This window comes from Pelophylax lessonae, assembly GCF_965119305.1.
Source record: "Pelophylax lessonae genome assembly, chromosome: 4".
NCBI classification, from domain to species: domain Eukaryota; kingdom Metazoa; phylum Chordata; class Amphibia; order Anura; family Ranidae; genus Pelophylax; species Pelophylax lessonae.
Genome location: NC_138771.1, coordinates 120358865 through 120410605, shown reverse-complemented (window position 1 = coordinate 120410605; position 51741 = coordinate 120358865). Strand labels below are relative to the sequence as shown.

Sequence of the window (51741 nt, the reverse complement as noted above, 5' to 3'; positions counted from 1 at the left end):
AAGCTGAGGCGTGGAGCCCTTCTGGTGCTCAGGGTTGCAGGGATGTCGGCCTGAAAAGTGACTAATCCAATAAGAAGCAAGCAGAAGACTTGCTTCACAAATATGCAAATTAGATGCATTTTGAACTGCATTTGATTCGGATGTCATGTGAACCTGCAGCCGGTTCACATACAGTATGTGCAGGCCAGCCGCAGCGCATTTTTATAAAGCGTCCAGTACGATTTTTGAGCACGGTTCAGGTTCAATTTCCATTGTCATACAATTCACACCTGAGCTGCTGAACAAAGTCGCACTTAAGGGGGCTGAAATCTCGCTGTCAAAACCAGAATGCACATATGTGAAACTGATCTTGCAATGATGTCATAAGAAGATGGCGGCACAGGTCAGGTATGCAGGGGTGTAAAAAAAATAAATAAATAAATAAATGATGGGGGGGGGGGGGGGGGGAAGCCAGGAGATCCACTATATAAAGCAGTAGTTAACTCCACTATAAAATTTTATTTTTAGGGCCCCCAGGAGGGTTATGCCATAATGTGCTAGTATGCACAGCATATTAGTTCATTATGGCAGACTTACCTGTCAAGTTGTGCCCTCCAGCGCTGCGGTGGGATCAATCTGGTGGGCCCCCGGCACATCCGTCTTCGCCCAGTCTTCCTTCCGGGTTCCATGTCTTCGGCCGGTTGATAGGCCGGGTTGCAATGACGTCATTCCCATGCATGCGGATTGGGGCCGTAAATGTTGGCTGAGCTGCGCATGCACAGCTCAGTGTACATGACGGCTGACAGGCAGCAGGATGCATTTATGGCAGAAGAGATCGATAGATTTGCCTTCAGCTAATTTTGAAAACATTAACTGTACTTCCACTTTAACTAAAGGCAAAACCTATTCGCGTTGAAGAGAGTGGAGAGGGATCCGACCCCCTGGCAGGTTTCTATTGCTATCTGTGTCCCCGTTTTAGGCTAGATTTAGTAGTGAAGCAACATTGCCGCACCTCTTTATAGCAATCTGCGATCAGATTGCTTTTCAGATGTGTTTGACAGGCGGCAAGGAGATGATATGAGGCCGTCTGAACACCTGTTTTAATCCCATAAATGGCGCACCACATTGTGTCCCTATTCCCTTGAATGGGTCAGGTTTGACATTGCCCGATCAGGGCTGGCCATTGGACCCAGGCAGCACTTGGAGGGGGGGGGCAGCACAATGTCTTGGCCACCCCTGTGCCCGATGCACACATGGGGGGGGGGGGGGGGGATAATTCTTGCTGCGGCTGTGAAGCAAAACATTATGGCCATGCATGTGATCTTTTGCCATTGAAGCTTAAACTGGGGGGGGGGCATTGGGGGGGATGTAAAAACGCAGCTGAAGTGCGTGCTTTACCACACTCCAAGCACAAGTCTAAAGGAGTCCCTAGGGAGATTCACCCTATTTGTCCTGGTGACCGTTATCACTAAAAGGAAAAGCAGAAGTAAATCCCAAATGGATGGATTTCCTCTCACTTCTATTTTGGCTATGTGACAGGAAGTTAGGAAATCTCCGCAATGGGACACAGATGGCGAAAACAAATCTGATAGGGGTTATAACCCTTCCTTGTTCTATTAAAAAGGGAAAATAACGTTTTGTCTATAGTTCTACTTTAAGGGCCCTTTAACACTGATCAGTTTTTCATTGAAAGCGGTTGTAAACCACAGGTTGTTTTTTTTTTTTTTTTTTTTTTTTTTTTCCGGACCTGCAAGGTAGAGGCATAATGTGCTAGTATGCATTGCATACGAGCACATTACGTGAAACTTACCTGAAAACCAAGCATCACTGGAGGCAGCATCCATCTTCACCTGGTCTTCCTTCTGGGTGCGCGGTCTCTGGCTGTGTGACAGGCTGGAGCTGGGAAGAAGTCACTCCCACGCATGTGCGGGGGAGCCGCTATTAACGGCACCGTTATCTGAAGGAACAGCACGGGTGGCCATTCCTTCAGAGTGCATGCTCTGACGACGTCATTAGCTGCATGTAATGCAAATGTCTCTGTAACGGTACACCTTTAGGAGGTATTTACAGTACCTATAGGTAAGACTTATTATAGGGCTTTCCTATAGGTACAAATTATGCCTTGGAGTTTACTTCCTCTTCAAAAAAAAAAAAGGAGGAAGAAAAGCAAGAAAAATGCCTCCTTTAGGCTCCGTTCACATGTAGGCGTTTTTGGGGCGTTTTTGGGGCGTTTTTCTGCTCTAGGATCAGCTCTCAAAACGCCCAACAAGACAAATCCTATACATTTCAATGGCCCCTGTTCACATCTGAGCGTTTTGAAGCTGTATACAAAACGCCCAATGCTCAAAAAAGTACATGAGCTTCTTTTTGGGCAGATTACAGGCGTTTTCCATTGATCTCTATTGAATCTAAAAACGCCTGCACAAAAATCGCGGTAAAAATCGCGGTAAAAAACGCCGCAAAAATCGCGGTAAAAAACGCGCGAAAAACGCTACGCTCAGGTGTGAATGTAGCCTTAAATCTTATGGAACTCTTCATACTGGTCATTTGAGTTTTTCAAAGTCCACACTGAGAAAGGTTTAGCACTGGGAAACACTTTTTGAAAGATAAATACAACTATACACAGTATCTCACAGAAGTGAGTACCGCCCTCACATTTTTCTAAATATTTTATATCTTTTCATGTGACAACACTGAAGAAATGACACTTTGCTACAATGTAAAGTAGTGAGTGTACAGCTTGTATAACAGTGTAACTTTGCTGTCCCCTCAAAACCGCTGGCAACAAAAGTGAGTACACCCCTAAGTGAAAATGTCCAGATTGTGCCCAATTAGCCATTTCCCCTCCCTTGAGTCATGTGACTCGTTAGTGTTACAAGGTCTCAGGTGTGAACGGGGAGCAGGTGTGGAAATTTGGTGTTATCGCTCTCACTCTCTCATACTGGTCACTGGAAGTTCAATGAGAAAAGGGAGAAGAGAACCCCCTGATGGGACTTTAATGGTCTTTATCCTATCAGTTAATGATAACCAAATTATTTAAATATAGAGAAAAGGTAAAATTATATTTATTATTACAAAAAAGTGTAGACCGTACAAATAGGGGTGGCTAGCCCTAAAAAGACTCCCTCATAGTTGTCACTGTATAAACACACAATGCATATAATGTATATGAACAATTTACTCATGATAAAACATGGCTGCACACCCGAAGCGTTTCTGGATTATGATTGCTTCTTCAGGGGGGTATGAGTAGTATAATTAAAGACAACATTTATGATGCAAAGAGTCAACGAAATAGCCAGCGTGTCATAAAATCAACATATTGATATGTCCATCCCAGAGGATCGAGGGGAGCATTGGCCAACAAAGGACATGTGGATGTCACAGAAAAGGAGTCCAGCAAGACCTGGCAGAGCGCTACAGCGACAGTAGTGCAATAAGAGCAAAACTCTGATTAAAAGAAGCTTGGCATTGACAAGGTATAAGCCCACAGAGCCCAAGGGATTGCTGGCCGTTGGCTCTGTGGGTGGATACAGATGGCGTCAAGTGTGTGTGGTGGCAACCAGGTGAGGAGTACAAAGACAAGTTTGTCTTGCCTACAGTCAAGCATGGTGGTGAGAGTGTCATGGTCTGGGGCTGCATGAGTGCTGCCGGCACTGGGGAGCTACAGTTCATTGAGGGAACCATGAATGGCAGCATGTACTGTGACATACTGAAGCAGCGCATGATCTCCTCCCTTTAGAGACTGGGCTGCAGGGCAGTATTCCGAGATAATGACCCCAAACACACCTCCAAGATGACCACTGCCTTGCTAAAGAAGCTGAGGGTAAAGGTGATGGACTGGCCAAGCATGTCTCCAGACCTAAACCCAATTTAGCATCTGTGGGGCATCCTCAAATGGAAGGTGGAGGAGTGCAAGGGCTCTGACATCCACCAGCTCCATTATGTCATCGTGGAAGAGGAATCCAATGGCAACCTGTGAAGCTCTGGTGAACTCCATGCCCAAGAGGGTTAAGGCAGTGCTGAAAAATAATGGTGGCCACACAAAATATTGACACTTTGGGCCCAATTTGGACATTTTCACTTAGGGGTGTACTCACCTGCTCCCCATTCACACCGAGACCTTGTAACACTAAAGAGTCACATGACACCGGGGAGGGAAAATTTATAATTGGGCCCAATTTGGACATTTTCACTTTTAGGGGTGTACTCACTTTTGTTGCCAGCAGTTTAGACATTATTGGTTGTGTGTTGAGTTATTTTGAGGGAACAGCAAATTTACACTGTTAGAGCCGGTTCACATAGGAGCGACCCGACTTGCCGGGGCGACCTGTGAAGTCGCGGTGCACAGCGCGTACCGCAACCTCGGAGTGGCATGCACAGACTTCATATCATTGAAGTCAATGCAGGTCGCCCCAAAGTAGTACAGGACCCTTTTTCTAAGTCGGAGCGACTTGTGTTGCTCCTATTAGAATGGGTCCTGTGCTAATCTATGGCAGGCGACCCACGGCGACTTGTCAGGCGACCAGGTTGCCTGACAAGTCGCCCCAGTGTGAACCGGCTCTTATACAAGCTGTACACTCACTAATTTACATTGTAGCAAAGCGATATTTCTTCAGTGTTGTTACATGAAAAGATATAATAAAAAATTTACAAAAATGTGAGGGGTGTACTCACTTTTATGAGATACTGTAGATCAGACCAAAATTAGGGACAGATGAGGAGGAAAGAGGGACAGAGGGACTTTGTTTATAATCAGGGGCAGTCCCTCCAAATCAGGGACAGTTGGGTGATATGTTTTTTTTCTTTTTTTAGTTAAAAGGAGAAGTCCCCCCTAAAACTAAAATCCCTGCATCCATAGATCTCCAGGATCTAACACTAACCTATCTAGCCGTGTAAAGAAGAAAACGGTGTACTTACCTTTTTTGAAGCCAATCTGACCCGATCTCCAGCGGGGGAAGCTCAGCAGAGGACACGGCCGACAACGGCTATGAGTCCCGGTTCACATTTGTGCAATGTGGGAAGGCTGCGAATATGCAGCATGATCCCGCATTGCATCCGCACCCCTGGCAGTTCACATTGCCATATGCAATGCGCAGGGGGTGTCAATTAACCCCCGGTTCATATTAGTGCGATCACAGAGATCACATGTAATTTGGAGCGCACTGCTCCTAAATTACATGCGATCTCATGTGCGGTGCAAATTTTAGCCTTACACTTTGTATGGCTGAATTCGCACCGCATCCGCACTAAACACGCACCTGACCATTTTTTTTTTTTTATCCTCAGCAGAATCGGATCGCATAGTGGTTCACACTAGTGGGATCCGATTCTGTGCAAACTTGCAGATCGCACTGCGATATGCGATCGCAACTGGGGGTGTCGTTAATTTTTAGTCCTGGTTCACATTTGTGCGATGCGGGAATGCTGCGAATATGCAGTGTGATTCCGCATGGCATCCGCACCTCTGCCAGTTCACACTGCCATATGCGATACGCAGGGGGTGTCAATTAAAAGTTAACGACACCCCCAGTTGCGATTGCATATCGCAGTGCGATCTGCAAGTTCGCACAGAATCGGATCGCACTAGTGTGAACAACCATGCAATCCGATTCTGCTGCGGATGAAAAAAAAAAAGGGCCAGGTGCGTGTTTAGTGCGGATGCGGTGCAAATTCAACCCTACAAACTGTATGGCTGAAATTTGCACCGCACATGAGACCGCATGTAATTTAGGAGCAGTGTGTAATATCCGTGATCGCACTAATGTGAACCAGGGCTTAAAATAGGGTGTGACGTCACCCATAGACTTACTATGGGGCTTCTGTTGTCGGCTGTCTCCTCTGCACCCGCCTCCACAGCGACGCCGCGGCTGACAGCTCAGCGTGGAATCGGCTTAAAAAAAAGCTATGTATACTGATTTGTTTTCTTTACAGGGCTAGATAGGTTAATGTTATATCCTGGAGATCTATAGATGCAGGGATTCTAGTTTTAGGGAGGTCTTATCCTTCTCCTTATCCTTACCTGAAACGCAACCAGTGTGAAGAGTTCCATTAGATTTATAGAGATGCATTCGCCTTCTGCTATTTTTAACCGAAGAAGTAATCAAACATGTGAAAGGGGCTGTGCAGGGAAACCAAGGCAAGCCTAGACATATTTCTGCACATGCAATAATGGTTAGCAGGTTATTCATGCAGGAAAATCTCCCATCCTGCTTCTGTCACTGCAATCACAAACAAACATCAGTGTCTCTACTAATGGTTCAAATATTGAAAGAATGTTCCTGAAATGAAAGATTTCCAACAAAAATCTCCTAGTGTATGGCCAGCTTTAGGACTGTCATCTCTAGGCTGGGATTTTGCCATTAGGCAAAATAACTTTTTATTTTCAATGTCAAAAAAATAATTTATAATTATTATTACTAGAAATCCCCTCTATGGTGCAGATCAGGAGCAGTGTATGGGAAGCACTGGGACTCCAGTCCTCAGTATAGAGAGCTGTGATCTCCTACATTACTACAGGGACTGCACTGCCAGGAGAACCGATCAGCCATGTGCAGGACTACAACCCCCCTCCTTGTTCTGGGCTGAGCACAGTGCAGACAGTCCCCCCCCATACATACACATCATGCGATCACTTACCAGATCTCTGCGATCTCACCTCTTATCATCACCATTCCACTACCAACAAATCTTACATAACAAACTCTTCCCTGGTGTAATCCCCCTGAGCCTCCTATTGGCTGATCACACAGAGGGGCGTGTCACCGAGCTGCTGTGCATGCTGGAAGTTGTAGTCTTTTACATGTACAATGTATTGCTATTATATGTAGCATTATTATACTTTACTGCTGATCCCTTCACACTCATACTGACTATATATTTACAGTGTGTGTATATTTATAGCATATTTAAAGTAATATTAGGGTGTGCTCACATTGAGGTGAAATAAATCTGTGTACAATGCACTGAAAGGATCCTAAATGTCTATAAAAGCACAGCTCCCAACTGTCCCTGATCTGGAGAAAAGTCCCTCTGTCCCTCTGTCCTCATTATTTCTCCCTAATTGTGCTCTGATCTATTTAGTTCTATATGAAATACACTAGCTTTCAAAAAGTGTTTCCCAATGCCAAACCTTTCAACCAAATTCTAAATTTCTGAATGCGTACAATTCGAAAGCAAATATAAAGAAATATTAGTGGTAAAAAAAAAGTACTTGTGTGTTTAAAGTGGAGTTCCGGCCTCAGAGATGAAATTTACATAAAAATACCCCCGGGACAGTCAGTGCTAGTACATTCCACAATGGATAGCCTCTGATCTGTCCCAGGTCGCACTTACCTTCTAGAAGAAATACTTACCTTGAAAATTTCTTCTCCAGCGCTGCCATCTCAGGTGTGGGCAGCTGAAGCCAACGCGTCCTCTTCCGTGTCCTCTACTGTGTGCTCTTCGTCCCAGAATGCCCTGCACCGGCCCCGCTCGTCACTTCCGGGGCCGACGCGTCATCCCTGCACAGCTTCTGGGAATGCCCAGAAGCTGTTTAGTAGGGAATGACGCGCTTGCACCGGAACTGACGAGCGGGACCGGTGCAGGCGCATTGACTCCTGGGAGCGATGACGTTCAGCTCCCAGGAGTCAATGCAAGCAGGAAGTGACTGCGCGGGCCGCGGCCGCAGAGGGAGGAAGTAGAAGGTAGGTAAGTATATTTTCTTAAAAAACAAGGTAAGTAAAGAAAAAAAAAAATATCGGGAGTATTCATTTGTTTTTTAGGGCATTCACAGCAAGCGGATGGGCCAAAGCTGTTTTTGAGCCCGGAACTCCGCTTTAACTAATCTTATTATTTTTTTAAGGATTCTCCTTTAAGGGGGCGTGGCATGGGGTGTGTCCTTTGCCTACCTACTTTTTCTAATAGGCGTCCCTCGTTCCCATCTCAAAAAGTTGGGAGGTATGTAAAAGGATCAATAAAGAGATCATATCAGATATTTGATATAATAGTTTTATAGATATTTAACCACTTTACCACCGGAGGATTTTGCTGTCTTACGTCCAGGCCACTTTTTGTGATTCGGCACTGTGCGAATTTAACTAACAATTGCGCGGTCGTGCGACGCCGTACCCAAACAAAATTTACGTCCTTTTTTTCCCACAAACAGAGCTTTCTTTTGGTGGTATTTGATCACCTGTGCGATTTTTACTTTTTGCGCTATAAACAAAAAAATAGCGTTTATTTTGAAAAAATAACAATATTTTTCACATTTTTTTTTTATATGAAATCCCCCCCAAAAAAATGTAAAAATCTAAATTTTTTTAAAATTTTTGGCCAATTTGTTTTCTGCTACCTATGTTTGGTAAAAAAAATCACAACAAGCATATTTTGATTGGTTTGCGCAAAAGTTATTGCGTTTACTAACTAAGGGAAAGATTTATGTCATTTTTGGTGTTTTTTTTTTTTAACGCGTAATGGCGGCGACCTGCGTTTTTTTTTTTTTTTTTTTTTTTTTTTTTGTGGGACTGCGACATTGCGGCGGACAGAACGGACCCTTGACTGACATTTTTTACACTTTTGGGGGTACCAGTGACATTACTGCAGTAATCAGTGCTATACATATGCACTGTTACTGTAAAAATTACACTGGCAGGGAAGGGGTTAATTTTATTGGAGAGGGAGGGGTTAATGTATGCCTGGTGCTTACTAACGTGTGTGGGGGGAGGTGACTGAGTGACACAGGGACAGATCGCATGTTCAACTATGCTGAACCCTGCAATCTGTCCCTGCCTGTCACTTAGGAGATCCGACTGCTCTGTTTACACAAGCGGGCGGATCTCCAAACTAGATTCCCCGTGACGACTCCCGCTGTGACTGAAGTAGGTCTACGTCGCTGGATGATAACGAGCCACATTGCTGCAGTAGCAGCAATGTGACTGGAGGTAAAGTGGTTAAAGGAGAAATTCTAATTATTTAATTTGAGCACACCCTAATATTACTTTTTTTTTATTTATTTTAGGACCTGTGTAAGGGGGGGGGGGGGGGGGCTATAGGGCCACTGCTGCAAATGTAATCTTGTTTGACATCCTTGTGTGCTGTGGGATATGTTAGTTATACAGAATGTATTCCTATTCATAGTATATATAATCAGTCCCAAGAGTAGCCACTGAGCACTGTTAGAGGTAAATGTCCTGGGCTCACCCACAAAGAAATCCATACAAATCCAAAACTGGTATAGAGGCTCCCATGGGTGGAGATCAATCAAAACGGCAGCGTTTTTATTGTCTACACTTAAAAGAAGCTCAGTCCATCTTTCTCAAGACCAGTTTTGGATTTATATTTACAGTGTATTTATATGTATTTACAGCATATTTATATATAAAGTGTATTTTCAGTGTATGTATGTATGTATGTATGTATATATAATATACACATACACACACACACACACCCACCCACAGTATCTCACAAAAGTGAGTACACTCTCACATTTTTATAAATAGTTGAATAAATCTTATCATGTAACAACACTGAAGAAATGACACTTTGCTACAATGTAAAGTAGTGAAAGTAGTAAAGTAGTGAGTGTAAGGTCCCTTTCACACATGTCTTCGCTGTGTGCGGAGACAGAGCTGTCAGGTCCCCGCTGTTTTCTATGGAGGAATCGGATGGGAACGGACCGTCTGTCCATTCTCATCCGATCCACTGGGCGGATGGAAAATAGGGTTTCCATCCGTCCAGATTTGACATGTCTCCGCTGACATTTGATGCCCCATAGAGATACATGGGGCATCCGTTCAGATCCGCCAAAAAAACGGACAGGGGGATCTGAACGGTCCACCTGTGTGAAAGGGGCCTTAAGCTTGTATAACAGTGTAAATTTGCTGTCCCCTTAAAATATTTCATCACACAGCCATTAATGTCTAAACTGCTGGCAACTAAAGTGAGTACACCCTTAAGTGAAAATGTCCAGCTTGGGCCCAATTAGCCATTTCCCTTCCTGGTGTCATGTGACTCGTTAGTGTTACAAGGTCTCAGGTATGAATGGGGAGCAGGTGTGTTAAATTTGGTGTTATCACTCTCACTCTCTCATACTGGTCACTGGAAGTTCAACATGGCACCTCATGGCAAACTTTTGTGAGATACTGTATATTTACAGTCTATATAGTACAGTATATTTATATATATATTTGCAGTACATTGCTATTAGATGTAGTATAAGGGACGGTTCACACTAGTGCGATGCCAAATATGGCAGGTGATTTGCACCGCATTGCTGTGTAGATCACATGGAATGTCTGTGCGATGTCATTTCAGCCATACAAACTGTATGGCTGAAGTCGCACCGCATTCGCACCAAAACGGTGCAGGACCCTTTTTTTGGCCGACGCTGGAATCAGATCGCGTGGATGTTCACACCTATGCAATCCGATTCCTGTACCATTTCACAGTTCGCACTGCGATAGGGTCTGGGGGTGTCATTAACTTTACATTGACACCCCCAACGGTCCGCAGATCTCAGTGTGAACCACTGTGCAATTCAGGTGCGATGCGGGAACAGGCGCTGAATCACAGGGTTTCCCACATCGCACCAGTGTGAACTGGTGATTACCTTCCACCTACACTGATTCCTTCTCACTGCCTTTGTATATCAGAGGTGTAACTCTCTGTAAATTGATGATGTTGGATCTTTCTCAGTCACATTGTGTTGGCAGTTATGAATGGTGCTGGAATGTGTGCTTCTGTACTGTCTACATTAAACTGGAAAGAATTAAAATCTGATTCAAACAGTGCTGAAAACAGGTCTAGTAATAATAATAATGCTAATACTGATAGGAGTTGTTATTATAAACCTGCTAAGATTTTGGGCTCATTCATATTATCACTGCTGAGCTGCATTGGTCTGCATAGACCAGGGATCCTCAAACTACAGCCCTCCAGCTATTGCGGGACTACACGTCCCATATGGCATTGTAAAACTCTGACATTCACAGATAGCACTAGGCATGATGGGAATTGTAGTTCCTGAACAACTGGAGGGCCATAGTTTGAAGACCCCTGGCATAGACCAACACGGGTTCACCGCAAAGAAACCTGGGAAACAATCGTTTTCTATGTGTCAATGCTGCATTGAGGTGACTTACAGGGCATAAAAATGCCAGCATGTTAAAACTTCAATAAATGGTACAGTGCCTGGTGATAAAGCAACAAAATGCACCGCCCCTCCCCCCTACACAACAGACACCAGCTTGCATGTGTTTTAGCTCATGGGCTGGTGCGAATGAAGACGGTATCAGGTAATTTGTAGATGGTTCTAAAAAAAAAAAAAGTATGTATGTATGTGTGTGTGTGTATGTATGTGTGTGTGTGTGTGTGTATATATATATATATATATATATATATATATATATATATATATATATATACATACACACACATACATACAGTGTGTATATATAATAATATTGAGTTGGCCCACCCTTTGCAGCTATACCAGCTTAAACCCTTCTGGGAAGGCTGTCCACAAGGTTTAGGAGTGTCTATGGGAATGTTTGACCATTCTTCCAGAAGTGCATTTGTGAGGTTAGGCAATGATGTAGGACAAGAAGGCCTGGCTCACAGTCTCTGCTCTAATTCATTCCAAAGGTGTTCTATCAGGTTGAGGTCAGGACTTTGTGCAGGCCAGTCAAGTTCCTCCACCCCAAACTCGCTCATCCATGTCTTTATGGACCTTGCTTTGTGCACTGGTCCAAATTATTTGCTGTGGGGGAGATTATGGTGTAGGGTTGTTTTTCTGGGATTGGCCCCTTGGTTCTAGTGAAGGGAACTCTTAGGCCCCTTTCACACTTGGGAGTCCGTCGGCGGACTCAGTTTTTCTCAGCGGGGGATCGCCAGTCCGTTCTCATGCGATCCGCTGGACGGATGGAAAATAGGGTTTCCATCTGTCCAGATTTGACGGACAGGATCGGATTGGATGTCAGCGGACATGTCTCCGCTGACATCCAATGCCCCATAGAGATGCATGGGGCATCCATTCAGATCCACCTTACAAACTAACAGGAGGATCTGAATGGTCCTCTATTGTGAAAGGGGCCTTAAGGCGTCAGCATACCAAGACATTTTGGACAATTTCATGCTCCCAGCTTTGTGGGAACAGTTTGGGGATGGCCCCTTCTTTTCCAACGTGACTGCACACCAGTGCACAAAGCAAGGTGCACGCACACAGTACTGTGCAAAAGTTTAAGGCAGGTGTGAAAAAATGCTGCAAATTAGGAATGCTTTCAGAAATAGAAGTGTTAGTTTATTTTTTAGCAATTAACAAAATGGAAAGTAAATGAACAGAAGAGAAATCCAAATCAAATCAATATTTTGTGTGATCTTCCTTTACCTTCAAAACAGCATCAGTCCTTCTAGGTAAACTTGCACACAGTTTTTAAAATAACTCGGCAGGTAGGTTGTTTTAAACATCCTGGAGAACTAACCACAGATCTTCTGTGGATTAAAGCCCCATACACACGTACCGATTGTCGGCCGTAAATATTCGGCCGACGACCATTTGGCCGATTGTAGGCTTGTTAGTATGATGCACTTTCGGCCGAACAGAATCGGGTGTGCAGGCATTAAAATTTTTGTTGGCCGTCACCAGAACGGCCGATTGTTCGCCAGTCAGTACAGATTTCGGCCGACAGACAGCAGATTAGCAAGACTGGGCATGCTCAGAAAAGAAAAAAGACAAGGAAAGTTAAGCATCACATGACATCACTTCTGCAGTCGGCTGTTGTTGGCCGACAAAATTCGTGTGCAGTCTTTTGCAGTTTTCAGCAGACACGACAGCCCTGGACAAAAGACGGCCGATCGTTCGGCCGACGATCAGTACGTGTGTACGGGGCTGTAGGCTGCCTCAAATCCTTCTGTTTCTTAATCCCAGACAGACTCGATGATGTTGAAATCAGGGCTCTGTGGGGGCCAAACCGTCACTAACAGGATTCCTTGTTCTTCTTTACACTGAAGATATTTCCTAATGACGTTGGCTGTATGTTTGGGGTTGTTGTCCTGCTGCAGAATAAATTTGGGGCCAATCACATGCTTATCTGATAGTATGGCATGATGGATAAGTATCTCCCTGTATTTCTCAGCATTGAGGACACCATTTATCCTGACCAAATCTCCGACTCCATTTGCAGAAATGCAGCCCCAAACATGCAAGGAAGCTCCAAAATGCTTCACTGTTGCCTGCAGACACTCATTATCGTACCACTCTCCAGGCCTTATAAAACAACCTGCCTCCTGCATGTCAAGTATTTCAAGTTTTGACTCATCAGTCCAGAGCATCGGCTGCCATGTTTTTGCACCTCAGTTTCTATGTTTTCGTGCATAGTTGAGTCGCTTATCTTTGTTTCCATGTCGAAGGTATGGTTTTTCGTCGCATTTCTTCCATGAAGACCACTTCTGGGCAGAATTCTCTGGATAGTAAATGAATGTACCTGCTTTCCACCAGTTCTGTGCTCATGGCACTGGTGAAAATCTTCTGATGTCAAAGGAATGATGTTTCTTTCATCTGCTGCATTATTACCTTGGCTGACCACTGTGTGTCTATGGTCCTCAACAATGCCCATTTCTTTGTGCTTTTTCAAAAGAGTCTGAACAGCACTTATTGAAACCCCAATCTGCTTTGAAATCTTTGCCTGGGAGAGACCTTGCTGATGCAGTATAACTACTTTGTGTCTTGTTGCTGTGCTCAGTCTTACAATAGTGTTTGCCCTGTGACATGAATCTGTCTTCCACAACCTCACCCTAGTAGCAGAGTGTGGCTGTTCCTCACCCAGTTTTATACCTCCTACACAGCTGCTTTTGTTTCCGGTATTAACTGTGTTTGAGCCTACAAATGAAATGTATGATCATTAGCACCTGCTTGGTATAATTGCTTAATTATACATCTGACTAATCCTACAAAATCCCTGACTTTGTGCAAGTTTAATGGGCCATACACACTATAAGATTTTCTGAAGACTTTTTCCTTTAGATTTACCAAAACCATATAATATGAGGTCAAACCTAAACACTTTCAATGTGTATGCAATCTGGCAGGCCCTTGCACTACATAGAAAAGGTAAATCTGAAGGAAAAAGTCTTCAGAAAATCTTATAGTGTGTATGGCCCTTAAAGCCCCATACAGCCTATAAGAAAATTGGGCGAATGATCGGCTGGTTTCCTTCGATATTTTACAGCAAGTTGGAACTGAGGATAGAAATAATGTATGAAAATTCTCGTACGACAAAGGCTTTTTTTTTTTTGTTATTTGTTGCTCCTGATCATGCACAGGTATTTTATATCGGATATTTCTCGTACAAAAATCGTAGGAAAACAGTGCACATTAAATGAAAACCGTTCATTCTATTTTCATACGTGAGAAATTTGAGTATTTTCCTTCGGAAGCTCAGAATCGGCTATCGAAGTTGTGTACACACCATTAGAAAATCATACGATCGTTCCTCGGGCGAAAATATTCCCCCGATTTTCTGATATAGTGTGTACGGGCCATACAAATTTGGTGTGAAGCTAAAGGATAGTGACACCAGATATTGATTTGATTTAGATTTTTCTTCTATTTGTTTACTTTGCATTTTGTAAACTGATAAAAATAAACAATTCAAATATAGATTTTTAAAGCATTCTTACTTTAGAGCATTTCTCACGTGCCTAAAACTTTTTTTCACAGTACTGTATATATACACATTGGGTAAGGAACGATATTCAGAGGTTTCATTATTTTTATGAAAAAGCGACACTATATTATATCCTAATTCTCTAGAAATTATCCATACACATTCTTTACTTGAATTTAAGCCTCGTACACACGTACCGATTGTCGGCCGTAAATATTCGGCCGACGACCGATCGGCCGATTGTAGGCTTGTTAGTATGATGCTTCCGACAGCCGACAGCGCACTTTCGGCTGAAAAGAATCTGTCGTGTAGGCATTAAAATTTTTGTTGGCCAACACCAGAACGGCCGATTGTTAGTCAGTACAGAATTCGGCTGACAATCAGCAGATTTGCAAGACTGGGCATGGTCAGAAAAGAAAAAACACACGGAAAGTTAACCATCACATGACATCACTTCTGCAGTCGGCTGTTGTTGGCCGACAAAATTTGTGTGCAGTCTTTTGCAGTTTTCAACAGACACGACAGCCCTGGACAAAAGACGGCCGATCGTTCGGCCGACAATCGGTATGTGTGTACGAGGCATTACACAGTGTGCGGTGACATGCATTTTACTGGTAAAACGTCTGTCACTGCAAGGACACACAGGAAACAGGGCTGTGCTGCAGTGTGAATAGGACCGACGTTCCTGTACATCGGTTCATGCTCTGGGTCTGGGGCTCTTGTGCCGCCAGTGACCCCCTCCTGCTGTAATACATTTGATTTTTAAAACATTTTTTGTTGGATGTGTTTTATAGCAGAAAGTAGGAAATGTTTTTTTCAGAACTGTTGGTCATTTTTTTTTTTTTTTATAGCACAAAAAATAAAAACCGCAGAGGTGACCAAAACCACCAAAAGAAAGCTCTATTTGTGGGAAAAAAGGAATCCTGCTCTCAGCTTGCCAGACTAGGGCAGCTTGGAACCTCTCAAAGAGGGCTTGAAAGGTTTTGAACCCTCAGAAGACAGTGGACCCTGAGGGACGAAAAAACTTTTTGTGTGCCATGAAAGAAGGGCCACGTCTGCAATGAGGCTCTTTCCCCTTCCCAGACTGTGGAAGAAAGAAGCTCTCCCCCCCAGTAAGACTCTTAATGATGTCTTCCAGGCTAGCCCCAAACAGGCGATCACCTTGAATGGGCAAATCAGTCGGAGCTTTTTTTTTTGGAAGTCTGGTCTGCAGACCAACACTTAAGCCACAATACACGCCTAAACACCACTGCCAAAACAGATAGCTTAGAAATCAAGGGAGTCCTTGTCCAAAGGGGCATCACAGACAAAACTGCAGCCCCTTGACCAATTGGTCCACCAGCTCAGCAAAGGCAGGGGGAATCTTCTCACCCCCTAGATCAGGCATGTCCAACCTGCGGCCCGGAACCGCAGGCAATGCGGCCCACTGCCCCCTGACAATTTTTTTTTTTGCTGGGGAGGAAGGAAGTTGGGTTGGGGGCACGGCCACAGCGGCTTCCAACTAACTGTAGGCAGAGGCTGCCTCGGAAGGGATCATCTTCTAGTTGTGTTAAAATAGTGCTGGGGGGGGAGGGGGGGCGGCAGCGCGGGAAGGGTGTGCCGGCGTTTTATTACTTATATACCTTAACTATAATATATATTTTATATGCAGCCCGAGAAAATTTCTCTACAATGTGGCCCAGAGAAGCCAAAAGGTTGGACACCTATGCCCTAGATCATGGCGCACACGTTTAGCCCACTTAGTCGAACCAGCAATAGTGAACATATTGCGAGCCACAGACTTCGCCTTTCTGTCAGGTGGATCCTTAAAAGCCAGAGATTCCTCTACCGAAATCATGGTTGCCTTGTTCAACCTGGAGACAGAAGGGTCCACCACTGGTAGGACAGTCCACTTCTTCTTGAGGAGTGACTCTTCAAAAAGGGGTAAATAAAGTTCATAAGCAGCGCTTATAACAATAGAGCAGAAAGATCAGTCACCAGCTTCTGTGTAGATGGACACTGTTAACTAAGGTGAGTATTTCAAACTGCTCACCAGAAAGTAAAAGACATGACGCCTGACAACAAATCCTCTTCACCAGACCAGGATCACTTCATATAGGGCAATACAACTAAACGTCCACAGATTCACTCAAGAATGAGGGAGACAAGGTGATTGAGATCCAGCAAAAAGAAGGAAAATAAAACTCATGGTGTAGTATTGATAAAATGATGAAGGATCATTATACCAGAGTAAATAAGCAATGTAGAATACAGGAAGACTCTCACCAAATAACCGTGCAAGGATCACTTAGCACCACAGTGAGTCTAATGGGCCATATACACTATACAATTGTCTTTAGATTTACCAAAACCATATAATATGAGGTCAAATCTAAACACTTTCAGTTTGTATGCAATCAGGCAGGCCCTTGTACTACATAGTTGAAGGTAAAGCCCCGTACACATGCAACGATTATCGGCCGACCGATCGTCCGTCTTTTGTCCAGAGTTGTGTTTTGTTGGTTGGAATGTGCCTAGACTGCACACAAATTTTCTCACCCAACAAAATTCTACTTCAGAAGTGATGTCATGTGCTGGTTTGCTTTCTTTGTGTTCTTTCTTCACTGAGCATGCCCAGACTTGCTCATAGGATTTTTCCCTGTCGAAATCTGTACTGACTGCACGAAAATCGGCCGTTGTGTTGACGGCCAACAAAAATTTTATAGTCTGCACACCAGATTTTTTTCGGCCGAAAAGTCGGAGTTGGTTGTCGGAAGCATCATACTAACAAGCCGAAAATCGGCAGATCGGTCGTCGGACGAAAATTCCCTGCCAATTTTCGACGCGTGTGTACGGGGCTTTAATCTAAAGGAAATCTAACAAAAGTTGTATAGTGGGTATACAGCTTAACTGGTTACCAAAAAATCAAAGTATTAGACAACCTATCAATGGACTCCTGGCAGGCTAGATTTCCTCACATGGGATCGATTTGACTCATAGATGCATGCATAACAGGGTGATCCAAACAAATCCATCCATCAAAGGTAGCCAGCAAATACCCAGAAACGAAATAGCCTCATAGCGCAGTATGTTGAGAACAGCATATGAAGATTCATTGAAAACTACTTACAATCAGTAGAAGCTATAAAAGCAACGTACACTATCCAAATCGAATTCCGCGGTTCCCAGCGTGTCTATGCTTGTGTTTAACACAAAGCGTTTAGGAACCACAAGGGGACGTTTTGGATGCTCCCAACCTTTATAGACAAACTTGTCAAAATAGGAGGGAAAAGGAAAATGGAATTTTTGTAAAATCTTACCTGTAAAATTCCTTTCTCTGAGTCCTCCGACAGTCGCCGCCATCTTCATATTCGTCACAATGGGGTATTAGACTTTGCTCCGTAGGAGTAGCTAGGCAACAGAATATGTCAATATTAAAGCTTTTAACATATCCCCACCCCAGGGGGTGGTCCCCTCAGTCTATACCCTCCTGCTTCCTGTTTCCTACTTCAGTTTCAGTGGAATAGCAGTAGAGTACCTAAACCCCAAAAGAGGGGCGGGGGTGGCGACTGTCGGAGGACTCAGAGAAAGGAATTTTACAGGTAAGATTTTACAAAAATTCAGTTTTCTCTTACGTCCTCCGACAGTCGCCGCCATCTTCATATTCGTCACAATGGGGACGTCCCAAAGCAGTGCAAACATGAGGGGTGGGAAACGCAGCCGCGCCTATAGGCAACGCAGTCTCCACATCAAAGAAAGTAACCTTACCAAAGGAAGAAAACCAGCTGGGCAACATGAGAAAAAACTTGCTCAACGGGAGCAAAAACCCAGCAAAAAAACAAATAACCCAGGGATAAAAAGAAATCCCAAACAGCCCAAAGGTCCAAAACAAGGGACCCTAAGGAACCGCCGCACTAAGAACCTTGCGGCCAAAGGAAGCATTTGCCGATGCTTGAACATCCACTCCGTAGAATAGAGTGAAGGTGTGCACGGTCGACCAAGTCGCCGCCTTACACACCCGGGCCACAGAAGCCCCATGACGACAGGCCCAAGACGTACTCAGAGATCTGGTAGAGTGCGCCTTCACAGGCATAGGGGAAACTTTTCCCTGCAAAGCATAGGCCTGTTCAATGGCCTGTCTGAACCAATTGGCGACGGCAGAAGCCGACGCCGCTACGCCCTTCCGAGGACCCCCGGAAGGACAAACAAGAATCCGACTTGCGAAAAGATTCAGACGATTTTAGGTAAATCCTAATCGCCCGAACAACATCCAAGGAGTGCAACTCCACCTCCATCGGATGTTTAGACTTCGCGCAAGGCGAAGGCAAGACAATGTTAGGGTTAGGTCGCAAGACCACCTTAACCAAGTGAGTGACCAGATACGGACATTTGCAGGACAAGCTGCCAGCTCCGACACTCTGCGAGCCGAAGTGATCGCCACCAAAAAAGGTGACCTTCTTGGACAACATAGACAACGAGATCTACCTGATCCGTTCAAAAGGACCATGTTGCAACACGGACAGAACAAGATTCCAGTCCCAAGGAGGCAGAGGCACCCTCCTAGGAGGGACCAGATGCCCCTGAACAAAAGTGCCAACCAAGGAGTTAGATGCCATAGGACGTTGAAAGAGAACGGCCATCGCAGACACCTGACCCTTGATCGTAGCCAGCCCCAAACGCTGGCAACACCCTTACGAAGGAAGGACAACACCCTAGACACCGAGTACGGGCGAGGTGAAAACCCCCTGGACTCACACCAGGCAAAATAGGCCTTCCAAGTACGGTAATAGACCTTCCCCGAGGAAAATTTCCTCGCGTCGATCAAAGTGTGAATGACCTCAGGGGAGAGACCCCTATCCCTCAGGACCTCGGTTTCAACAGCCAGGCCGTCAAAGCCAGCGACTGTAAAGCAGGATGGAATATCAGCCCTTGAGACCGGAGATCTTCTCGAAGAGGCAGACGCCACGGGGCGTCGACCGCCAAATGCACGAGGTCTGCGCACCAGGACCGGCGAGGCCAGTCCGGTGCCACAAGAATCACTGTGTTCTGGTTCCGAGTTCAACCTGCGAAGGAACCTGGACAGCCATTGAAACGGTGAAAACGCATACATCAGTCGGTACTGATGCCACGGAGCTACCAACGCGTCTGACGCGTCTGCCCGAGGATCGCGCGGCCTTGCCACGAATCTTTTCACCTTGCTGTTCAGACGTGACGCGAACAGGTCTACCTCCGGAAGACCCCACTTCGCGCACCACATCTGGAAGACATCCGGGTGGAAGGACCATTCCCCCTGGTCCAGGGACTGGCGGCTTCAGATAATCCGCCTGCCAGTTCTCCACCCCCGGAATGTGAACTGCCGATATCGCCGGGACGTGTGTCTCGGCCCAAGACAGAATGTCGGCCACTTCCCGAGCCACTCGGGCTCTCTTGGTGCCCCCTTGGCGATTGACGTAAGCCACCGCCGTGGCATTGTCCGTCTGCACCTGAACCGAACAGCCCGCAGCCCGTCCGGCCAACGTTGAAGGCAGAGATTCATCGCACGCAATTCCAGAATGGTGATCGGAAGGGAGAAGACCTCCCCCGACCAAGTTCCCGGGGCGGACAGAACGCCCAGAACACCACCCCAGCCCGACAGGCTGGCATCCGTGGTGACCACCGTCCATGAGAGAGGACGAAAAGACTTGCCCCCCGACACCGCCGGGGACTGGAGCCACCACAGAAGATCCCTTCTGGTGCGATGGCCCAACGAAATCTGGAGATCCAGAGATTGCGGTCGCCCGTCCCACCTGGACAGGATCTCCGCTTGGAGACCCCGCGTGTGAAACTGGGCGAAGGGAATCGCCTCGAAAGCCGAGACCATCAATCCCAGACATCTCATGCGCGTCCGGAGTGACGAGCACGGAATGTCCCTGAGGGACCTGACTTCTTCCTGAAGAGTCCTGAGTTTGTCGTCCGGTAGGAAGATCTTCGCCCGGACCGAGTCCAGAATCATTCCCAGGTAGGGAAGACGAATCGACGGACACAGCGTCGACTTTGGAAAATTTATCGTCCAACCAAACTCCTGTAGAGTCAGCATCGTGATGGACAGGTCCTCCTCCAGACCCTGGCTGGTCGCAGACCGAACCAGAACATCTTCCAGATACCCCAGGACAGAGATGCCCTGGGCTCTCGACAAAACCAGAAACCGGTGCAAGCACCTTGGCGAAAAACCGTGGAGCCGAAGCGAGACCAAAAGGTAACGCCACGAATAGGTAGAGATCCTCCGCAATGGCGAATCGAAGGTACCTCTGGTGACCCTCGAAAAACGGGATGTGAAGGCACGCATCCTTCAAGTCGATGGAAGCCATGAATTCCCCCGGAACCAGGGCAGCCACCACCGACCGCAGGGATTCCATGCGGAACTTGCGAACCCGCACAAAGCGGTTCAGAGCCTGTAAGTCCAGAATTGGACGTACCCTGCCCTCCTACCCGGGCACAGTGAACAGATTGGAAGAGAACCCCCGAAATCTGTCCCGATGAGGCACCGGAACCGCCTGAGGGAAAAAATCTGCTCTCCGGCCGAGAGAGAAAACTCGATCTTGTAGCCAGAACGAACGATTTCCTGAACCCACCTGTCCCGAAACACGGGCCAACCAGGGTTGAAGAAAAACCGAGCAAGCGTCCCCCCACCCCAGAACTGGGTGAGGGCGCCCCTGCAGGGCGCATTGTTATGGGCAGCGGGTCCGGACTGGCTGGACTTCTGTTTACCTGACCACGGCTTCTTTTGGGAGCCTTGACCTTTGAACGGCTTGCCCTTATAGTGCGCCCGAAAGGCACGAAAGGACCCCTGAGAGGGCCTAAAAGAAGCATGCTTCTTACCATGAGCAACCTTAGCCTTGTGGGATTGGGGCAAGAGTGTACTCTTACCACCCGTGATCCCCTTTATCAGTGTATCCAAGGATTCTCCAAAAAGGCGAGATCCATCATAGGGCAGATTGGCTAAGGTCTTGCGCGAAGATTGGTCCACAGACCAACACTGCAACCAAACCAGGCGGCGAGACAATACCGCCACACTTCCAAGACCGCATCACACAAATACAGGACACCCTGATGGATTTGATCCACCATATCCAATGTCGCCTGGTGAGGCCGAATCAGCCACCAGGACGCGTCTAAGCACCTGCGTCCAACTCGCGACAGCCTGGGCTGCCAGAAGAGAAGCAAATAGAGCTTTTCGCATAGAACCAGTAATAGAATAAGTATGATGGGCAAGAGACTCCAGCCTCCCGTCCGTGGCATCCCGGAACACCGGGGTATCTTCTGCAGGAATCGCAGTGGACTTATTCAAAACCGCTACCGTGTGATCCACCGGAGGCGGTACACACCACCGCTCATCAGAAGCGGGCGTGAAAGGATAACGCAGCTTTACCTACTTGGCACAGCAAAAGGCTTGCGTATAGTGCGCCATTGTTCCCTAACAGCGCGCTGAAAATCATCAGTGCAGGGAAAGACCTGCGATGTCTGGCGTCTTTTCTGTGTCCCCCAAGCTGCCAGGGCAGCAGGAGGACATGGTTCATCCTGCAAACGCAGAGTATGTTTAAAAGAAGCAACAAAGTCATCCATGAGTGCAAGCTCTTCAGACGAGCCAGGGGGAGAATTATAAACCCCTTTAGCCTCAGCCTCCACCTCGGACCCCACAAGATCCAGGGAGGAACGAGACCCCGATAAGGAGACCCCAGCCATAGTAGCCCCAGCACCATCACCCTCTGAACCAGAGGAAATTGAAAACTCTGGGCCGTTTTGTGGATTGAGCAGCCATATGCATTTTCACCTGAGCAGCAAGGTTAGCCCCAACCTCAGCCAAACCCCCCCCTGGGGGGGAAAACAGCAGTCCCTTGGCCTCCCACCAAGTGGTAGGAGATTTGCTTCCCTGAGAATCCATTGCCCCCAAACAATATGCTGGAGAATAAAGGGTAACTGCCCCTTTAACAAGAGCGGCGAGCGCAGCCCACCGCACTCACACACTAGCACAAGAAGACCCCCACAGGGATAAAAGCTCAACTCAGGCAAGGATATAGGGATAGAGAGGATAAAAAACCTGGATAGACCTCTGCTGCCTCGATCGGTGCGCCCAGGGAAAAGGAATGATGCAACTCAGGGCACTCCATCAAAGCCTATGGAAGGCTACAAGAAAATGGCCGCCTGCAGTGTTAACATGCGGCCGGAGCGAGCGCAGCCAAAATGGCGCCGTTTGGCGCCGAAAACGCCGCTCCTCCACCTCAGTGAAGTGAAAAAAACACACCACATTATAGTAAAACATGGCGGACCGCCGCAGCGGTCGCTGTAATGTGCCCCAAACACGATATAATCATGCCCCACAGCACACAGCCTTTCACACATTCACAGTCTGACACAGATAGTGCAGCACAGCCCCCCCTCCTTGCAGCCCACAGCATGCAGCCAGAGAGATAGGGAACTTAACAGTGTGAACACAGGCAGGGTTACACAGTCCCAGACTGACACCCCCCAAACAGACAGGTCCCCACACAAATACACTTACCTCCTAGATGGCGTGGGGAACCCGCACAGGCGAACAAGCCACTGCACATGTGACAGGGAGAGTCGCATCCAGGACGCAGAAAAAACTGGGGTTAAGAAACCGCACAGCGTCCAGTGAGGTAGCCACCTCACCATAGCATCCCTGCACCGAACAGGGATGGGTCGTTCATTGTGCCAGGAGCGTTACCTGGCTGAACGCTCGATGGCAGGCTGGGAAGCCACTGACCCACAACCTGCGACCAGGGGGATCAGCCCGAGACCCAGCCCGCACGAATCCTCTTCATCAGAAGAACTAACTAATGCTGACAAAAATAACAGCTAAGTAAAGAGAGAGAAAAAACTCAAACAAAAATCAAAAAAGAATAGAGAAAGGCTGAGACAAAATGCCCCAGCATAGAGACATCCAGCTACTCCTGACAAGCTAGACATTGAAACTGAAGTAGGAAACAGGAAGTAGGAGGGTATAGACTGAGGGACCACCCCCTGGGGTGGGGATATGTTAAAAGCTTTAATATTGACATATTCTGTTGCCTAGCTACTCCTACGGAGCAAAGTCTAATACCCCATTGTGACAAATATGAAGATGGCGGCGACTGTCGGAGAACGTAAGAGAAACGCCTTTTGACGTGCAAGGCGGCTTGTGGGTGCCAAGGCGACGGCCAATTCCGCTGCTCCTCCATCTTCAAAGTCTCCCGCACGGATGTGAACAGTGCATCAAGCAGCGCCTTCTCGTGTGCAGCTACAGGTGTGGAAGAATCATCCTCACTATGTGATAGATCAGGGTGGGCCATGTCCGTGGCAGCAGAGCTAAATTCAGGACTGATAAAACAAATGAGGCAAGGGAGGGCAGGGGATGCTTTTTGCTAGTCCGCTGCCCAAAGGCCACCTCCACGTGGGAAACAAAAGGACTCCAGGACCGCCGTCAGTCAAAAAAAGGCTGGAACCCTGAGGGACCTGCTGCCTTTGGGAGGGGGTCAGGTGGGGGAACGTGCTCCTGAGAATCCATGGGTAAAGAGGGAACCCACCAGCAAAAAAGTGTCTAGCACAGCTAGGGGACTCACCCACCGAAGGCACTGCACCTGTATCACCACAGAGGTACCCAAAAGCAGAGCACCCCACAACCTGCAGAAGAGAGATGGAGGGACCCCACCAGAGTAGCACTGTTCTGCACCAGAGATAGCCAGTATCCACATGCGGCATCCAGGGGAAAAGAAAACCCAGGAGTCAACACCAGGGGAAAAGGGAGGATCCCCCACCCCCATAATCACCGCCCAGAGGCTCCACTGTCATGGCCACCTCTCCTAATGCACGCTGGACCAACCAAACATGGCCACCAGCATAGAGAATCAAACAAGCCCCAATACAATGGCGCCGACCACAGCAAAATGGCTGCCACACGCGGCGCCCACGAGGCTCCTAGGGACCCCTGGAGCCCAGGCTACATCCACAAAGAAAGGGGGGATCCAGACACAGGACCATAAACAGCCAGCGCCCACCCCAGCCGGGAAGTCTGTCCCACCGGCAACATGAGCCCCCACCAGTACAGTGCAGCACACCAGGTCCACCCACCCACTGCGCTAACCCAGAGGGGGGTACAAAGATGGCCCACAGGAATCACCAAAATAAAGGGGGGGGGGGGGAGAGAAGGGCAGCCCGCAGGTCCAAGTGACCCAGGAGTGGTGCACTCGTCTACCCCAAACCTCATCCAGGGGGAGAGGGAGGACATCGTACTCACCATACCAGGATCCAGGTGGGCACCACTCCAGACAGAACCTCCTCACCAGCGAAATGGGGGGCTGTCGGCCAGGAGGGACACTAAAACTCGGGCCAAGACCCGGTCATATGCGACCTCGCGGGGCTTTTAACTTGCAGGCCAGACTGGAGGGACCACTGGATCTAGCTATCCAGGCCATCGCCGTGCCTAGCAGTTGATTGCAAATCTCACAGGGAAAAAAAAACGGGAGGAAAAATGCCAAAGAAAAAAAATCCCAGGACCAAAGATCCCGGCAGGGAACTAGGTCCTTACCCCTAACTAGGAGGAAAAAAACGAAAGGCCTATAGCAGAGAGGGGGATGTGTCCTGGCTAGGACTGCCCAGAGGTGTAGCCAAGTCTTTTTTCTGCCTAGTATCCTTCTCTTCTAGGAGGCAATATAAGCCTATGGTTCTGAATATGAAGCTCTGTGTCTGTCAATGAATGAAAGAGAATTGGTGTTTTACGCCAGATTTTCTAAAGAGCAGGCACACTAATGGCACATGCGTTTGCTGGCTTCATATATGAGCCCCAGTTGAGCTCAGAGCTCCACGCCGGCAGACAGAGAAGGTCTTTGCCCAGGAGTCAGGAGGGCTCCACCTGGGAGAGAGGTGGGAGCCAGAGCAGCAAGGGGCTGCTAGCTGTGTGCACAGAGTTGTGTAGGAAGATGGTCTGTGGGAAACAGACAAGGGCCTAAAGGGTAAGGCCAGAGCAGGAGTGCTGCATGTATAAGCCTGGAGGCAGAATGTTCATTTGTTTTTATGGAAGATAAATGCTGAAAACCCCTGGGGAGAGGAAACTCATGTTTTGTGTTTTCTAATTCTGGAACTTTCTTTTAAATAAAGTTGGGCAAGAAAAGCCCTTATAAAGAAGAAGAAAGCGAGGGGCTGAGTCCATAAAGCTCTACATTTGATGCAAGTTCTCACACTACTTATCCAAGTCCATTTAAGCGCAGTTAAAATTCTTGAGCTCTTATCACCAAAAATCTTCAAACAGCTCTTTTAAATGATCTGATCGACAACGACACCAGAAAGCACGCAATTGCTGATCTTTTATATGTTCTTTGTGGCCAAAATTGCCATAGCCACAGCTTGGAAAAGTTCAGCGGTATCAGTGGCCGAACGTAAACTTACCTGGATAATGCCTAATGACAAAATGGTCAGTATAGTGCATGACACAAAAGAGCTTTGAGAAGGTTTGGACTCCCTGAATGCATTCTTTGCAAATTCCATCATAATGTCGCTAATAAATTGGAAAGAAAGCTGGACATAAGTGAACAAGCTATACTTCTTTTTTTTCTTTCGGTCTTTCTTATACTGTTTGTATTTTTTCCTGAACAATTATAGACATTGGACTTCCATATCATATATCTGTCTCCTGAATAAGGATATGCTTTCTGAATTTTTTTATGATGGAAGGCGAGGAGGGATTGAGTTGCACACCGCAGACGTGGTGTTCGACATATTTTTATTATCTACCACTGATTCTGCTCTGTAGATAGGACAATACAACTACTTCCCTCAAGTTGTATTGTTAGCCCTGATGTTTGATCTGCTGCAACCAAAATTCGTCAAGGTCAGACTCCTCCTCTAAATTCCACTCCTATGTAATATCCTTTGATTATGTAACAGATAGTCCCTACTTTTTCATTTATCTTCTGAATGTATAGTTGCCCTTCGATACACTCTAGATTTCTTCATATAAAAATATACAAAAAAAAAAACAACCTTTCAACATTTTTGAAATAGAAAATTCCCAAGCCTTGATGAATGTGAAATCTATCTGGCCCCTTAAACGCATTGGATTTTTTTGGACTCTTGGACATGTTTGGTGCTTTTATTGAACTCTATATATATATATATATATATATATATATATATATATATATATATGGTTTCTTTTATGTCTTGGATATTTCTAAAATTAGATCTCCTGTCCATGATTTCGGATTCTGCCCAACTGGGAGGTTTGGGTGTCTCCATCTACCATTATGTGTTGCAGCACTTCCGGTTACATTTTCTATAAAAGAAAACAAAAAAAACAAACACATAGGTAGAGTGGGATCCCCTCCTAATGGCTAGACCAGATGCCCTTGTCCAAAGACTCAAGTGCAGATCCCTCACAGGTCCCCAAAAGTTATTCAAAAATAGGAGGTTTAATTCTTCATAGCTGAAAGGGTACATTCCCTTTGGAAAAAAAATTGAATACTGGGCTTTGAATCCCTATTAGGGTTCCAAAAACAAGGTGGTCTGCCCTTGGTCACTGGAGTTCAATAACATAAAGCCAGCACTAAAACTGACAGCTAACAGCATAAGCTCTCAGCTCATACCTTTTCATGTGCAGTTACAGTGCCACCCTATAATGGGTCCCAATAGAGAACACGTCTCCTACCCGACCCAGTGATGCAGTTCCTGGGGCCCTATTAACCTAACAGGTGATAGGCATATCTTTGGATGTGCAAAGAGTGACTTTGAGAAAGATAGTGTTTCCACATTGCTGCTGTAAACAAGGAATTAGCTGACCGCGTCTGTTGCCAGGTATCTGATGAACTACTTATATTATCAAATATTCTTACAGGTTTAAAATGAAATGTTTAAATGTATACATCAAGATATAAATCAAGCACCAAACATCTAAGTAGTTCCTATAGTAATAAAGTGTTTTATTAGTTGCTGACAACCTACACGCATGCCAACAACAATCAGGGAAAGTTTGAATCACAACATAGAAAATGACCATTTAGTAGGATAGAAGTGCTGGGAATAAAATCTGATTTCTCTTATTTAGTCACATAACACAGAAAATATAAGTGCCAGAAATTCAGAAAGCTAAAGTCTCCAGCTGAACACCGACAAATCAATTTGACTTCTTGCTAGACGTCACAACAGCATAGAGCCAAGTTATGTTCTCCAGTCCACTGCATGTATCCTGGTCCATAATGCGGCACAGTTTCAGAATGCCAATCTTCTGAAAGCATGTATAGCTTGGAGAGCTCAGTGCTTATAAAGAACTTCTTGACTTTACTCAAGACGTAATTGTCATCAGCAAATGCCTACTTTATTAAAGTTCTTGTAGGCTCTTCTGAAATGAAGACCGAGACAGCAGAGCTGACAAAAACCAGCAGTGTCAGTTGATGGTATTCATCATTTCGAGGGCTTGTTTTAATTCTAGAAACACAAAAACAAATGGTTATTTTTAACTCTGGTTAAAAAAAAAAAAAAAAAAAAAAAAAAAAAAAAAAAAAAGAGTTTTGACAGTATATTTCAAATATAGGCCAAATGTGTTGACTGAATACAGATATTAAATGACGTCTCTCCAATACAAGTGTATGTGAAATATTTTTATACATTCTAGAGAATAACATATCTATTCTTTGGTAGCTCCATTATGTGTGGTATTTAGATGTTTCGTGTATCCATTAACGTATTAGCAATAGTTTTCCTTCCATAAACAGAAGCAGTTTTACAGAGATAATGCAATGGTTATGGACACATCTAAACATTTTCATTTAGTAAAATAACCAATGGAAATAAACTATAACTTTAAAACTATACACGATAGGGTTGATTTACTAAAACTGGAGCGTGTAAATTCTGGTGCAGCTCTGCATAGAAACCATTCAGCTTCTGGGTTTTCTTTTTTTTATTCAAAGCCTACTTGAACAAGCTGAAGTTAGAAGCCGATTGGCTACCATGCACAACTGCACCGATGCTGAGTGCTCCAGTTTTAGTATCTCCCCTAATGTTACATATAGTATTTTCTTCAGATAAGGCAGTGGTTCCCAAACTCCAGTCCTCAAGTACACTCAACAGGTCATGTTGCAGGATTTCCCTGTACAGGTGATATAAATTAATGTCTGTAGCTTGGTTTTTTGACAGCTATTTTAATTATGGAAAATTCACCATACATTGTCTGTTGGGGGTATTTGAAGAATGAGGTTGGAAAATAAGGGCTACAATTACAGCTTTGAAGTAGTTAATTCTCAAAGATCACAACAAAGACTCTAATGTCAGGTTTCAGTCAGCTTCAACAGTTCAGTTTAGAAACTTCTGCAGTGTATTGACATTAGAGGGCTGGAAGGGTGCCAAGATCCTGGTATAAGGGCTCAATCACACCATATAGATGCCTCCAAGTGCGAGCAGTTTTCTGCACGTTTTCAACAAACTATTTATTTTAATGGGCTACCCGACACACTGGAACACACAGCAAATACGGCAGGCATGACTTTTAAAATCCATCCACACCAAACCACAGGCTTCTGAGGTACCATGCATTTTGTGTGCTGCAAACGGAAAAAAATCAGCCCCTCTCCCCAGCAACAAGATAATGAAGTTAAGCTTCTACACCCAGCTGAAGCGCTGACAACTGGACATAGGGTCCAAGACCTCCGCCCCACACCTGTGGTAGTTCCAGAGGCCCAGGATGAGAAGGTGATGATCCCTCCCTAGCAGCAGATCAGGATCCAGGGGGAGACAGGAGAGGAGGTTTTTTGTCCTCCCTCTCCAACAGTCAGTCAGAGTGGAGGAAACGGTCTTCCCTCCCCAGCCAGGATCTGTGCACCTGGGAGACGGTACCAGAAGGTTGTCCCAACAGTCAGATGAGGGTAAGAAAGATGGAGCAGTCAACGGCACCCCAGAATGATGACACCAACCCAGCAGAAGAGCTGGCAACAGAGCAGAGTGCTGCTGGCCTCTGCCCTCAACTAACAAAGGATGGGTTTCCTGTGGTAGTGGATGGGACCTCGGTTTCCACTAACACAACCCCAGAAAAAGGTCTGGCATTGGGACAGGAGGATGTCAGCCTTGCTGTATCAGCACTGGGGGGGAGTTTCATTGAGAAAAAAAATGGATTTTTGATTTACCGTAAAATACTTTTCTCTTAAGTTCATTGACGGAGGCAGTTCCTGATGCATATCAGCAGGGTTATACTGCCCCTTACAGGAGTAGGACACTAGACAGGAAAAAAAGTTCTGGCTATGCCTATGGGCAGTCCCAGAGGGTACACCCTCTCTCTTCCTGCATAGGATGTCAGTTTTGTATCAAAGCAGTGTCAGAAAAGTAATACCAACCCAACTCAAAATAGAGGGGGGGTTACTGCGTTCGTCAATGAACTTAAGAGAAAAGGATTTTACGTTAACTCAAAAATACAGTTTTCTCTATCGTTCATTGACGGACGCAGTCTCGGATGCATATCAGTAGAGACGTCCCAAATCAGTGCCATAAAATGAGGGGTGGGAACAGCAGAAAAAAACAAGTCCCCAAGGCTAAACATAGCCAACCAGGCAACATAGGACTCATCAGAAAAACAAGATGAGGCCCACCTGAGACAAACAGTAAACACCCTCAAGGAAGGCCAAAAAGCCCCCTAAGCAGCAGCCTGCAAAACTTTGCGGCCAAAAGAGGCATCAGCAGATGCCAGCACATCCACCTTATAAAATTTGGTAAAGGCGTGAACAGACAACCAGGTAGCCGCCTTGAACCTGAACCACAGATGGCTGATGGTGAAAAGCCCAGGAAGCACTAAGCATTGAGTAGAATGCGCCCTAACAGGGAAAGGTGGAACCTGACCCATAATTGAAAAAGCCTGCACAATTGTCTGTCTGATCCATCTGGAAATAGTTGCAGCAGAGGCAGACAGCCCTTCCTTTGGACCATCCGTGAGTACAAAGAGCGATTCTGACTTTCGAAAAAGACTCAGTAGTTGCCAAGTACACCCCGATTTCCCGAACCACATCCAAAGTAAGCAGTTCAAATCCCTTGGGATGTTTTGGCTTAAGACACAAAGAAGGTAACCACCTCCGGAAGGAAGGACGGATCCGGATGAAGTACCACTTTATCCATGTGAACCACCAGATAGGGAGAACGACAGGACAGCCCTGCCAGTTCCGACACCATGCCTGCAGAAGCACCAAGAAGGCCACCTTCTGGGATAAGGTAAGCAGGGGAATCTCCCGAATACTTTCAAAAGGAGGTTTATGAAGAACCGACAGCACCAAATTAAGGTCCCAAGGTGGCAACAGATGTCGCACCATAGGTACCAAGATAGACCCCCTACAAGGTACAATCCCTACAAGGTGTACAAGGTACACCCCCTGGATGAAGTTAAGCACCAGGGAATGGGTGGCCAACGGCCTTTGGAAAAAAAACTGCCAAGGCCGAAACTTGACCCTTGGTAGTACTCAAGACCATTTTTTGATAAACTCCCCATTGAAGGAAAGCCAATATCTGAGCCACCGAGTAAGAGCCCCAAGAGACTCAATACGCGAATAGAACGACTTCCACGTACGATGATAAATCTTCCTAGAAGTCGCTTTCCTCGCTTTAGGCAGAGTAGGAAATCACTGAAGCAGACAAACCCCTGTCCTTCAACACCTGACTTTCAACAGCCAAGCCGTCAAAGCCAGCGACCGTAAAGCAGGATGGAAGATTGGCCCTTGAGACAGTAAATCCTCCCTGAGAGGAAGTCTCCTCCTGACTAGACAAATTCAAACGGACATCTTATGCAGGAAGAAAGAGGGTGTACCCTCTTGGACTGCCCATAGGCATAACCAGAACTTTTTTCTGTCTAGTGTCCTATTTCTGTAGGGGGCAGTATAACCCTACTGAAATGCATCAGGAACTGCCTCAGTCAATAAACGATAAAGTGGGTTTAAAGCTTCTCCATACCGCGCAGCGTTCAGTAAAAGGCATGACTAGCTATTAGCACTAGAGGCCGAGGACTTCCCACCGCCCATCTGAGCTCCAAAAACATGGTCGCCCTCACGAGACGTTTAACTCGCAGGCCAGCCCCTGTCCAGTCGGGCTATGTTGTGGCTGACCTAGTGCAGAGCTGCGGTCTGCACGCGCTTGCTGCCTGAATTGAGGGGACCTTAAGGATACAGATAATCCAGTTCGTCGCCCAGTATGGCAGTCGATAGTAGATTCTCATAGGAACAAAAAAATAAAAGGAAAAAATTCAATTGAAAAAAAATAGCTAGGACCAGAGATCCCAGCAAGGAACTATGTCCCTACTCCTGACTAGGCAGAAAAAACTGAATACCTATAGCAGGAAGCAGGACTGCCCCATAGGCGTACTCAAGCTTTTTCTCTGCCTAGTGTCCTACTCCTGTAGGGGGCAGCATAACCCTATAGTCATGAAGATGAAGAGCCGTGGCCGTCAATGAACGAAAGAGAAAATATGCTTTATCTACACTACATGTTACTAAATGCATGTGAAAGGATAGGACAAGCAGGTATGTAACAATCTCACCTGTTAGTAACACCCTTAATTTACTGGAAGACACAGTCACAGCAACTGGACTGGGGTTTCTAGCATCTGCCACATGAAGATTGAGGTGGACTAAGGGCTCATTGACTTCCTGGAGAATACTGGAGCTAAGAGTCTGGTCTACACGCCAGCTTACTGAAGACAAGTGCGATACTGCAAAAACATAAGAACAGTTACAACTATTACTCTCTACCATTTATAGGCCAACCCCACTTTAATAAGTACTATTTGTTTGTACAAGAAAGAAAAAAGAATGGCAGAAACTACTGGGACAGTATCAGTCATGAAAAGCTGGCAATGGTGGAGACACACAAATGCAGACCTTCACCAGGTACTGAAAGCAGGGAACACCACAACCGCACCTATCTGTACAGAGGGGATTTGTGGGGGGGGGGGGGGGTCGCGGGGGTTAGGAGCTCTGTGTCTCAGGACCTATCCTGGAAGACGACTGTGGGAAAGTTTATTTCTGTGCATTTTAAAAGTGTATCCTTGCATTATAGGGGTAGGTGCAACTCTTTGTTGCGCATGGATAGAGAACAAAAGTTGACAATGACATCAACCTAATCTAGCACACAAGCAAAAACATCTTATAAATGTAATGCAATTAATGTTTAATTATAACATTTTATGTGTCTTTTGTGGTATATTATTTAAAACTCATTGCCACCTTCACAAAATAGGAGGAAACAAAAGCGCAGCTCTGCGTGGTTTTCTGACAAGCCACTTAAGGAAAATCTGTAGTAAGGCAATATGGAGGGTGTCACTACTAAGCTCTCTTCCATAAAATAAGTTCCCCAGCTGCAATTCTCATCCAAAAACATTTTTTTGTTTTCCAAGTCACTGACTGGAAAAGTGAAAAAATAGTGCTGGACCCATAAGGTTATCTTATTGGTCTTAAGGCATTGATGTTGATGTAAGTAATCTGGTTCCTGGGAACAGTCTTCTGGGCTTGGAATGTAACGTAACAAAAATGTTAAAAATTAAAAATGGCCCCCGGGAGCTTTCTGCCATAATGTACTTTTGCAGATCAGCACATTATGGCAGACTTATCTGCCAAACAATCCCCTCCAGAGCTCTGAAGTCAGTGCTCGCAGCTGTCATGGGCACTGCCATCTCCTCCCAGTCTTCTTTCTGGGTTCAGACTTTTCAACAGACCAAACCAGCTGCCGATAGGACCTGTGCTTGCACTTCACTGGAAGAAATACCATTAAAAAGGTCAAGTTCACTTAGTTTGTTTTCAGTATTAAGCCCTGGTGAAGGGGGCATGTTTAGACCCCTAAAACGCTTTGGTTTGTCTCCCTGACTTTTAATAGAATAAAGTCATATCTGGACTCTTTTAAAGTGATGTGGAGATTTAGTTGCTCTGGGGGCACTCAGAAAAGAGGAGGAGCCTACAGTGCCAACAGGAAACCCCAGAAGAGGAGGTTCAGAGCTGCTGTGTGCAACATGTTGTTTTAAAAAAGAAAACAACTAATAAGCTTTTACAATCACTTTAGTGCCGGTTCACACTTATGCGATGCGGGAAGGCTGCGAATTCGCAGCCTGTTCCCGCATCGCAAACGCACCCCTGGCAGTTCACACTGCCATATGTGATACACTGGGGGTGTCAATGAAATGTTAACGACACCCCCAGTTTGATCGCATATCGCAGTGCGATCTTTACAGTTCGCACAAGTGTGAACCACTGTGCGATCCGATCCTGATGCGGCTGAAAAAAGGGTCCTGTGCGGGTGCAGTGCGAATTCAGCCATACAAAGTGTATGGCTGAATTCGCACCGCACAGCCGATCGCATGTAATGAAGGAGCGGTGCGCTCCGATATTAAATGCGATCACCGCAGCCGCAAGAATGTGAACCGGCACTTAAACCTGGAGCTTTGAAGCGTTGAAAGTTCAAAGATCAAAGTAAGTCCTAAATTTACTAATCATTGTGTAATCATTTAAATTTTAAGTCTTTAGACAATATTTTGTTAGCAGTGTTAAATTAAAAGAAATCGGTCAAGAAACTATCACGATTTTCTGGCTTCTGAATTATTGACCTGAAGCAAAACAGCAGCATGTTAAGGTAGAACACAGAACACCTTATCTGCATTCCTTTTCCAAGTCAGTGACTGAAAACCATAGGGTCAGCATTCCAATGCTAAGAGGTTTTCATTCTTGAAGGGGTTGCTCACAATTAGGAGGATAGGAAATGGAAGACTATTTTTATTTCCATTACAAAAAATGCTGAGGTGGCTCTTTCATTCATCCATAAAGAATTAGTAGTCATGCCTGCAGACTGCAGCACAGGCACCTGGGGGAAAACAGAGTAAACATCTTCCAGCTGGGCAGTAAGGAATGGGTCCCTTGCTTTTCAAATTGGAAGAGAGGGGGGGAACTTCTATAGGGTTTCTTTTATTCCAAAACTGAGATAGTATTTTGAACAGATCCATAAGCCTAGTACCCATGGGTCAAAGGTCAGACGAGATCGGCTGGTTCAATAAAACCAGTGGATATTAGGCCATGTGTATGGCAGCCAGTCAGAAAGAAGCCGGCCGTGCATGCTAGAAAACCAGCAGCTGAGCGACTCCTGAGCAGTGCTCTCAGCCAATGCGGAGAACGCTGACCTTAGTGTTCTGAAGGAGGCGCCATCCCTTTCTCAGAACACAACAGCTCAGCAGGGGAGATCGCTGTACTAATGTCAAATAGTACAGCAGGTACCACCAGAGCTGTCAGTTTTTTTTTCAAAATGTATAGTGTGTACTAGTCTTAAGTCCCATTGAAGAGGGAAATGGAGTTTGGGAATGCACAAATTATATACTCACAGCGAAGGCTACTCTCCCTCAATGTTTCTTGTAAAGCAGTCTGCTTTTCTTCGTAAGAGCGGCACAAAGAGACTGCATGTTCTGGAAATGTAATAAATGATTTAATGTTAGATGATTCACCCATATTTTACCCAGCAAAAATTCTCAGAACCAATATTCTGCAAAAATTCTCAGAGCCAATATTCTTGCCGTTAAAAAACAAAGCACTGAAAAAGTTGATAAGATGCTTAAAGCAATGCGCAGTAAAACAATCAAAAGAGACAAACTACAGCAGTTAATCATTTATTATACAGGGTTATTGCATCATACAAGCTTTTTGAGCCACACCACTTAAAGCCAAAATGAGGGCTCCATCTTCATCCTGTATACAAAAATGTAAATGTTAGCAGATACAAAACACACACACACTTGATGTCCTCACCCGACTTGGCTCTTTGCTACTCTTCAGGTCCATGATGTCGGCATCTTAAAGTAGTTTTAAAGCCTTAAGGTTTTGCACCTTCATGCATTTTATGCATTAGGATGAAAAACCTACTGTGCTGCAGCTTCCCCCCAGACCCCCCTTTTACTTACCTGAGCCCTATTAGATCCAGTGATGTGCACAAGCGCAGCCGGCTGCCGCAGCTTCTCTCCTCATTGGACAGATTGGTAGCAGTGGGAGTCATTGGCTCCCACTGCTGTTAGTCAAATGGACAAAAAAAAAGCCAGCTGCGACTCCTTGTGGCTTCACACCCGGCTGCCCGCTGCACCCCATGAATGGTTTTGCAGTCTCCTGGGACCTATGATGTGTCCCAAGAGGCTGCGGGGAGAGGTGGGGGGCAAACTATTGCTCTGAATGCCTAGGAGGTTGAAGCAGAAGCAGGTACCTGTCAAAATTAGTTACCCACTCCCCCACCCCCACCAAAAAGACATTGCAAATATGGGAGAGGGGGGCACAATTTCCCCATTTGGGTAAGGTTTGGCTTTAAGTTTAAATCAGCTAAAGACATTACAGGAGCATCAAAACAAAAAGGTGTGAAATGTCTTGAGCCTGAGTCTGTCCCCTGCCAGCAGTGATCTCATGGCAGAGGTCAGACACACCTCATATTGCATCAGACCTATAGCTTTGCAATCAGCAAAGGTCATGCTCCAGCTCTGACTCAGCAGGGGTGTGTTAGACCTCTACAGAAAAAGACCACTGCTTCCCCACAGAGAGCAAGCGTCCCACTCTGCAGTATATTGCCTGATTTTTAAAGAAGATCAGCTGGAACAATTTTGATGAACCTGGTATTTTGCCGATTTAAACTGAAGGTTCAAATGGGCCTTAAAGTGTATGTCTGGCCAAAAAACATTTATTTAGTTTTGGATAAGATGGGGAAGGATTAGAACTTCCCTTCCTGCTGACAACAGCTTCACTAGAGAGGAAGCAAATACTTTTAAAGGAAACATGTAATGAGAGAAATACATAACTCCCACTTCTGATATGTATGTCAGACCCCCTTATTTCTCTCATGACTGACTGTTTGAAACCATACAGGGTCTACAAAAGTCTGACTGTCTAGGAATGGTTAGTTTTAGAAATAATGTGTTCCTCCATTCTTACCTTTGGGAAGCCCCAGTTGCTGAAGCTCACTGGACAGATTGTCACTGCTAACATTGTGCTTGGCTGCACTTGAAAGAATAAAACAAAGTACAGCAATGGTTGCTTTAATGTCACCAGACTCTACAGGAAGAAGGAAGAGAGAGAGACAAATGCAAAAATAGATTATATTCATTCAATAATTAATTTAAATATTAGTTTTCCTAAATAGTCATTTGTCAATAGTGCATTTTAGAGACTGCATACAGAAGTAAAAAAAAAAAAAAATGGCTTGGCATGTATCTAAATCAAAATAATAACATGGTAACATTCTGCAGACTATAAGCCTAGAGATGGCTTTTCCCTTAAGCCTGGTACACACCGAGTTTTTTTCCATTCAACCCAGCAGGTTAAATAAAAAAAAAAAAAATCCTGTTAGCTCTGGTCGGAGCCACTGTACTAACAATTTGACATTAGTACAGCGATCTCTCCCGCTGAGCTGTTGTGTTATGCCCCCCCCTGCCAGAACACTCCGGTCATTGGCTGAAAGCACTGATTGGGAGCTGGTTGGCTGCTGGTTTTCCAGCATGCTCGTCTGACAAAAGCCAGCCAAACGACTACTTTACCTGGCGATACTGCCACTCACACACTTTCTGTCTTAGAGTGTCAATGCTGACTACTTGTACTGTTATCTATGAAGAAGCAGCATTGTCATTCTAGGACAAGAAGTGGGTTAGAACACCTTCCCCCTCCTTTTCCATAACATGGGAGGAGGTGTTTTGTAGTCCTAACACTTCCTGATATCATGGTTTCAGGTAAGACTGCAGCATTTCAAATCAACAAAGAAACTAGCTCATGCACAGAGGCATTAAGCTGGCCATACATGAATCCATGCATGGGCACCCTGGTTGTACAGAAGTCGATCTACCAATTGACTTCTATACAACCAGCCTGTCAAGGTTTTCCGATCAATCAGTGCCAGCAGCACTGACCATTGTATTCTGATGGCGGGGAAGGCTCCCAGAGGATTGGATGGGGAAATGGGATCATTTTTTTCCATTTAACCTGCTGGTTAAAAAAAAAAAAAAAAACGATGAGTGTATGAACTGTCTTAGTTTGGGCACTTCTTTTCTCACTATACAACCAATGGTAATGCTCAAAGAAACTTTCCGCAGCTTAGGAGGAGGTCATTTGCATTTGTAAAAGAACTCAAGAATCTCAAGAGCATCTAAAAGTGAGCTGAAACACAAGCTGAATGCACCTGAATCCATGCTGTGTTTGCCCATTAATACAAGCCCAAACAGTGGTGGCACAGCATGCACAGTTCTGCCTCAGTAACTCCACTCACCTTCTCAGTAGGTAGTATAGGTAACTGTAAGCCTAGAAACAAATTTACACAACTAATGTACAATTCACAAATGATAACATTCTTACCAAAACGAGCATCAGATGTTAACTTCAAAATTTTTTCATACTGTTGAAAAAAAGTAAAAAAAAAACACAATTAAGGCATGAGCTGCAAACTTTTTCCTAAAGCTGTGGTTTCATCTTCTTATATTTTGCCTATTTTTGTCCTCTCCCCCCACCTAATATACTATTGAGATTTTGTAAATAAAACATTTCTGTTTTCGCTATATGCCTTGGGTCTCTTGTTGCATAGATGTTTTATTGAGTAAATGAGAAGGAACAAAGGAGAGATTTTAAGTACATAAAGATTTAAATTAGGTACACGTGTTGGGTCATCACTTCCTATAACAAGCAGGGATAAATATACTGAAAACAAGACAAAGAAAAGAAAGGAGATCTGTATCATGTATTGCAGGTTATAGCTAGGCATGATTCCTTGAGTAACATATAGAAAATAGACTTTAGGTAGAAAAATCACACTAAACAGTAAGCAGAGAGGGAGGTAATTACATATCAAGGTCTCCGTTTCTCTATGCAATGCAGGCAGATAATGGCTGGTGTGAGGGGCTGGCTAGGAGCTGTACTTAGCTTCCAGAGAACCCTTAGTATTTCACTCAAGACCCCTCAGCCCTGATGCAACCAATGAGCTGACACCTAGGAAGAGCTATGCAGATATCAAAATGCCGTAATGGGTGGGTGTCAGTCTGGAGGAGTGGCCGTTCCTAGTTAGGCATTTTCTTGCCAATGTCCACATGATGCTCAAAACTAGAGATGCCCCGAAATTTTGGCGGCCAAAACATATATTGGCCAAAAATTGTGTTTTCAGGATTTTGCTGATAAAGAAAAAAAGGTGCCGATAATGTGACACAAAAGTGAAACAAAACCACAACACAGGTGCAGTATTAATGCGTTTTCAATGCATTTGAACGAGGAGGTGCATTTTTGGTGCGTTTTTTTTAACTGACCAAAAATGCAGCAAGCAGGATTTTTAACACCACAACAGAAATGCAATGGACCAGTGTGAATACATATCTACAATTTTAAGGATTGCATCTTTCTTGTTTGTCTTGCGCTAAAAGTACCGATAATGGCCGACAATAAATTCATATTCATTTACATTCATAATATTAATTAAAAAGTCGAATGAAATTCAATTACATCTAAAAATATATATTTTTTTAAACTGTCAGTTTTGGTTTTTGGCCAAGTACATCCTGCATTTTATGTTTTTCGGTATCAGCATTTCCTTTCAGTGCACCTCTACTGAAAACTGAAATCCAATAAATGAAAAGGGTGGGGCAGGGACTGTAAGGGAAGAAACAAGCTAGATTAATCTGGATGTCCTCCAGTCAGAAAACGAATCAGGATAAGCAATTTCAGGACAGGAGCGGAACCTGTACAACTGTGCAAGAGTTACAGCTTGATCATTTTCAACCAATATGTAACTTACATCAATGGCTTCTCCCAGCTGTTCTTTTAGCACTTGGGCACAGATCAGCTTTAGCTTAACAGAGGACTGAAAATAGAAAAGGATAAAAATGTTAGAAAAGTGTTGTCATGAGGAACCAAAAAAAAAGTATGATGTTAAAGAAGACCTGTTCTGACAAACATGGAGGCTGCCAACACATTCTCCAGGGTAATACAAGAAGAAATGGCTGCACACCATGGCTGGTCCCCGAATCATTTGTTAAGTATCTTCAAAGAAGTCCTGTATAATAATAATGATACAAACAGATGACACAAACACAATGATGGTTATGTTTAAGCACAGCATTTGTGTGAAACGCGTCAACCACTAGCGACCTGTCAGTGTCTTGTTTGAAGATACTTAGTAAAAGGATTCTGGACCAGCCGTGGTGTGCAACCATTTTTTCTTGTATTGCATAGTTGGCAGAGGCGAGCCAGGGCGGGCACCCATGTGTGAAGTCTATCAGGCATATCCTTCTCACACGGAGCGGCGTTCCTTCTCTTTTCATATTCTTTGGGGTAATTAGAACAGAGTGTTTTCACAAGGAAAGGTTATCAACTAGACAAATGCATTATGCTTTCTATATAGGACATGTTAAAATGTTCCACTTAACTATTTTAGCCAATGTGCTGATCTCTGCCAGAACCCAATCAGGGCAATCCAAGTCCCCGCAGAAACGGAACCTCTAAAGGGAAATAAAGAAATACATGTTATTTGGTAAAAAGAAGATATCATATTACCATAAGAGGAAACAAAGATAGCGCACTAGGGGGATAGGAATAGCGGACAAGCAGTCAGCTTTATAAATTGGCGTTTGATGGCATGTGGATTATCTGATGACCAGGAGCACCGTTACAAAAACATTTAGAGCCGGTTCACACTAGCGCGACTTGTCAGACGACTTGTCAGCCTGACAAGTCGTGCTCCCTCGTGGTCCATTGACCGCTACAGGACCCGTTCTAATAGGAGCGACACAAGTCGCTCCGACTTAGAAGAAGGGTCCTGTACTACTTCGGGGCGACTTGCATAGACTTCCATTATGTGAAATCCCTGCAAGTCGCTCCGAAGTCGTGGTGCATGGTAATGCACAAGTCACCCCTGAAGTAGTAAGGAGTCGTGTTGCCCCAGTGTGAACCGACTCTTAAAGCCCGTCTCTGTAATATTTGATTTGTAATTGATACAAGGCAGGATGGATCCATGCTTTCAGGTTGTTTATGCCAAATTCTGACCCCACCATCTCAATGTCGCAGCTGATATCGAGACTCATCAGACCAGGCAATGTTTTTCTAATCTTGTATTGTCCAATTTTGGTGAGCCCACTCAATGAGGGGGGTGTCACTCATCATGGTGCAGTGCATTCATTGTGCAGAGAGCAGTGCTGATCAATGAGGACTACTCCCCACTGCAATAGTTAATTGTTCGTTTTCCCTGGTGGGGGGGGGGGGGGGTAGTAATTTGCTATATTTACCTGATCCTCTGCTCCCCCATTATCCAGCGATAGACTGTCGCTAGATATCCTCAAGCCCAGTACAGGGCTGTGTACACTGCTCCAGTCTTGATAACGCTAGGACCCTAGACTGGAGGAGTGTGGGGGTGCAGATGTGGCAGATACTAGTCTAGGTGCAGGGAGGAGTGGAGAATTAGGTAAGAAAATCTCCTTTTATTTCTTTTCCCTAGGCATAAACAAGCAATTAATAAACAGGCAAAAAATTTGGGGGAGCATACCCATGTATTTCCAAAGCTGCTGCAGCTATGAACTAAAAGACATGTATATTAAAAAAGAATAGCGCGCAAATGCAAAAGAAATTACTACCAAATCTGAAGAGAGTCCATAAATAAAAATGGGGGTTTGGTCCCACCATATGGCCATATCGTGCTCAAGCCCACTACTGCGTCAAACTTTCACGCAGTAGTGGGCTTGAGCACGATATGGTCATATGGTGGGACCAAACCCCCATTTTTTTTATGGACTCTCTTCAGATTTGGTGGTAATTTCTTTTGCATTTGCGCGCTATTCTTTTTTAATATAAACAAGTAATTAATCCTTGCAGGGCAGACACAGCCCCACTGCAAAGAATATTTGTTTTCTTTAAACTTTTAAGCCTGTAGAAAGCATGTAAAAATAGCAAACCGGATAGCAGCAACAGGGTTAAATTGGTAGTAAACTACCAGAAAAATAGAAAGCAATGGCTCCCCGGCAGGTTTAAGTCACAATATACTGGTATGCACTGCATACTAGCACATATGACAGACTCACCTGTACACAGAGCCCTCCAGTGAAATGCGGTCATGGCTCCTCGATGCTACCATCTTCACAGGCTCTGGCTGTACGAATGGCTGTCACTCCCGTGCATGTGCTCCAGAGCCCTCGGCTCCAGCATGGAGCTATGAACGTCCGGCACTGTATGTCATTCCTTCAGAGCTAATGCGCTGGTGGCATCACTAACTGCATGTTGTGTGAATATGTCCTATACGGTGCACGTTTAGGAGATATTCACTGTACAGTGGATATAAAAAGTCTAGTAAAAACTAAAACAATGTGGTTGCATAAGTGTGCACACCCTTCTAACTGGGGGATGTAGCTGTGTTCAGGATTAAGCAATCACATTCAAACTCATCTTAACCACTTGCCGACTGCCCAACGCCGATCTACGTCGGCAGTCAGCCCCTCACAGGCAAAGTGACGTAGGGATACGTCACTAGCTTGTGAGGGTCTAGGGAGTGAGCGCGCGCCCCCGGAGGCGCGCTCCCGCGTGGTCACGGACCCCCCCGCGCGTGTGACCAGCGGACCCGATGTCCGCCGGTCACTCGGCGATCGGCGGGGGAGAGGGAGAATGTCAGGCAGCTTGTGTAAACAAGCTGCCTGTCATTCTCCTCGCTGTAAAGACACTGATCAAATGGATCTAGTATGTAGATCCGTTGATCAGTGTCCTTACAGCTCAAGCCACAGCCAATCACAGTAGAAAGCACGCCCCTAGGGATACACACAGCCCCTCCCTCCCAAATAAAGTTAACCCCTTCACAACCAGTGTATTTTTAGAGTAACAGTGCATATGTATAGCACTGATTACTGTAGAAATGTCACTGGTAACCCCAAAAGTGTCACAAATGTCAGTCAAGGGTCCGATCTGTCCGCCCCAATGTCGCAGTACCGCAAAAAAATCGCAGATCGCCGCCATTACGCGCTAAAAAAAAAAACAACAAAAATGACAAAAATCTTTCCCTTTGTTAGTAAACGCGATAACTTTTGCGCAAACCAATCAAAATACGCTTTTTGCGATTTTTTTTTACCAAACATATGTAGCATAAAACAAATTGGCCGAAAATTTTAAAAAATTTTGATTTTTACTTTTTTTTTTTGGGGGAATTTCATATAAAAAAATGTGAAAAATATTGTTATTTTTGCAAAATTTACGCTCTTTTTTTGTTTATAGCGCGTGATCAAAAAATCGCATAGGTGATCAAATACCACCAAAAGAAAGCTCTGTTTGTGGGAAAAAAAGGACGTCAAATTCGTTTAGGTACAGCGTCGCACGACCGCGCAATTGTCCGTTAAAGTCACGCAGTGCCGAATCGCAAAATACCCCCTGGTCAGGAAGGGGGTAAAATCTTCCGGGGCTTAAGTGGTTAAATAGGAGTCAGTACACACCTGCCATCATTTAAGTGTCTCCAATTAACCCAAAATAAAGTTCAGCTGTTCTAGTAGGTCTTTCCTGACATTTTCTTAGTCGCATCCTACAGCAAAAGCCATGGTCCGCAGAGAGCTTCCAAAGCATCAGAGGGATCTCATTGTTAAAAGGTATCAGTCAGAAGTGTACAAAAGAATTTCCAAGGCATTAGATATACCTTCGAACACAGTGAAGACAGTCATCATCAAGTAGAGAAAATATGACACAACAGTGACATTACCAAGAACTGGACATCCCTCCAAAATTGATGAAAAGACAAGAAGAAAACTGGTCAGGGAGGCTGCAAAGAGGTCTACAGCAACATTAAAGGAGCTGCAGGATAATCTGCCAAGTACTGGCTGTGTGGTACATGTGACAACATTCTCCCGTATTCTTCATATGTCTGGACTATGGGTAAGAGTGGCAAGACGGAAGCCTTTTCCTACAAAGAAAAACATCCAAGCCCAGCTAAATTTTGCAAAAACACATCGGAAGTCTCCCAAAAGCATGTGGGAAAATGTGTTTATGGTCTGATGAAACCAGGGTTAACTTTTTGGCCATAATTCCAAAAGACATGGAACACTGCACATTACCAAAAGAACACCATACCCACAGTGAAGCATGGTGGTGGTACCATACCTGCTTAGGGGCTATTTTTCTTCAGCTGGAACAGGGGCCTTAGTCAAGGTAGAAGGAATTATGAACAGTTCCAAATACCAGTCAATATGGGTACAAATCCTTCAGGCTTCTGCTAGAAAGCTGAACATGACGAGGAACTTCATCTTTCAGCATGACAACAACCCAAAGCATAAATCCAAATCAACAAAGGAATGACTTCACCAGTAGAAGATTAAAGTTTTGGAATGGCCCAACCAGAGCCCAGACCTGAATCTGATTTTAAATCTGTGGGATGATCTGAAGAAGGCTTTGCACAGAAGATGCCCTTGCAATCTGACAGATTTGGAGTGTTTTTTGCAAAGAAGAGTGGGCAAATATTGCCAAGTCAAGATGTGCCATGCTGATAAAACTCATACCCAAAAAGACTGAGTGCTGTAATAAAATCAAAAGGTGCTTCAACAAAGTATTAGTTTAAAGCAGAGTTCCACTCAAAAGTGGAACTTCCACTTGAAATACTGCTAACCACCTGACATGCCACATTTGGCACGTCATTTTTTTTTTTGGTGGGGGAAAGAGAGTACCTAGATTTGACAGGTACCCACTCCCACTTCTGCTCGGGCCACCTAGGCGGCTTGAGCGGGAGTTCTCCTCTCCCCTCCCTGCAATCTTGTGGGACATGTCAGAAGTCCCAGAAGATTGCCCATCAATTCACAACGAGCAGCGCGACTCACACATGCGCACCTGGCTGTGAAGTCGCATGCTGTCACAGTCGGGTGCCCACACCAGGGATGCCGGTGCCACCGAGAGGAGAAGGAGAGGATCAAGGCGCCGGGCGGCCGCATCGCTGGATCCTGGGACAGGTGAGTGTGTGTTTATTAAAAGTCAGCAGCTACACTTTTTGTAGCTGCTGACTTGTAATAAACACAAAAATGAGTGGAACCCTGCTTCAAAGGGTGTGCACACTTATGCAACCATATTATTTAAGGTTGTTTTTTTTTTTTTTACTTCCCCCCACCTAAAAGATTTCAGTTTGTTGTTCAATTGAGTTGTACCGTTTATAGGTCCCATTAAAAAGTTATGAAATTATTTATCTTTGTCTCATTTTTTTACACCACAGAAACCTGACATTTTTACAGGGGGTGTAGACTTTTTTTATCCACTGTAAAAAAAAAGCCTTATTATAGTTCAAAAATGGAGTTTAATTCCACTTTCAAAGAGAAGTTCACATTCTTAAATAAACGCACATCTTTTTTGCATGACAAACAGTCACAGGGAGCACCGACCTTCATAAGTCAGTGTGCCAAAAGACATCGTCCTGCCTACATCGGGAGGTGTGTAACTGGTGCTATTCTGACCACTTGCGTTACCATGTCTGCTATTTCATTATTGACAGCAAGTAAGAACTAAAAGCAAATGTGCCACAGAGGCGTTTGGCATGATTCGGCAAGTTTACGGCAATGCCGCAATGAGTTGTTGAAGCACGCGTGCCACTCAAAACACCTCCAAGAGCCGAAGAACCTCACTGAAAGACTACGAGAGATCAGGAAGACCTTCAACAAGCTCAACCCCTGAAAATGGTGAAACCATTCCGCAACTTGTACATGATGATCATCGGAGAACAATTTCACGTGCCACTCAAAACACCTTGAATGACTCATTGCAGCAACTTGCCGAATCATGGCAAACATCTCTGTGGCAGATTTGCCCAGTTTCACGTTTTCTCTTTTCTAACTTGCTGTCCATGATGAAATAGCAGACGTGGTAACGCGCGTGGTCAGAATAGCACCAGCTGCACAGCTCCCGATGTACACAGGACGATGTCTTTTGGCACACTGACTTATGAAGATCTGTGCTCCCTGTGACTGTGCATGCAGCCTTGTGCTGCCATCTGTTGGCATGTTACAAAACTAGTCTCGAAACATTTGATACCACCTTGTATATTCACTATGCCCTGTGAGTAGGCACTGCTGTGTCACACATTTCACTGAGCCTGCATTCTGAGCTACAGAGGCGCTGATAGGAGGGTCTCAGGAGGCAGTACTGGAATCACTGCTTGCAGGCAGCAACGTACCATGGGATATGTAGTTCTTAGAAAAGGAAACCTAAAAGGAGATTTTTCAAGTAAACTTATATTGGATTGTCAAACATAACTATTACTGGGTTGTTATTACAATGCTGATGCTAAAACATGAAAGTGTATGCTGTGACCAGAGAACTCATTTAACCACCCAACATCATCATATGACGTCGTGGACTTTGGGTGGGGATATCTGAATGATGGGTGCAGCTACAGACATCATTCAGATATCTTCTTTTTCAGCCAGCGATTCCCTGCACCGTACAAACAATCATAGCGGCTGTTCAGCCCTTTGATTGTTTTTACAGGAGGTGGGAGAGGACATCTCCCCCTCCTGCTGCCCTCTGGTGCTTCTACCGCCTCACGTGTGCGATCGGCAAGCCAGAGAATGAATCAGCCGGTGGAGGCCATTTACCATAGAACTGACCTCTATTACCTTCGGAGGTTGGGTGCAACGTTATGACATCACGTTCGGCCAAGGCAGTTGTAAACACTTTCGCTGCCTCAGCTAGGAAGCCAAGATCTTTTTTTATTTTAGGCTTTCCAGCCTAGAGGAGAGATGTGGGGACTTATAGACCCCAGATCTCTCTGTAAAGAGGACCTGTCACGCCCTATTCCTATTACAAGCGATGTTTACATTCCTTGTAATAGGAATAAAAGTGATAAAAAAAAGAATGTAAAAAGGGAAAGTGTCATATATAATTAGAAATGCAAAATAAAAAAAATGTTTAAAGTGCCCCCGTCCCCGCACGCAGAAGCGAACCCATACGTACGTTGCACCCGCATATGTAGACGGCGTTCAAACCACACGTGAGGTATTGCCACGAACGTTAGAGCGAGAGCAATAAATCTAGCACTAGACCTCCTCTGTATCCTGTAAATATTTTAAAGCGTCACCTATGGAGATTTTAACCACTTAAGCCCCGGAAGATTTTACCCCCTTCTTGACCAGGGCCTATTTTGCGATTCGGCATTGCGTGACTTTAACGGACAATTGCGCAGTCGTGCGACGCTGTACCTAAACAAATTTGACGTCCTTTTGGTGGTATTTGATCACCTGTGCGATTTTTTTGATCATGCGCTATAAACAAAAAAAGAAGAGCGGCAATTTTGCAAAAATAACAATATTTTTCACATTTTTTTTTATATGAAATTCCCCCCAAAAAAATGTAAAAATCTAATTTTTTTTAACATTTTAGGCCAATTTGTTTTCTGCTACATATTTTTGGTAAAAAAAAAAAAAAAAAAAAAAAAAAAAAAAAAATCGCAAAAAGCGTATTTTGATCGGTTTGTGCAAAAGTTATGTTTACTAACAAAGGGAAAGATTTTTGTCATTTTTGTTGTTTTTTTTTTTTTAACGAGTAATGGCGGCGATCTGCGATTTTTTTTGCGGGACTGCAACATTGCGGTGGACAGATCGGACCCTTGACTGACATTTTTGACACTTTTGGGGGTAACAGTGACATTACTACAGTAATCAGTGCTATACATATGCACTGTTACTTTAAAAATGACACTGGGAGGGAAGGGGTTAACTTTATTGGAGAGGGAGGGGTTAAGTGTGTCCCTAGGGGTGTGTTCCTAACTGTGATTGGATATGGCTACTTGTGTAAGAACAGAGATCAACGGTCCTACATAGTACACAGGGGAGAATGACAGGCGGCTGTGTTTACATTAGCCGCCTGCCTTTCTCCTCCCGCTCTAACGGACGATCGCGAGTGCCTGGCGGATATCGAATCCGCCGGGCACACGCGGGGGGGGGGGGTCCGTGAGCGAGCGGGAGCACGCCTCCGGCGGCGCGCACTCGCTCCCCAGAGCCTCACAGGCTAACGACGTAGATCTACGTTAGGCAGTCGGCAAGTGGTTAAAGTACCGAAGTTTGGCGCCATACTATGTGTGCGCACAATTTTAAAGCGTGGCATGTTAGGTATCTATTTACTCGGTGTAACAGCTTTCACATTATTCAAAAAAATTGGGCTAAATTATGTTTTCTTTTAATTATGAAAGAAACGCGTTTGAAAAATTGCTGTGCAAACATCTTGCGATATAAAAAATTGCAACAATCATCATTTTATTCCCTAGGGTATCTGCTAAAAACATATAAAATGTTGAGAGGTTCTAAGTAATTTTCTCGCAAAAAAAAAAATTATGATTTTTACATGTAGGCGGGAAGTGCCAGAATTGGTCTGGGTGACAAGTGGTTAACAACATGGAACATTTAAAAGACAAATAGGCAGCGCTAGCAGGTAAAATCTATAAATAAGTGCTGAATGGTAAAAAAAGTATGATGTGATGAAAATTGTACTAAAAATTAAGTGCATATAATTCAATTATAAAATCATGAATGCATAAAATACTACAACGAATATGGTTAAATGTATGCACAAATCAGAAAATTCATAAAGTGCAACAAAAAAATATAATCCAGTGTCCACAAATTTTAAATAAAGTGCAAAATGTGTTTAAGGTGCAGTCCAAACTTATATTCTTCCAAAGAAGTTTATGGTGCAAAAAAGTGCTCAAAGTCCAAATAAAGTGCCCAAGTGCTCTTCAAAGAAAGTCCCCCTATGGGGATGCACTCACCAGATTTGGGATGTAAATGAGCCTTAAATATATATAATATTCTGTTTAGAAAGTCAGGGCAGCCACACGGAGACTAAAGGTTTCCCTTGTCCGGATGGATGGATAGCTGCAATCCTACGGCGGCGGGCTCAGGCTGAGGGGGAAGCCTGAGACACAGCAGCGTGCGTCTGTGTGTGTGAAGTGTGAACACACTGAGAGGGACAGATCTTCACAACAGACAGGGGCAGTGAGGAAAACGTTTAAACTGCAATGAATCCATTTGTCTCCAAAAAGAGAGTGGAGAGGAGCTAATAAGGAGCCCATAGTAAAGGATTGCAGCTATCCATCCATCCGGACAAGGGAAACCTTTAGTCTCCGTGTGGCTGCCCTGACTTTCTAAACAGAATATTATATATATTTAAGGCTCATTTACATCCCAAATCTGGTGAGTGCATCCCCATAGGGGGACTTTCTTTGAAGAGCACTTGGGCACTTTATTTGGACTTTGAGCACTTTTTTGCACCATAAACTTCTTTGGAAGAATATAAGTTTGGACTGCACCTTAAACACATTTTGCACTTTATTTAAAATTTGTGGACACTGGATTATATTTTTTTGTTGCACTTTATGAATTTTCTGATTTGTGCATACATTTAACCATATTCGTTGTAGTATTTTATGCATTCATGATTTTATAATTGAATTATATGCACTTAATTTTTAGTACAATTTTCATCACATCATACTTTTTTTTACCATTCAGCACTTATTTATAGATTTTACCTGCTAGCGCTGCCTATTTGTCTTTTAGTCTTCCCCGTTTTTTTACTTGGTGAGCAGCAGCTTCAGGTTAGATAGATATATATATAATTTTATAATTCACTAATATTTATTCATCACAGCGCGGGTATTAATTTATTGTTTTAAACATGGAACATTTGTAGGCATCTGCATGGAGTCAGCACCTTCTAACATCACACAGGCTTATTATTATTATTATTCCTCCTGGCAGCTTCCAGACAGATGTCATCACATTACAGACATGGCTGACATGCCATCTGATCAGTGTAGTGTTGGATGGTGAGGTGTCTGTGTAGGGGTTGGCACCTCATCCCTTTCATCCAGGACACATAATAATTACACAGGTTCTGAAGCGAATATAATGCAGGCAAGGCACCAAGTGAGTTTAATTACCACCTTCATCAGCCACAGAACCTGTGTAATTAATGTGTGTCCTGGTTTAGAGGGATGAGGTGGCAACCCTAATGGGGGGGTTCACCTTTCATCACTGACCAGGAGGAATAAGATGACGATGTCACACACGTACAGTATAACTCCGCACAGAACTATAATTCCCCCCCCCCAGATAAATATCGTCATTGTGTGTCACGACAATCAGTACATCAGTGCTGGTACAGCCCCAGCACTGCACACACTCACCATATTGTCAGCAACACGAGCTCTTCCTGTCAGCTGACCACACACCGGTCATGTGACTTCACCGCCTTCAACAACTTTATTAGAAGGTAACACAGAGCCTTTCCTTTCCTCACCAGGTGTAGTTCTGTGCTGCTCAGTGCTGACCTTTCCAAGCAGAGTTGTTATCAGCTATAAACATTCCATTTCTTTATTTCTTATATGAGTCTTCCGAAGAAAGTGAGAAGGATACAGAGTGTGTGATTTATTATCATGCAGAGAGCACAGTGAGGGCAGGCTGCCTGCAACAAGTACTGACTGCAGTCAAGCCATCAGACAGTTCCAAATTAGTGGTCATGCTATCAGACAAGTTTTTTTGTGTTGGAAATTGTAGATGGAAACATTATTTGACACAATACACAGCAGATTGTAACCTACAAAATAATTATTACACAAATGTGTCATACACACCCCCCTCTACCACATCTTACAATACGGTGGGATTTTACTCTGGAAATTTAAAGATACAGAGCCCCAAATATCACCCCTTAGGCTACAAACTCACATTTTCGCAATACTTCAAAATGGATCAGACATGAAATCTCCCATTGGACGTTTACAATGCATATGTGTCATACACACCCCTCTCTACCATATCTTACAATACAGTGGGATTTTACTGTTGAAATTTAAAGATACAGACACCCAAATATCACCTCTTAGGCTACAAACTGACATTTTTTCAAAAATGTTAAATGGGAGAAAAATAAAATCTCCCATTGGACCAATACGTTTACAAGGCAGATGTGCCATACACACCCCCCTCTACCATATCTTACAATACGGTGGGATTTTACTGTGGAAATTTAAAGATACAGAGCCCCAAATATCGCCCCTTAGTCTACAAATTGTAAACGTATTGGTCCAATGGGAGATTTCGTGTCTGATCCATTTTGAAGTATTGCGAAAATGTCAATTTGTAGCCTAAGGGGTGATATTTGGGTGTCTGTATCTTTAAATTTCCACAGTAAAATCTCACCATATTGTAAGATATGGTAGAGGGGGGTGTGTATGGCACATCTGCATTGTAAATGTATTGGTCCAATGGAAGATTTTATTTTTCGCCCATTTAACATTTTTGAAAAAATGTCAATTTGTAGCCTAAGGGGTAATATTTGGGGCTCTGTATCTTTAAATTTCCACAGTAAAATCCCACCGTATTGTAAGATATGGTAGAGGGGGGTGTGTATGACACATCTGCATTGTAAACGTATTGGTCCAATGGGAGATTTTATGTCTGATCCATTTTGAAGTATTGCGAAAATGTGAGTTTGTAGCCTAAGGGGTGATATTTGGGGCTCTGTATCTTTAAATTTCCACAGTAAAATCCAGCCGTATTGTAAGATATGGTAGAGGGGGGTGTGTATGGCACATCTGCATTGTAAACGTATTGGTCCAATGGGAGATTTCATGTCTGATCCATTTTGAAATATTACGAAAATGTCAGTTTGTAGCCAATGGATTGATATTTGGGTGTCTGTATCTTTAAATTTCCACAGTAAAATCCCACCGTATTGTAAGATATGGTAGAGGGGGGTGTGTATGACACATCTGCATTGTAAACGTATTGGTCCAATGGGAGATTTTATTTTTCTCCCATTTAACATTTTTGAAAAAATGTCAGTTTGTAGCCTAAGAGGTGATATTTGGGTGTCTGTATATTTAAATTTCAACATTAAAATCCCATCATATTGTAAGATATGGTAGAGGGGGGTGTGTATGACACATCTGCATTGTAAACGTATTGGTCCAATGGGAGATTTCATGTCTGATCCATTTTGAAGTATTGCGAAAATCTCAGTTTGTAGCCTAAGGGGTGATATTTGGGGCTCTGTATCTTTAAATTTCCACAGTAAAATCCCACCGTATTGTAAGATGTGGTAGAGGGGGGTGTGTATGACACATTTGTGTAATAATTATTTTGTAGGTTACAATCTGCTGTGTATTG

General features: G+C 44.5%; 1 protein-coding gene across 1 annotated transcript; it reads right to left on the bottom strand.

The window, feature by feature from the left end:
• Positions 1–27589: 27589 nt before the first annotated feature.
• On the bottom strand, positions 27590–49799 carry COMMD4 (COMM domain containing 4). Its single transcript, XM_082254679.1, has 8 exons — positions 49758–49799; positions 40006–40077; positions 39375–39440; positions 37952–37991; positions 36542–36661; positions 34960–35040; positions 32140–32310; positions 27590–28058 (listed from the first exon to the last, which is right to left on the bottom strand). The coding sequence occupies exons 1-8, from the start codon at positions 49758–49760 to the stop codon at positions 28018–28020; spliced, it is 594 nt and encodes a 197-aa protein (XP_082110805.1). The 5' UTR covers positions 49761–49799; the 3' UTR covers positions 27590–28017.
• Between the last annotated feature and the right edge of the window lie 1942 nt (positions 49800–51741).

Bases quoted from the DNA above. Each gene is read 5' to 3' on its own strand.
- COMMD4 (XM_082254679.1), bottom strand. The intron at 39,441-40,005 runs GTTAAGTGGAAC...TTCTATTTTCAG, and splicing joins TCAGCACATTGGCTAAAATA to TCCTCTGTTAAGCTAAAGCT. The intron at 28,059-32,139 runs GTGAGATTGTTA...TTGTGTTTCTAG, and splicing joins ATTAAGGGTGTTACTAACAG to AATTAAAACAAGCCCTCGAA.